The following is a 72089-nucleotide window of genomic DNA, read 5'->3' on the forward strand; positions in this document are numbered from 1 at the left end:
AAATCAGACAAACAATCTCCCCCTGAAAGGAGAAATAAATCAGTGGTGAAGAAAGACACATAAAACAAGTGCCCCGTCAGATCAGTTGTTGCTAAGCAATATATTCCCAGTCTCCAAGAAAGAGAGAGGTCACTGCTCAGCAATAAACTAAGCCTAGAGGACATAAACTCTTGGGCGATGTAGAGACACTTTATAACGGAGAAACATTTTATAACCAAGCGACTCCTTCCTCTTCTGTCTGATGGGCTAATGAAGATGAATGTGTAGGATGCGATGTTTGCACCCAGCTACGGTCTCAGGTCACCCCAATATCTACAGAGCCTCTTGGAGAACATCCATCGTCATTCCCAGCCTCCCCGTGGGAAAGATGCAGAAAGCTCCTGAAGCCAAAGTGATGATCACATCAACAAACTGTATTATAGAACAAACACACAGCATGAGCGGGATCCCTGGAAGTCCGGGCCTTCTTCATGACCAGAACTAACACATGAGAGTTCACCATAACTGGGGTGCACTATAATTACTCCGCTGCATCATCCTCCAGCATTCATGAACTGAAGGCACTGTTTGTGCAAGACCTCCCTCCCCCATCCACATGTAATGGGGAGAGAGATTAGCAGCCAATGCCCAGTTTGAACATAATCTCCACAATTCCCTTATTTCTCAAAATCAGACGAACAACCCCCCTTACTCTCCTCCCCTTCTCTAAAACCTTGCAGAAGACTCCCGTGGCTTCAATGATCCACACAGATCCTTCCTCCACTAGCCCTGCAGAGACTCTCCCAGAAAGATTACAGCCTCAGGCCACTCTCCACACTTAACTGGATTCCCAGGGTAGCATCTGGCTCTGGAAACCCCATCAATGGAGAGCAGAGAAGGGAGAGTTAGACATAGAGCTAGCCTGGAAGCATGGGGTCTCTAAATGGCTGGGCCTGGCCTCAAGCTAACTCCCAGGGAACCCAAACTAGAGCAAGCACCAGCAAACATGCTCTAGGGAACCATCTCACAGTGACTCCTGGAGCTTGTTCCTGCACCAATATCTACTATCAAGAAGTATCCCTAAAAGTTCTTGGCTATTATGGCTAGTCTGCTCCTTCGGAGGCCCCCAAATAACTGAGATACTTTACTGCAGAGACGCTGCCATAAACAGCAATGGGTGTCTTTTGCTTAGATCATGCAATGGGATACTATAGGACAAAGACAGCCACCTGCTTGGTCTTGTATACAGCTGTTCATTTAGAACAAGCACAAGTTCACGGTCTGGAAGACTACGTCCAGGAGCGAGCTCTATAGCGCAGAGGATAAGCCACGACTCCTAATCTTAGTTACACATTCCCAGTGCCTGGTGTTCTCGCCCACTCTGACAAGTGAGTGAGCAAAGCAACACACAGGATTGCCATCGCTAATTGACATGAGCCAGGCACATACACAAAGGACCTGGGATGGGGAAAACCCTACAAATGATTCCAAAGATTCAGGCCCCAAGGAATTCTGTTTTAAGCTTACAAGTCCAGTCAATCATAATACTGTGCCAGACATTGTCATTACCAGCCATCAGAGTCAGAGAAAAGAGAGGCCTTGAATGAAGCACTGAGATTTTATCAACGACCTCGAGGTGAATTACGACAGCCCAAGAGATGGGAGCAGAAATGAAGAATCAAGCAATCATCTGTACCAATCCACATAATACCCTAGAAGTCACCACCAGGATATTTTAACACTTCAGCAAAGAAGAGTTGCACATCGAGATGGCCAGCTACAGAGGAGGACACAAAGGTCTAAGAATACAGGAATGTACATGGGGATGGAGGAACATTTCAGAAACGTAATCCTTCCATTGGCTACTGTTCTAGAACTACCAAAGAATAACATGGTAGCAGCTCATCTCGGAGTCCTTCACACAATCCTGACCTTTTCCAGGGCGTTTGTGCATATCACACCATTAGTATTACGACTGATTTTAGGTAGATGTGCAGAAGTTTCCGTTTCTTATTTTTCTGTTGAGCTGGATACTCAAGAAATCATGCATATGTACCACACGGACAAATGGACAGACAGATGTGACTGCCAAAATGAGGTGCCCTGCAAGTTACAATCTTCACTCACTAACTCCATCAGCACTGAAATCAGCAAGGCATAAGGTGGCAGGGCTCAATATGCTTCTTGCTCAGCCATCTGCATGATGTTATATGATATCAGGCTAGCCATTCTTATGATTTATTCAAATGCTCATTACAGTCAATCTATTTTTACACAGAGGTGATGATATTCGCTGATAACGGTTAATCATTTATAATTCCATGGACTAGTTAGATGCCAATGTACTATTAAAGGGAATTCTACCAGGCGCCTTCAGAGATGCAGCAAATTGCCAAAAACTGAGTTTCGAATATACCTTGGGAGGGCTTAAAACTCCACATAAGGAAGTCAATCTTGGCTGACGCCCACCGAACAAACTCAGCCATCTACACTCATCCCATCATGGGAGAGAACGAGCGCTCAGCTAGCCCTCGCAGCAGGAGAGACAAGGCGGCGGCGGCGATCGGCAGCGGCAGTTCAGCGGCAGGTCCTTCGCTCCTAGAGGGAGTGAGGGACCTGCCGCCCCCAAATTGCCGCAGGTGCCGCCCCTCTCCCTTGGCCGCCCCAAGCACCTGCTTGTTAAGCTGGTGCCTGGAGCTGGCCCTGCTCTTTGCTGTTTTACCAACCTCTTCTCCTCTCCATCAGGCACCCATCTCTACTGCACCAAGCCACGCTGGGTGAGGTCCCCATGCCAAGGAATGCCACACAGATGGGTGGGCTTTTATAAGACTGTTTCTTGTGATTCTGACCTGTGGCTGGCAGGGGTGTTTGCCTGCGAGCAGGTGTGGCCAGGAGATGTAACTTTTTCTGTAACCACAGGGGCGGTTGTATATAAACCGTGCAACAAGCAGCCAAGTAAATTATCCACAGGAGGTGGCCTAGTCCCTTCACATACACACAAATGTCGGAACAGGGCAGGCCAGAACCTCTGTTCAGTGAAAATGGCAGGGCTTGGCCCTTCACCTCCACACAGAGAGGAAATCTTTCTGCTACATGTGTCAGGTTCAGACTAGTCAAACTTGTGCCAACCATGTACTGCAGTAGAGTAATTACACACATAGTATATGAAGTCTACCTTAAAGCACAATCAATAAAGACTAATTAAATAGAATGTCATATTACAGGACTCCTTTGTCACATTCAGACTAATCTAATTAGAATTTCACTGTATTTTAAATCCTGACTAGTTCATTGTTAGATGTTTCATTACACAGTGCGGTGCAGCCAAATATCAAATTTCTGGCTTGATCTTTAACCCATAACCTCAATGAAAGACAGGAGAAAATGCCAATCAAAGTTACTTACAGTTCAGGGACTCTTTCAGTGGATCAGTCTGAAGGACAGAGGAGCCTCAGGATCCAACCCCAGACGGTACCTGCTGATATTTTAAAAACCGTTTTTATTAGAGAGGAAATTACTAGAATGAGAGCAGATGTCAGAGCAAAAATTAACACCCTGGGATGGATCTGTGAGGTGGGATAAACTCAACATGGAGCTCAGTTCCTAGGCTCAAAGTATGCACGTGTTGTGCTGTAAATCAGCTGACCAGGACGCAAGGGCTACAGGGAGCAAACTGCCACATACATCCCAACCACCCCTCCCCTGCAGGGAGCAAGCTGCGCCCCCAACACACTCTTCTGGGTAGCGCTATAATTGTGCTCTTAAAGTAGAAATGGGTGAAAGTAAGAATTTCTTAATTAAATTAGGGCAATGTTGCTGTCCTGACAATTTCTGTGCATTTTGGAGGCTAAAAACACCCTGTGTTAAAAGAATATTATTCAAGTTGCAAAATCAAAAACTCAAAAGTTAGGAAATGCAAGAACTAAGGTTGCCCAGACAACGCTAATTTGCCCCCCTCATGTATATGCATTAATTATGTTAGTTACGTGATCACATACTAGTTCTTCCACAGGACTTCTCATTTAGTGCACAGGCCTATTTGGTCCCCATGTACATGATGGATCCTTGAAAGGGATCCATCTAGTAAACTAGAAAGGGTCTCCCCCTCTTCAGACAGGAATGACCAGGAAAAACCACAGGGATCAACCGATTCCAGAGCACAACAAATGAAAGAACAAAACAGGAGTGAGGTTATAGGTTTACAATCAGGATTCCAGAAGGAGACACCAAGCAGAGAACCCCAGACATCCCCTGCTCCTTAATTTGTGCAACTCCATAAAGAGCACATTGCTGGGTCTAATCTGGAGATGCCAAAGGCCTGGATCATTGGAGCAAGGCCCTCACACCTTTCCTGACAAGGGCAAATGAAAGACTCTGCTGGTCACCACTGCTACCTGAGCAACTAGGAACAACTGAGGACCCAATATTGCTCCCGCAATTGCAACCCCCTAAAACAAGTGATGGGCAACACCTCAGTTGAGGAGACTCCCCTAATCTCCACCATTTCTTACACTTTCTTCCCCCAATCATCACGCATTCTCTTGGTCTTCACTGGCTCAAACCTCAGCCATGTAGCCCTACTACAACCCCCAGATGCTCAACTACCTGGTTAGGTCAGAGAGAAGAGACATAGTGCTGAGTGTCACCAGCATGTTTCGCTCTTCCTCCAAGGCCAGCTGGTGGGAATCCTGGAGTAGGAGGCTACACACAGGGAAACCATTCACAACAACATTCTTTTAAAACTCTTCAAACCCTTCCAGAGTAGCTCTTGGTAATGCAAGGTGTGCTCTGCAAAGAATTCTGCTGGGGCTGGGAGGGACAAAGGTTTCCTTGGGGTATTTGTGATGCTTTGCAAATAGGAAACACTATCCAACTGATTTTATCTGCCACATAGGCACCTTGATGCACAATTCAAGATGAAGAGAGGCTATGAAGCACAGAGGTAGTTCATCAGCTAATCATCCTCAGAAATTAGCCACTGAAATGTAAGTATCTTCTTGATGGAGGAAGCCTGTACACATGTAGGGTTGCCAGAGACTTTCTAATTGCACAAAACTAAACACCCTTGCCCTGCCCCTGCCCCACCCCTTCCTTGAGGTCACGCCCTTTCTCTGAGGCCCTGCCTCCACTCACTCCAGCCCCCCTCCCTCTGGCACTCACTCTCCCCCACCCTCACTCACTTTGACTGGGCTGGGGCAGGGGGTTGGGGTGCAGAAAGGGAGGGGACTCAGGACTGGGATACGGGGTTGGGGTGCGAAAGGGAGTGCGGGAGCAGGCTCTGTGAGGGAGTTTGGGTGCGGGAGGGGGTTCCGACCTGGGGCAGGAGGTTGGGGTGTGGGTGGGGGTGCAGGGTCTTGGAGGGAGTTAGGTGCGGGAGGGGGCTCCCACCTGGGGCAGGAGGTTGGGGTGTGGGTGGGGTGCAGGGTCTTGGAGGGAGTTAGGTGCGGGAGGGGGCTCCCACCTGGGGCAGGAGGTTGGGGTGTGGGTGGGGGGTCTTGGAGGGAGTTAGGGTGCGGGAGGGGGTTCTGACCTGGGACAGGAGGTCGGGGTGTGGGCTTCAGCCGGGCGGCGCTTACATCAGGCGGCTCCTGGTTGGTGGTGCAGCGGGGCTAAGGCAGCCTCTCTGCCTGCCCTGGTGCTGCGCAGCTCTCGGAAGCAGCCGGCATGTCCAGCCACTAGGCGGAGACATGGCCAGGTGGCTCTGCTCAGTGCACACTGCCCATGTTCGCAGGCGCCGCCCCCACGGATCCCATTGGCTGGGTTCTCACACAATGAGAGCTGCGGAGCCAGCGCTGGGGGCAGCATGCAGAGCTTCCCTGATCGCCCCTGCGCCTAAGGGCCAGACATGCCAGCCGCTTCTGGGGAGCTGCATGGAGCCAGGGCAGGCAGGGAGCCTGCCTTAGCCCTGCTGCACCGCCAACCGGACTTTTAACAGCTGGTCAAAAACAGACGCCTGGCAACTCTATACACATGGCACAAGAGACACCAAACAGAAGAGACACATGGCTCCTCTCCCTTTAACCTCTGAGCATTGGAAGGATTAAACAGGAAGAAATGAGGGAAGAATATCCTTTTGTAGTTTATTTCTTCCTGTTGTCCCAAACTCCCTTTGGAAGCTACACTTACGGTAGATCGGCACTGCTGTGATTGATGCAGCCGTGTCAATTTAGGGGGCCGCTAAATCGATCGCAGAGTGCTCTCCCGGCGACTCCAGTACTCCACCTCCCCGAGAAGAGTAAGGGAAGTCAGCGAGAGAGCGTCTCCCGTCGACCCAGCGTGGTAAGTCGACCTAAGCTACGTTGACATTATTCACGTAACTGGAGCAGCGTAACTTAGATCGACTTATCATGGTAGTGTGGACCAGCCTCTGTCTCAACTGGCTGCGACTATGTCAACCTCCCAAATGCTAAGTGGAGCCTTCTCTTTGCTGTTCGTGCTGCACATGAGCTCCTTAACATTGCTGCCAAATCACATTGCAAAAAATTCAGGGAGCTTCAGAACCACGTGAGGGAAGAATGTCCTTGGGTCAGGAAGAACAAGTCAATGAAGGTCTTTGCCCTTTTCTCTTTACAGGAGCACAGGCCTGTGGAGCTGTGCAATTCCCCAGGACTGACACAGCAGACTGCGTCACATTCTCCTTTGTAGGAACACGTCGCTGGCTATTTCACGGCCAGGACAGAGCCCACTACCACCTCCGCCAGCTGCTACTGTTACCTGAGTAGCAGCAGCTGAGGTCTCCAGAGGGCAGCTGCTTCCAGAGTCAGACAGCAGAGCTTTGTGCAAAGGGAACCCAGAAGGGGCCTTTCTTCTTACTCAGCTTTGCAAAAAATAATAAATAAAAATATGCCCTCCCTGAACCTAGCAACGTTCCAGAATAGAGACAGGGAGCTGACTCACATCCCCCTTTGGAGAGAGCCCACCTTTTATTCCCGGCGTTTCCCTCTGGAAACACAGAGAACTTTGCTAGTTTTCCCTTAGATCAGCTTCATTGGCTAAATCGCAGGACTCCTGATTTGCTCCAGCATCTGTGATAGGAGATTCAGGTTCAGTTTCAAATGCCAGAACACAACAGGAATAGAATAGCTCTTTAAACATAGAATGTAGTGTAACAAAGGGCCCTGCGGATTCCTTACTTACTCTCTCTGTGGCTAGGAGAAAGACACATGAAGGAACACATAGCCACATCTTTCCATCTCTTTGCAGGTTGTGCAAAATTATAACATTTCAATCAACTCTACGTTCTAGCTGCAAATAGAGAGGCTTTCAGACAAAGGTAAATAATATGCAAGGCGCAATGTGCTATTTCAGAGTCCCATAACATAGGCGAATTGGCCAGTGTGAGGCTGTTCACATCAGCTCTAGACAAAGAAGCTGAATGAGGTCTCAGAAATGGAGATATATGGAGAGAGGGAATGTGGCCAAACTTTACTCTTTGTCCCCAGTTTAATAAGCCGTTAGTGAAATAACCAGTTACGGGAAAGCACTCCATTATTTTCTAATTGGTACATTTATTCATGGCACTTTGTCCCATAGAGGGATGCAAAATGACAAGGAAGCAGCACTACCTGAAAAGGGCAAAAAGCTCTGCAAAGGTACCAGAAGTTTAGCTGCTCCCCAAGACCCTTGTAAAAGGCAAGGATCCCCCAACTCCAGCTCCAACACACTATTCCGTACTTTAAGGGCAAGTAGGTCACTGTCATGAGACACTGAGTGTCCTCTGTAGGCACAGTAACAGTGTGACCACCACACTGAGCAGAAGTCTTCACTGAGCTGCTAACAGTGACACTCAGGTCTGTGTAGTAATGCTTAGTTTAGAACCCAGCAACTTGTATGAGCGGTTTGGATTATTCCTTCCCATTTGCATTACTTTGCTTTTGCCAACAACTCATTTCCTCTGTCTTCTGGCTGCCCATGCATCTAACTTGGGCCTTTACCCAGCAAGGCACATGCATAACTTTCAGCCCCTCTGGAGTTACACTGACCTCAGTGGAATTACTCATGGGCATAAAGTCACACACATGCTTAAGTGCTTTGCTAGAGTAGGGCCTTGGTCAGGCCCAACCGTCTCCATTCTTGACTAATCTAAATAATTTTGTGTCACCTGCAGATTTTGCCATCTCATTTGTTCAGTTTCTTTTTCAGACCATGATACAAATATTAAACCAAACTGATGTGAGACCACCACCCTAGGGCACCCATCTTTAACTTTGTATTATGTTGGAAATTGTCCAGTTAGTCCTGCTCTTTTTCTTTCTCAGATCAGTTTCTAATCCATGGTTGTACTTTAGCTCTCATCCCATGATTAGTTACCTAATTTTAGTAGCTTCTTGGAGGGGCCATTGAAAGCAGACATAAATGACATTAAATGGTTCTCCTTTAGCCATTATTTTGTTGACATGCTCAATAATTCAACTAGATTAAAGCATAATTTTCCTTTACAAAGCCATGGTGCTTTATCATTATCATATCCTGTACACCTAGATGTTTTATAATTCTATTATGAATCATCATTTCAGCCCATTTTCTTGAGTCTGAAATAAGTTGCGCTACTTTGTAATCCTCAGGACTTCCCCAAGTGTCTTTTCTGTACTACACTTTCCATTCTCCTATACTCCAGTATAACAGGGGATGTTAATACGTGATTGCAAGTGGAATTTTCAAAAGCTCCTAAGTGAGTTAGGAGCACATGTCCCATTGACTTTCAATGGGATTTGTGCTTCTACCACACTAGATACTTTTGAAAATTCAACCTTGCATATTTTGTTGGCAGCTGAGAACCTTCAGCCTGGAATTCCCATAGACCTCTTCACTGTCCCATCTGGTCCTGAGGACTTGCTGCTCTTAAATTTATCATTTTCATCCAGCACCTATTCTTGTGACACCTCAGTCTCGGACAGTGCCTCATCTTCATCACCACAAAAGGGCAGGTCTGGCGAAGACTGATGCAAAGAAATCAGTTGGCATCTCAGCAATGTCACTATCTGCTTGGTTGCTTCTTTTACCTCCAGACAGTCCAGGAACCCCACATTTCCTCCCCGGGTGCTCTGCTTCTGATGTACATACAGAATAGCTTGTCTTTATTTGTCTCTTTGCTATTTAGATTCTGTCTTTATCCTGCTTACTTTCTTCTTACATTTTACCCACCATAATTCAGATTCCTTTCTATCAACTTAACTTGGGCTGGGTTTTCAGGAGATGAGGGTTTCAAGACTGGATGCCTTCTGTAAGATATGCTTTAGCCTAACACAAGCTATTGGGCTCAATAGTGGGAAAACTGGAGGGAATTCTCTGCCCTGTGTTATACAGGACGTCAGACAGATTATCTAAGGATCCCCTCTGATGTTAAAATCACTGATGTTTGCAGTGTTAAAACCTATGAGATTTATAGATTCATTTAAAATACAAGGGATGGAGCATGAAGGTGACACCTTGAACATGGATCCAACAGTTAACCCATGTCAATGTCACTTTAACATGAACATGTCATGATGTGTATACACCCCATGCTGGTTCAGCAGCCAAAGGGTTAACAAATCACCTGCCTGCCTGCTCAGTTAACGCTGAGTGACAGCCCAACTGTGAGCAGAAGGGCTGCAAAGCAGGAGGGTGGGGTGGCTGCCAGGGATGCAGAGAGGTTACCATACATCCAGGTTTTCCAGGACATCGCCTCTTTTTTGAGGCTCCGCCCTCTGTCCAGGCAGATTTTTCAAATAACAGGCAATGTCTGGGATTTTTGCAGAGCAGATGTTGCAGCTCAGAAAGAGCCCCGATTGGTCCATTTCCTGATTGGTCCCCCCCCCGGCAGCCACAGCTGATTGGTCCCTTCAGAACCCGGCTCCCAGCCCTGGAGAGGGGGGTCCCACAAGGACGCATTGACTGATGGGCTGTCACTGTGTCCTGGGCTTGTGCCAGCTGCCCTGCCACTGTAACAGGGAGAGACACTGCCCCCACCTCCAGTAAGTGTCCCGCCTCAGGTACCCCCCAGCTCCCCCTCCCCCCCTTCCGTAGCCCTCCCCTCCCTGGCAGTGTTCTCTTTTTGGGAACCTGAAATATGATAACCCTCCCTCCAGTAGACTGGGGAGCAGCTGCCAGACACCAGCCTGCCAAAGAGGGAGAAGCAGGCCAAGAGGGTGGAAAAACCTACAGAAGAGGGGAGGTAGGAAGTTGCTCAGGGAGCAGCCAGGGACTGAGAAGGACTGGCTCTGGCTGTTCCAAACAAGGGTCCTGAGCTGCAACCCAGTCAGGTGAGCTGGCCTGGGTTCCCCCATCTCCTCCAGCTAGGGGCCTTTGGAGAAGGACTTTAACCCAGGAGACCAAGGGCTGAGTAGCACCCCGCTAGGACCCTGGAACTTTTGACTCCACACCATCCTGAAGGAGGCAGAGACTATCGAGGACCCAGCCAGGAGGGCTCAGCTCAACAAGGACGACATATGCCGAACGGTGCATGGGGACATAAGGGGGATGGAGCCAGGTTGGTGTAGCTTCCAGTCTTGCCACAAGGGGGTGCTAACAGACAAAGGCCCCCATATTACAGAACAACAATTACAGCAAGAGCAGCAGCACTTAGACTGTAAGTGTTTGGAGTAGGGACCATCTTTCTTATGTGTTCGTACAGCTCCTAGCACAATAGGGTCCTGGTCCCGGATGGGGGCTGCTAGGCATTACTGCAATAATAATTGTACAGCGGGGCAAACTCATTTTATTCATGTGGAACCCACTCAGACATCCTGGGTTCGAACATTTGTTTTGACCTCAAGTGCAAATTGCTTTGCATTCTGCTTAGGAAAGGCTGAACAAAGGAACAGAGAGGAGATCGAGAGAAAATCATAGATCCAGTCACTGTACTGTCTGCACACTTGTGCCAGCCTAGCTCCTGAGCACGTTGTCCCGCCCAAACAGAGAACAAACCCTTTGGCGAGTGAAAACCCACATTTCTAAGTTGGCACACCCCTGGAAAAACAACAAAACCGGGATTGAATTACAGGAGTGAAAGGTTGGAGAATTTAGACTTGTTTAGTGGATCCAAAAATGGCCGCTGATGTTTGCAAACCCTGAGATTCCAAGGGGGCTCAAATCACTTCACCAGGGTGCAGACAACGGGCAGCCAAGCCCCAGTGGGACAGAGATGAGCAGGAGCTGGGAGTTGTATTTTCACCTGGTTTTCAGTTACAGGCTCATTTCCCAGTCTAGCTGGAGCCAATGATGGGCTTGCAGATTACTAGCACACATGAAAATGCTCAATTGCATACTCCTTTTTTACCTGAAGATTGGATGATGAGCAAAACAGTAGCTATAATTACAGGTAATGGGGAAAAGAGATTCAACCCCAAAAAGATGATCCAGAGATAATCTATGTTCATTGATTACAAAGTTAAAGTTGTTCTTCTTTAGCATTTATTAATGCTTGTGAGGCTAAGTTACTACAGTGATAAGCACCACAGGAAAACCCAGGAGGAAAGTTTGTATTTGGTGCATTGTTCAAGTGGCAGTAGAAAAGGCAGGAGCTGCACACAGAATGGGAAGGATGAAAAGAAATCGTGAACAGCTGCCTCATTCCACAAGCACTGTCACTGCTGTGTACTGAATGAGGCATGGGGCCTGTGGAAAAAATATGATGTGACCTGGTAACTGAAAGCTGTCTTGTAATGCATATGCAGAAGGGGACAGAGTTAAGGTTGCAAAGGTCACCTTAATTCTGCCATTTCTTCATTTTTGAGAGCTTGACTTTCCATTCTTTGAATGTAGTTCTTTTGTATGCAATATTGTTACAGTTGTCTACGTGTTTCTATTCTAAAGAATCCTGTTGCACTTGCTTATAACATTAATCAAAATTTCACCTTTCAGGCTGTAGTTTTCTGAAGCTTCCAAAATTTTCTCTCCAAATGCAATTTTTCTTGAAAGTTTGAGCAAAAATGGCTCCCCTGTTTTTGTGTCTCAAGACAGTAAAATTATTAATAAATAATTCACCAAAAAACCAATTTGCACACAGCTACTACATTGTCAACTGTTTGGGGTAGAAATCTGAAATTGGACAATGAAATAAATAAATAAATTAATGGAGATATACCTATCTCCTAGAACAGAAGGTCATTGAGTCCAGCCCCCTGCCTTCACTAGCAAGACCAAGTACTGATTTTGCCCCAGATCCCTAAGTGGCCCCCTCAAGGATTGAACTCACAACCCTGGGTTTAGAAAGCCAATCCTCAAACCACTAAGCTATCCCTTCCCCCTTATTCCCACAGATCCCAATGAAGAGCTGTTTCGGTTTGGCTGAGTTATAAAGGTTTAACACACACCATATTCTGCACACACGTGACATTTTTAATGACAATGTTGGATATTAGCAACAATCTCCCAACATTCAGTAGGCACTGGACATGCAGAGGAACCCTATGTGGAATTTTTGATCTCGGAAGCTGAATGTGGAATACAGCAGAGCGCCTCACCACATCCCACTGCTAGTTTTACCTCGCTGAACTCGGCTGTTCTTTTGTACATAAAATTCTGCACGGGTGGTGGGAGAAACTCCATTTTCCTGCTTGGTTTCCATTACTTTAATTCCAAAATTAAGGTTGCAAAGAGGGTCCCACTATAAGCCAATTTGCACCCTCACTCTATCTCACAGGAAAAAGATTTGCACCTCCAAAGTTTGTGATTACTCTTAGCAAAGAGGAGATTTTTTCCTTAAATTTTAAGTAATCTAATCAAATGTTTTGGAAGGTAAAACTCATTAAATATAGTAATTTATTTGAAATAATTATCTATTTTCTCAAACTTCAGGATGGGAAGGTTTATATCATTAAAACCTGTGTGAGTGTGTATGCGCGCACATGTGTGACTGCCGAGAATCACTTGTGCAAAGGGAAATTTAAAACACATGCTAAAATTAAATAAAAAGGAATCTATTCAAAAGTCCTTGTGTCTCTCTCTCTGGGTCACAGAAACTGGTGCTGAATGTTTCCAGGGCCAGAATGTCCCTACTACAGGGGAGTCTTTCAACTTCCAAGTTCGCAGCATTAACCTTTCCCTCCCCACATTCACCTTGTACATGAATTAACTCCCACAAAACTACTTCACCGCAGGGCAAGGCATATGCTGCAGAGCCACCATCCTCCCTTTGCTCCAGGCTGCCACTCTTTTCCCCTGGTGCTGGGCATCCCAGCTGAACCGATCCCCATGACACTTTGCAAATCCTCAAAGACAGTTATGGAACTTGGAGGCTCATTGGGCCCAGCCTGTTGCAGTGTTTCTCAGGTCAATATTGGCCCACCCCAGCTTTAAAGCCCTGCATGGACTAGAGCAGCTGGGAGTGGTGGAATCAGGACCTCAGGTGGATGAGGAGGCCTAGCTAATTCAAAGGGCAGACCCAGCACCATTCAGTCCACTGACTTTTTGATGCACAAGTGCTGAAGCCTTTGCATTGCAACCAGATGCAATATGGAAAACCTGTGTTCAGGGCTAACCTAGGCCCTCATGAGCCAGGCTGACAAGTGGAGGGGGAACATGTTCAGTCATTTGGGAAGGGCACAGCAGACTTCTGCACCCCCCAGTCATCACTATACTTAAAGTTCCAGTTGCAGCTACAGTTGCTGCTTGGAACAGCTGCCAATAGGCAGCATTTAATATATGAAATATCTTAGGCTGCCTGACGCAACTGGAACCAAGACAGTACGTGTCAAATGTGAACGGAGTTCAGAACTGACCAACAGGTGGAACAGCGCTCTAGGTAGGAAAAATAGCTGCAAGCAAGTTCCTTTGCAACTGATTTATGAGAAAATATAAAGCATCCTCCTAATCTCTGAACATTACACATCACGGGACTGTTGCAAGCAAAGAAGCAGAGAAAACTAGCCACTCAATTATAAAACTAGAGTCCCTTGGCTTCCGGACTAGTTACAGCCACAGTAAGCAATTTGCTAGTCTATTCTACTCTATTTAGGTTCAACTATGCACCCATCACTCTGAGCAATCTTTAGAGTTAGGAAATTAAACAAGAAGAAAGTCTGTCGCTTGGGGTTTCCTCCCCCTGGAAAAGATATGCATGTTTGTTTGTTTGCTGTCTCAGGAGGGAAAGTGACTGTCCTTGTGTTGTGATTTGGAAAGGCTGACCAAGGACTGCTCTTTGCCTTGCACAGGACTGGCCAGGTCTGCAATCGTTGCTAGTTTCTGAGGAGGGAATTGTAACCCAAATGTACAAAGTTTTATTCAACTCAAAACTGCAATTTTTTGGCAAATAAACTTTGCATCTGAAAAATTTTGCTCAGCTCTAATGAACACAAGGCTCACTTGTCACGAGGATGCAAGGCACTTAGGACTGGGACCTCTGTGCTGCTTCTCACACCCCACTGGCAACTCAGGGGCGAACTGACTTTCCAAAGCACAGCACAGATGCACAAATCACCGGGAGGGGCTGTGGGGAGTAGGGTTGCCAACTTTCTAATTGTCAAAAACCAAACACGTTTGCCCCACCCCCTACCCTGCCTCTTCCCAGAACCCCCACCCCTTCTCCAAGGCCCCGCCCCTGCTCACTACAGCCTCCCTCCCTCCATCACTCGCTCTTCCCCATCTTCGATCACTCACTCATTTTCACCAAGCTGGGGCAGGGGGTTGGGGTGCAAGCAGGGGTGAGGACTCTGGCTGGGGATGTAGGCTCTGGGGTGGGGCTGGGGATGAGGAGTTTGGGGTGCAGGAGGGGGCTCTGGGCTGAGGCAGGAGTTTTGGGTGCAGGAGGGGATGCAGGCTCTGAGTTGTGGCCAAAAATAAGGGGTTCAGGGTGCGGGAGGGGGTTCTGGGCTGGGGCAGGGTGTTGGGGGGGAGTGTTGGGGGTGTCGGCTCTGGGAGGTAGTTTGGGTGCAGGAGGGGGCTCAGGCCTGGAGCAGGGGGTTGGGGTGTGGGAGGTGGAGCGGGCTGTAGGCAGTGCTCACCTCAGGCAGCTCCCAGCAGTGGCTGGCATGTCCCTGCGGCCGTTAGGAGCAGGGGCCGCCAAGCAGCTCCGCGTGCTGCCCCCGTCCACAGGTGCCACCTCCGCAGCTCCCACTGGCCGTGGTTCCCGGCCAATGGGAGATGTGGGGCTGGCACTTGGGGTGGGGGCAGTGTGCAGAGCCCCCATGGCCACCCCTGCGCCTAGGGTCTGCGCAGAGCTGGGCAGGGAGCCTGGCTTAGCCCCGCTGGCTGACTGAATTTTTAACGGCTGAAGTCCCTTTTCGACCAGGCGTTCCGGTTGAAAACCAGACGCCTGGCAACCCTAGTGGGGAGCAGGCTATGGCCTTCAGCATATTAGATGACTGAGCAGAAGGGAGGTTCTTATTAATTCACTGGAATGTGACGCCAGGATCAAGGGTGAGACAGAGCCAAGCTGCCCCGAGTCAGTAGCCTGGACAGTATGGAGTGCTGCCTCTCGAAGGTGTATTTAGGGCAGGGGAAGGACCTTTGCTCCTCAAAGGTCACCGCTCCCCACAGCACAAGGGAGGCTTTTGCAGCATCCAGGAACCTGCAGCAGCAGCCACAGAGAGTTGGCTGCCTTACGCCCAGCCTTCACACACACGGACACTGTGAGCCAGCTGTCCGCCTGCACACCCACAGGCAGCACCGGCTAAATCCCTATTCCTTGCCATCACATTGACGCTAGCCTCACCTCCACTGCTCATATTTATTAATTGTCCAAACCTAATGGAGGAATGCATTGGCAAAAAAGGGTAATGGCCATCAGGCCAGCAATAAAACAGAATTAATGGTCCGTAGGAAGAAATCATGTCCACTTAACACCAGCTTTGAAACTGTAACAGAATAATGTAATACCAGCAGGGCTTTTCTCTGTATGCAGATTGCTTACACCATGTTAATCACTCACAAAGCAGGCCACGTTCCCCCTCAGCTCACATGACCCTCCAGGGACCAGAAACATTTAGTGAAAGGATCATTACCAACATGCACAACTGAGGCAGCACCCACAAGATCCAGCCCAGAGGAACACAGGAGCGAGCACCTGGACCAGGCTGCAATGTCTGAGGAATGCAACTCCAGCCCTTTACAGCAGGGCAAGCAAGCAGCAAGTCCATGGCTCAGAACCACAACCAGGCAGCGAGCAGCTGCTGTGGCAGACAGGAGGGCAGGAACGGTCTGTCTGTATGCAGTGAAACCCCAGGTTGGTAGAGGCTGATTTTCAGCTGCTGTTTCCTGCAGCACCTGAGCTGTAGATGTGCTGGAGGCCAAGGACTGTGCAACTCCCACTGGCAGTTAAGGTTGCCAACTTTCTACTCGCACAAAACCGAACACCCTTGCCCCACCCCCACCCCGCCCCTCATCCACGGCCCTGCCCCAGCCCCACCCCTTCTCCAAGGCCCCGCACCCAAGGGCTCCGGCTGGGGGTGCGGGCTCTGGGGTGGGGCCAGGGATGAGGGGTTTGGGGTATAAGAGGGAGCTGGGCAGTGGAGCTGAGGGGTTTGGAGTACGGAAGGGGGCTCCGGGCTGAGGCAGGAGTTTGGAATGTGGGAGGGGGTCAGGGGTGCAGGCTCCGGGTGGCGCTTACCTCAAGCAGCTCCCAGAAGCAGCGGCATGTCCCCCCTCCGGCTCCTATGCAGAGGCACGGACAAGCAGCTCTGCGTGCTGCCCTGTCCGCAGGCACCACCCCTGCAGCTCCCATTGGCCGCGGCTCCTGGCCAATGGGAGCTGCAGAGCCAGCGCTTGGGTTGGGGGCAGCGTGTGGAAGCCCCCTGGCTGCCCCTATGTGTAGGAGCCAGAGGGAGGCCATGCCGCTGCTTCGGGGAGCTGCGCAGAGCCGCGTGGAGCCATGGCAGGCAGGGAGCCTGCCTTAGCTCCCCTGCGCCGCCGGCCGGACTTTTAACGGCCCGGTCAGCAGTGCTGACAGGAGCCGCCAGGTTCCCTTTTCGACCGGGCATTCCGGTCGAAAACCTGACACCTGCCAACCTTCCTGGCAGTACTGCCTGGAGGCAACTTGCAAGGGCTCAGGCTAAGACCAGGTTTCCAAACAGGAAGCCTGGCACTGCAAAGTGCTAGCCATTGAGCACAGTGGAAGTGGAAAGTGCCCAAGATCTCACTGGACTCAGCCCTCACTTTAATATTAAATCATTATTTTAAGTTGGAAGAAAGACTGTTTAAGGGGGAAACATTAGACCCTGGAGAGTGCTAATTCCTTTGCCTATCTGTGAGGAAAGCAATATTAAAATGCAATTCTACTGAGAATGCACAAACACACGCAGAGCTGCTGTTTAATTGCAAGTGGGGCTTTTATGGAAAATGTGGTTTTTGCAAAATCAACATTTTCCATAGAAAAAAAACTGCTCGTTTATGTTTCCTGTTTTCCTCAGCCAGAGGGAGACACCATGATGCATCATAGGAGATGTAGTCTGGCCAAGGAGCCGGTCCCACATCGGACATTGGGGGCATGAGGCACTCAAACTACAACTCCTATGAGGCACCACAGCAGCGCAGACAAACGCAGCTTATTGTCGACCTGACCTGAAGTGAAACATTTCAATTCAGGAATGCTGAAATGTTTCGTTTCAGCTAAAAGGATCTAATCAAAATGTTCTGATGTTTTCAAATCCCAAGTTTTGGGGAAAATGTCATCCCTCCAAAAAATATGCTATTTCAGCTTTTGTCCTCATTTGGAACCAAAACAAAATGTCAAAATATTGGAAATTCCCCCATGCAATCAGATCTATTCACATCCTTTGCGTATTTGAGCAGAGATCACATAAAGATATGACACCCCCCCAAAAATTATTGCTTCTGGGTGAGAAATAGAATTCCCACTTAAATGTGTTAACCCAAAACCAGATGGTACAGATAAGCAGGTCACCAGGTACTATGTATTTTATTAAAAGTAAACAACTGTTAACAGCACATGTTTGGCCTTACAGAAGTGTAACATATTAAGTTATCGTCACAGCCTCCTTAAGCGACTGATCCACCGAAAAGAATGGAGACTACTACTGCTGTTGGATTATCTAACTGAAATCCTCCTTTAGCGCAAGTGGAAGAAACCTGGCTTTTTGGTGCAGAAAGTCCTAGGTTCAAGCCTCACTCATGACCCATGGTGAGGGCAGGTCTCAAGCAGTAAGAATGAGTGTGTCATATGTGCATTACATCATGGGTAATAATTCATCAGGAGAAGGACAATGAACCAAAAGAACTCTGAAGCAGATTGGATGGACATGTGGTACTAACCAACCAAGAATTTTACAACTCATCGGTTCCTAGTGTTTTACTTCTGGCTATCTCTTTAAAGAAAGTTTAATTTAAAAAATAAAAAGATCATTCACACAAATAACCATAAAACAAACTCAAATTTTCTAAATTTCAGGAAATTCAGTTAAAGGAGAAGTGAGATGTTCACATGAAATTATGTAAATCAGAAAACATCTAAACTTCCAGCTTGGTAACAGCCTATTAGGTGTACACTTAAATATGTCCAAATACACCGCATAAGGGTTCCCATTATCAGTCAGCATTTGCCCGGGAACCTATAATACTTTCAAAACAAAATATTTGAATATTAGTCCCTCCTCACCAACCAAGACTGGAATTCTGGCCTTTGAGTTTTAATTGCTTCAATTAATGGCATAATTAATGACTCAAGTAGTGCAAGCAATGAACCCCTTCCCCCCAGTAATTTGCACCCTTCTCTCGGACCTCGGAGAGAAAGATCTTTTCATCTATACACTGTCCCTGAAGGTTCACACCTCAGCGACTGTGGCCTTGGCATCATGGACTCAGAGCCTACAAAGCAGTACTTAGCACAGACCAACATACACCCCACTCCAGATCCAGACATTCAGTGTGAGGGCATAGAAGGGACGTCCTGAAGATGTAGGGTAGGTGAGTGAGGTGCTGAAGAGACAATCTATCTCAGAGAATTCCACTTACAGGTGAATAAACTGCCTGACTCCTTAAAGAACTGCCTCTGCAGATCTCCTCTTTTGGGCTTTAAGTGGCTGTAATAACTCTCCTGAGTGGAGGCTGAGGAATGTCTTTCTAAAAGCTGCTCTCCTAAAAGAAGCTTTAGACTTGGCTCTTATACTGAGAGGTACAGCAAGACTAAGGTGACAAGATGTCCCGATTTTATAGGGACAGTCCCAATATTTGGGCTTTTTCTTATATAGGCCTTTATTACCCCCCACCCCCTGTCCCGATTTTTCACACGTGCTATTGGTCACCCTAAGCAAGACTGGAGTGGAGCTCTATGGGGCAGCTTTACAGATTTCAGTTCCCCCGTTATGTTCCACTCAGTTATGTTCATGGAAATTATGAAGTGCACAGAACTCGCCTTTTAATGACAAACTCTGCACCAAACCAAGGTCAGGAAAGTACAGAGAGACACACACTTGAGAGAGGCATGTATTTACAGGTGCAGGCTGCTAAAACATGACATTTCCCTGCACTGGGCTCAGCACTGGATCCACCCCACTTGCGAGCTCCTGTTGTTTCAAAGGCACTTTCCCATACACAGGCACTGCACTGTCAGGCCCTATGGGCTAAATTTACAGCTGGTGTAAACCGGCACAGCTCCATTGATATTGAGGAAGTTTTGCCTGATTACACCAGCTGAGAATGTGGCCTTCTCGGCTTAATTTAGTTCTGATGATTTTTCTTCCCACTACAGGTCTATTACGTGTCCTATTTATGCAGGACAACCTATTGGGCCTGCCCTTTTGATTTCTATAGCCCAGTCCTCTACTGTAATATCACAGCCCTACGGTTGTAACAAACATTCCCAAAGTACAGATCCAGAGAGGTCAGTTTCCAGAGGCCCCCATGAAACTGTTCAGCTACATTTTAACACTCAGTCCAGTACCACTTGTGCCTGCATCTGCTCAGACAGACACTTCCCCAGACCCTGCCCTTCCTCCACCAGCTGTAGATGAAACACGGCCAGGAGGTATTGGTGTCTGACACAAACAAAGGGTTAAACTTACTCTGTGACTCAGACTCATTAGGGTGACCAAACATCCCGATATTATTGGAACCATCCCAATATTAGGGGCTTTGTCTTATAGATAACTATTACCCCCTCCCGCCCCCAATCCTGATTCTTCACACTTGCTGCCTGGTCCCCCTGAGGCCTTGGCTACACTTGGGGATTCGCAGCGCTGTGAAGCGCGAGTGTAGTCGCGCCGCCAGCACTGCGAGAGCTCTCTCGCAGCGCTGCAAGTACTCCACCTCTCCGAGGGGAGTAGCTTGCAGCGCTGCGAGCGAGCGTGCAGCGCTGCAGGCGCTGATTACACTGGCCCTTTACAGCGCTGCACTCGCTGCGCTCGGGAGGGTGCGTTTTCACACCCCTGAGCGCAGCAAGTTGCAGCGCTGTACAGCACCAGTGTAGCCAAGGCCTAAGACTCAGACTGTAAGGGCAGAAGGGACCATCATGACCGTTTAATCTGATCTGCACATCACAGGCCACAGAACCTCACCCACCCACTCCTGTAATAGACCCCGACCTCTGGCTAAGTTACTGACATCCTCAAATCATAAACTAAAGTCTTCAAGTTACAGAGAATCCGCCATTTACTCTAGCTCAAACCAGAAAGTGAGCCATGCCCCCTGCTGCAGAGGAAAGCAAGAAACTCCCAGGGTCTCTCCCAATCTGACTCGGGGGAAAATTCCTTCTTGACCCCATATATGGTAATCAGTTAGACCCTGAGCATGTGGACAAGACTCACCAGCCACACACCTGGAAAAGAATTCACCAGCCATTGGAGATATTTGCCACTAGCAGTCACAGATTGGCTACATGCCACTGTAGTCAGTCTCATCATACCATCCCCTCCATAAACTTATCAAGCTCAGTCTTGAAGCCAGTTAGATTTTTTGCCTCTACTGCTCCCCTTGGAAGGCTGTTTCAGAACTTCACTCCTCTGATGGTTAGAAACCTTCATCTAATTTTCAAGCCTAAACTTGTTGACGGCCAGTTTATATCCATTTGGTTTTGTGCCAGCATTGGCCCTTAACTTAAATAACTCCTCTCCCTCCCTGGTATTTATCCCTGCAATGTATTTATAGCGAGCAATCATATCTCCCCTCAGCCTCTGTTTTGTTAGGCTAAACAAGACAAGTTCCTTAAGTTGCCTCCCATAGGGCAGGTTCTCCTTTCCTCTGATCATTCAAGTAGCCCTTCTCTGTGCCTGTTCCAGTCTCAATTCATCTTTCTTAAACGTGGGAAACCAGAACTGTACACATTATGCCAGATGGGGTCTCACCAGTGCTTGGTATAATGGTACTTTCCTGTCTCTACTGGAAATACTTCGCCTGATGGATGGTAGGACTGCATTAGTTTTTTTCATGGCCATATCACACCAGTAGCTCATAATTATCTGTGATCGACCAATACACCCAGGTCTTCCTCCTCCTCTGTCACTTCCAACTGATATGTCCCCAACTTACAGAAAAATGTGCGTTGTTAGTCTCTCAGTGCAGGACCTTGCACTTTGCGCTATTAAATTTCATCCCATTTCTATTACTCCAGCTTTCAAGGTCATACAAATATTGTATAATATTCCGTTCCTCATCTGGATTGGCAATACCCCCCAACTTTGTGTCATCCGCAAATTTTATTTGCACGCTCCCACTTTTTTGTGCCAAAGTCATTAATGAAAATGTTAAATAAGACTGGTCCCAAGACCAATTCCTGACCTCCCCAACCAGGGAATTAGTATGACCATCTGCCATTTGGATAAGACACTATAATCAACTAGGGACATTTCTGCCTCCCCCTCTGACCTGAATCATGGGAGCCAGGCCACAGAACCCATTATTGGAGTTAATTTCCACAAGATCAATGCACAAATATGAAGCATCTGTTATATAAAATGCTAGTACAATCTCCATCCATGACCATGGCAGCCCACCACGCTCCTGCCTTGATAGTTGGAGCATTTAAAGAAATGTGATATATTAAGAAATCATGGTAGTGGCAGAGCAAACAAATTATTTGTGAGTATCTCATCTCAGATGACATCGTTTCTCACCAATCACTGATGCACCCCCCAAGCTACGATCCCCATCTCCTGTCACTACATGACAGCTCGCCTCAGATTACAAACTTTATCTACAAAATGCTATTAGAACAGGTGAACTCTGGAGGATCCCAAATCAGCTGCAGGCTCAATCAGTTCAAAGTATTTCCTCCCACTACTGCCTGGGATAGAATGAATTTTAATTGGAATACACTCTGGAAGATGGAGAACCATTCTGTTCAAACATATGCAAAGCTGTTATTAAATGCTAATTTTATGCAAGCAGGTTAGCTCTAGCTTTGGGGAGGGACTAGCATGGTTCAAATAATTCTCTCCTTTTATACTTTGTAACAATGAACTCTAATATCTCGACTAACATCGCATGAACAAAGGATGGATCCTCCTCCCTATCTGCTTATTTACAATTGCCATCACATAGCTGCATGCTGTAACAACTATAAAAAGCTCTTTACTAGAGTTGGGAAATAGCTCCTTGCTATTTAATGGCAACACTCCCAAGACTGTAATGCGGAAAGGCTTCTGTTACGGGCACCTCTCCACCAACTGGGTTCCATGCCAGACTCACAACAAAGTTCTACTCAAAGAGAGTGAATAGATTCCTTTACTTCCCACCACCACTGGCCTCCTCCTAGGTTTAGGTTGCCATGAACACATCATGGCCTGTTCTCAAGTCCCTCCATTGGCTCCCCATCAGTTTCTGATGCCAGTTTAATACTTTCATCCTAATCCTCAAAGCAATTAATGAATCAAGACAAAACTATATTAAAGACTGAATTTTAATCTATGAACCTCTCGCTCCCCTGGGACACTGCAGCTCACAGAGCCCAAGATGAAGCACATAAAACCAGGGAATAAAAGCATGCATGGTCCAGGGTATCTGGTTATGGAACAAATTTGCAAGAGGAGATGGGGTGACTCCAGAATCTGACTATCTCTAGGAGAGGTTGCAAAGCATTCCTTTTTGAAAAGACCTTTCCAACATAAGAATGACACTCACAACAACAACACCCTTTTCCATGCAAAAAAGTCCCAGCTGACCCCCCCCCCCCTAAAAATACCCTGGAACAAAATCAAGCAAAACAATAAAAAAAAACAACAACACAAAAAAGGCTGCAAATATTCCTTCCACCTCAGTTGCTCCTCTTTGATAGCACCCGCCATGTCTATGAACATCAGACTGGATTTTCACAGGTCCTGAAGGGAAGGAGGGGCCCAAATCCCTAGCTCAGTGACAATAGCAGACTCATAAACTTCAGACATGGTCTAGCCACTAGAGGGGGACAAAGAGCCAGACTGTGTTAATATGCTTTACACAAAAGAATGACAAAATCTGAAGGGATAAAAGGGTGCAGCCCAGACAGCTCCTTCACAGGTCAGCCATGTGAGCCAAGTTTCCCTTCTTTCCAGCTGAAAGCATTTCCCCAAATACAAAGCTGTGTATGTGTGTGTGTGTGTGCGTGTGTCCTGCAAAGCTAGCACACCAACCAGCCCTGCCTCCTCCTTACACACCTAACACACTCCTGCTGCTTCAGGGTCACCCCTGTTTCCCTTCTCTCTAGCACTTCGCCTTGCAGGGTCACCTGCAGAACGGTGCAGCAGAACGGGGGAGGGGCACCAGTGGGGGCTAGCACTCCCCAATGGAAATATTGTGGGGACTGATCTATGTTTACACCCCCAAATATTTCCTCTGTACCCAGGGAGGGTGTGAGATGGGGCAGCCCTCCCCCATTCCTCCTTCAGCGCAGCCCTCTTGGCACTGGGGAGAGGGGGCACCTGGAGTCAGAGGTGGAGCCAGGCAGGGCAGGGACAGGGTGGAGATGCATCATTTCAGAGATGGGGGCAGAACTGTTTCACCTCCAGGGCAGGAGCCGCTGCCAGTTGTGTAAAAGCAGCATGCGTGGTGGGGACCAGGGAGCCAGGCAGGCAGGTCCCCAGAGTGGGGACACCATACCTCAGCAGCTGCCCAGACTGCACCGTTTCCTCCGCATGCCCCATTGCCCTCCCGATTGCCACCAGTGCCAGAGCTCTGGGTGCTGCCCAAATCCCCTGTGCACCCCAGCTCCTTGGCGCACATCCTTAGCCGCCTCCATTCGAGACTGAGCTCCTACCGCCTCTGCATTGGCGAATGCAAACCTAGCTGTGTTCAGCAGAGCACCCTGTCAGTAACCGGCCACAGCGGGAAACGGACTCTGCGCTGTTGGTGGTGATGTGTGAAGGAGACAGAAGAAATCAGAGAAAGGAAACGTAACAACTTGACACATTGCGAAAATGACATTTTCTTGCCCCAGGAACTGTTGAACACCAAGCATTTGGCTGGCGAGATGAGGAGACCGTCTAAGGCAACTATTCCTGGGAGCATCTCTTTCATACCTGCAGCAGTTTGACCTGAACCTGAGTGGTGGTGACAGCGATGCCCAGAATCCTCTCCTGAACGGCGGCAGCTTCACCAGCACCCACTATTCAAACAGTTCTTCGCTGCAGGCCTGTGGGATTTTCCTACTTCTCCTCTGCTGACAGAAACTAAAATCAAACTCAGTATCCGAATCACCCAGGGACTCAGGATGCCAAGTTTCAGAGAAAGGAGATAAGCAGAATGCAGCAGAGAGCAGAAGCTTGACTCAACCAGCCACTATCCAGCCAGATTTGTCACTGTCATTCGTATTTGGCAATATCCTGCATGTGAGCTTGTCCTTAATATTAGCCTACACGTTTACTCTGGGTCTCGGCAGAACAGCCAAAGGCCAAAGACTGAGTTACCTTCTTTTCCGGTCCTTCAGCAACATTTATAGAAGGGGGGTGGATGTCTGCACCACTCCTGCTCAGGAGATACCTTTGCTGTGGGTAAAACAGACGACTTCTGTCTGCCCCATTACGCAGATGCACAATGCGGGCTGATGAAGATGGAGCCCAGTAAGGGACTGTAAGGTCGCTCCCCACAATGCACCACCTAAGAGTGGGGAAGGGGTGTTAGTAGCTGGATCATTAGTCTCAGTGGATCTAGGGGGAGCTTTCCAGTTGTCCTGAACCAGGGAGCCTTCCCAAAGCAATCAGGTCCAGGAAAATCACTATGGACTAAATCCTGATGTTTGAAGGGGAAGTTATACAAGCCAAACAAAAAAAGCCCATTTTATTTGCTCTCCACTGCCATGGCTATAGATAGTGAGGGCTTCTTCCCTCCATAGGTTGTCCACTTGAGCCAAATCTGATCTATGTTCCCAATCGTTTGCACCTACACATTTCTCCCCTATTATGTTTTCCATGCATAGTGCACAATGCTCTTCTCTTCATATATTGATCCAGAAGCATTGCCCACCATCTATCACAGCATCAGCCTTGTTCAGCAGAACCACTGGACACAGCACCAGCTGAAGCACAATGGCATTGCTGCATACAGCCCAAGAAACCAAAGGATAATTACTGCAGTACCTGCTGCTAGCAGGAAGGCTGCTGAACATTTTCCATGGGGAATCCCTATTTTCAGATGTTTATCAGTTTCTGATAAGTTATCCCCAGTTGGAGAACACTTCAGTCTCCCCGGTCACTCGATTACAGACCTAAAAGTCGCAACATTACAACAAAAAAACTTCAAAACCAGACTCCAACGAGAGACTGCTGAATTGGAATTAATTTGCAAATTGGACACTATTAAATTAGGCTTGAATAAAGACTGGGAGTGGATGGGTCATTACACAAAGTAAAACTATTTCCCCATGTTTATTTTTCCCCCCTACGGTTCGTCACACCTTCTTGTCAACGGCTGGAAATGGGCCATTTTGATTACCACTACAAAACGTTTTTTTTTTTCTCCTGCTGGTAATAGCTCACCTTAACTCATCACTCTCGTTATAGTGTGTATGGTAACACCCATTGTTTCATGTTCTCTGTGTATATATATATCTTCCTACTGTATTGTCCACTGCATGCATCCGATGAAGTGGGTTTTAGCCCATGAAAGCTTATGCTCAAATAACTTTGTTCTCTAAGGTGCCACAAGTACTCCTGTCCTTCCCTTTGGGACCGATATTCTCCAAGCCTAGTCTACAGCCAAATGTGTATTTTGTTGAGAGACTCGAGCAAAATTCCTTCATAGAAAAAATACCCCCCAAAAAGTGTTGCTCTTTAACAGACAGCCCCCACAAGACTCCATCTGGAATGACTAAGGTTTGGAAGTTGGAATTGACTGGAGACAGCCCTCACTAAGCAGCAGTCCGTACGCTTCAGTGGAAGGATGTTGTTTATGGCATTAGAATGGTAGCTGCATTTGGAAACAGAGTGCTGAGTCCATTGTTTGGGTTTGCTGTGGGCAGCAAAGGCAGGAGGTAGATGGGGTGCATTTAAATGTTCTGTAGCTATATATTTAGAGACCCTCTGCAGCTACAGGATGGCTAGTTAAGAGCTCTGTAGCATGTTGATTCAATCCCCCATGCTCACTCGCAAGCTGTGTAGGATGGACTCTCACAAAAGCTCTGGGCCTCCCTTCATAAATGGTTCTGCAGAGCTGATGAGCCTGCGAACCCCAGAGAGTAAAGCTCCTTGTTCACTTTCTCCCTCTTTTCTCTTCAAAAGAAACTGTGGAATTGCAGTAAATGAACCTGTGACTGCAGCAGCCAGGCTTGTGAATGCAAGTAAGTGTGAATGCAGCATATGGATACACAGTCAAACCGTCAGAAAATGTCCCTTATTATGGCATTCTTGCCTATTTACATAGTTTGTTTTTCCAATAGCTCAGTATAACTGTAAGGAAAGCAAAGCTTATGTTAAAAACCCCTAGAACAAGATGTTCACACTTGTGTGCCTAAAGTTAGGCACAAAATGGGGGAGGGGATATCTTTTATTGGACCAGCTCTGTTGGTGAGAGAGACAACTTTCAAGCTACACAGAGCTCTTCTTCAGGGCTGGTCAGACCAGCAGAGCTCTGTGTGGCTTGAAAGCGTGTCTCCTGTGACGTGGTGCAGTCTATATGGTTTTATAAAAACATGATAATAAGTGAATATAATGTAACTGGGATAGTTTTAGAAAAATATGGTAAGAAGTGAATATAACGTAACTGGGATATGCTTCATGCAAAAGGTCTATTGTAAGGTATCATTACAAAGCTTATAATCTACTGAGTGTGATCATCCGATTTGTATAAATGTACCACTCTTGTATCTAAAACTAGAAATATGAAATATAATTCTGAGGGCCTATTGTAATTATGTAAAATGTGGGCCATTAATGATGGTTTGGAATCTTGATGACTCCCATTAACAAGGACCATTATCCGCAGATGGCTGTGTTTACCTGTGAGTCTTCCTGTATATGTGTGTGCTGGCAAGTGGGCAATGAAGTCTTGCAGTGACATGTGATCATGTCACCTGAACTGGAATCCATCTTTAACCTGGTGCTTTTCCAGTGAGGGGGGGTGGAAACCCAGAGGGACAAAGGGTTCCCGCCTTATGCAAAAGATATATAAAGGGGTGGAACAGAACAAAGGGGAGAGAGGAGCCATCATGAAGAATCCCCTAGCTATCACCTGAGCTGGAACAAGAGCTGTACCAGGGGAAAGAATTGTGCCTAGGCCTGGAAGGTGTCCAGTCTGAGAAAAAGCTTACTGAAGCATCTCTGAGGGTGAGATTATCTGTATTTCGTTTGATTAGACATAGATTTGCGTATTTGATTTTATTTTGCTTGGTGACTTACTTTGTTCTGTCTGTTACTGCTTGGAACCACTTAAATCCTACTTTCTGTATTTAATAAAATCACTTTTTATTCATTAACTCAGAGTATGTATTAATACCTGGGGGAGCAAACAACTGTGCATATCTCTCTATCAGTGTTATAGAGGGCGAACAATTAATGAGTTTGCCCTGCTTAAGCTTTATGCAGGGTAAAACGGATTTGTCTGGGTTTAGACCCCATTGGGAGTTGGGCATCTGAGTGCTAAAGACAAGCACACTTCTGTGAGCTGTTTTCGGGTAAACTTGCAGCTTTGGGGCAAGTGATTCAGACCCTGGGTCTGTGTTGGAGCAGATGGGAGTGTCTGGTTCAGCAAGACAGGGTGCTGGAGTCCTGAGCTGGCAGGGAAAACAGAAGCAGGGGTAGTCTTTGCACATTAGGTGGCAGCTCCCCAGGGGGTTTCTGTGATCCAACCCGTCAGATCTCCCTCCCCAACAGAAGTTGTTCCAATAAAAGATATTCCCTCACCCACCTTGTCGCTCTAATATCCTGGGACTGACACACCTATAACAACACTGCGTAAAGTTAGGCACCTAACTCCACATTTAACCACCTAGTGAAGGGGATCTGGACACACCTCTGAAAAATAATGACTTACCAGCCTCAGAGTGTTTCTCCAAGAAACGCCGTTCTGGCCATGCATTCCCAGAGTGACATGTTTAATGTTGCTGGCTTTGCTAGGCCTTTGTTACAGAGATATTTATCTAATATTGTCCCCATATAATCTATTCCCTAAAGCTTGTCATGAAAGGTCAAACATTTCTTTCACTAGGCACTGAATTTGCTTGAGCCTGAGCTTACTCAGGTCACTGCCAGACATTCCTTCAGGTTTTTTTATTATGTTATCAAAAGCAAACACATCATAAAAATCGTCAAAGGAGGCTGACTCATGAGCTACCTATACAAGCACAAATGATCATCAGGGTTCCTTTAAACATAGGGCCGGGATAGCTGCTGCACCCACTGACTCTCAGCCGCAGGACTTTTCAGTGCCATCTGAATGCTCGAGTGGATCAGCAAGATATTCTCTGTACTGCTATCGCCTCTGGAAAATGGCATTGGGAGGACTTCTGTTAAATTTAGTGAGCTAGAAGCCAGGTTGGCGAAAAGAGATACAAAAGGTGCAGGACTTAGACAGCAAGACCAAATTCATCGAAAACCGCGATTGATTGGCAGGGGATATTTCAAAGCCAGAATAGAATGCATAGAAAAAAATCAAGGAGCCAAAGCAGAAAACGAGCTAGGTGGCTCTGCAGAGAAAGCCAGCCACACTGACTTGCTTTTATAGAAAATCTTGTGTCAAGGCTTCTGAAAGATCCTATCCTTGGAAAAAGCATCCCACCTTGCTGTGAGGAAAGCCCTTCAAAGTCCCCAGAGAAGGAGCACCGTGTTCTGAAACCTATTGCCTTGTCTACACTGGAAAAAGGAGTCCTGTATTATAGCCATCACCACCAGAAAGAGTGCAGCTGATGGTCTACACGGGGGGGGGGGAGGGTCGAGCTAAGATATGCAACTTCAGCTACGCTATTCGCGTAGCTGAAGTCGAAGTATCTTAGTTCAACTTACCTGGCCGTCCTCACGGCGGCAAGTCGACTGCCGCGGCTCCCCCATTGACTCCGCTTACTCCTCCTGCCGAGGTGCAGTACGGGCATGGATTCGGGGATCGATTTATCGCGTCTGTCTAGACGCGATAAATTGATCCCCGATAGATCGATTACTACCCGCCGATCCGGTGGGTAGGGTAGACGTGGCCTAACTGTGTAAGCACAAATGCAGACAGGGCTCAAACACCTTTACTTGCTCTGAGTGAGTTTTTATGACGTGGCACTGGGAATACCTAAGCACTTCCCTAATGAGCAGCTCCGCATTGGTTCTGCGGCATTATCACCTGCTGCTGCTGTAATCAAGTACTAAATCCTCTGGTGTAAACACATACCAGCTAATCAGAGGAATCAATACTGAATATAGTTCACTGCACATTTGTACAAGAAATACAATTTAAAGGAGTCCAGCTGCCATTTCCCCCAGATCTCAGCCCAGCCACCGAGGCAAAGAGAAGTGACTTTGCTCATCTGAAAAAGAATTTTGTGGAGAAAGGAACGGAAGCCTCCCACTTTCCATGCAGCAAAACTCAGTTACCTGTGATGAGAAGGCACATATATTCTGGAATCAGACATTCACATACAGATGACATGACACTATGCCAGACATTTATCAAAGCAGGCTGCAGGACACAGAAAAAAATAACGAATACTGAAATCCAGGCCCTGCACTTGTTATGATCTTGCCCCACCCCCTTTGTCAACATTTTTTTCCCCCTGGCCCTAGCTGGGGAAGATCTTCTTCTCAGTATTTGGCAACTCAAGGTTCTTTCACATAGTGTGCCCCGTTATATAGTACAGGGGTGGATCTGCATACATGCTCTCTTTTGCATCAATCAGAAGTTATTAAACTGCTGAGCCAGGAGTCAGTGGAAAAATAAGGCAGTGGTACTCTTCCAAGCCCTGCCCACAAGATAAGCTCCGCCCAGAGCTGCCACTCAAAGTCGATTGTGCAGCTTTGGTAACAGGACTTTCCCCCGCCTTTCTGACACACTTAGACAATGTGTGAACAAGTTAACAATGCTGATATTTAGAGTATCGTCACTGGCATGGCGTGAGCCTGGCTCACCAACTCCTCTGAGCTATGGTTCAGCTTCTGCTAATTGTACAGGCAGACATCACTGTATCAGACACAGGTGTTTTCAGGGTCTCTCAGCAACCCGAGCAGCTAGAGACTGTAACCAAATAAAAGCTTAGATTCTGGAGAGCATGGCAGGAAAGAGGTGCCAGTACTGTCCAATCCAGGCCCTGGCTCTAGAAAGAAGAATGAGTTATTTTACAGGAGCTCCTCTTTTATGGCAGCTCAGGTATTTTCCCTCCCTTGCTCCCCACTGAGCTATAGACACAGCCACAAGAATTATGAGCAGATAGTTGAGGAAAGGGAACGAGCAGGGAAGATCTCATTTGGCAGGGCAAGGGTGGAGGAAGGAGAAGATGCCAGGAGCAGGTAATGGAGTCAGGAATTCTGACTGTTGGAGCTTGGGGTGCCAGCTCCGAGCACATCTGGCAAGGGCAGCTAGGCAAGATAATGCATGGTGATTTCTCCTATTTTATCCCAAGGTAAATCACTTCAAATCTGAGCAAAATGTTGTCCCCTAACCACCGAGCACACCTGCCAAATGTAAAATGGAATTTACCTTTATAGAGGAATTTGCGGGGGACTGGGATGCAAGACTGGGATCATGATGGAAAACAAGTTGCAACTTTAGCTATGGAGGCTGTCACTTCTCCATAACTAGAGGTAACTCACGGGCTGCACCCTCCATCTAGTGGCAATCACTAGCATCAGGAGCATCCAAACCAAAGCCCTGATGGCGACCCATTTACATGGCATGCCATAGGCCAGTGGTTTTCAAACTTTTTTTCTGGCGACCCAGTTGAAGAAAATTGTTGATGCCCGCGACGCAGCAGAGCTGGGGATGAGGGGTTTGGGGTGTGGGAGGGGCTCATGGCTGGGGCAGAGGGTTGGGGGTGACAGCTGCAAGGTGGGGCTGGAAATAAGGGGTTTGGGGTGTGGGAGGGGGTCAGAGCTCTGGGCTGGAGGTGCAGGCTCTGGGGTGGGGCTGGGGATGAGGGGTTTAGGGTGCAAAAGGGGGTTCCAGGTTTGGGGGGGCTCAGGGAGGGGGTTGGGGTGCACGAGGGGTTCAGGGCTCTGGGATGGGGGTGCAGGCTCTGGGGTGGGTCCGGGAATGAGGGGTTTGGGATGCAGGCAACCTGTAGGCAACACCCTCCCCCCAGCTCCCATTGGCCAAGAACTGGTGCTCAGGGCGGGAGCAGCGTGCGGAGCCCCATGGCCCCCCCGCCTAGGAGCCGGGCCTGCTTCTGGCCGCTTCCGTGGCGCAGCGCGGTGTCAGAAGAGGTAGGGACTAGCCTGCCTTAGCCGGGCAGCACCGCTGACCGGACTTTTAACAGCCCGGTCAGCGGTGCTGACAGAGCCGCCACGACCCAGTGCCTTACATTCCGCGACCCAGTACTGGGTCATGTCCCACAGTTTGAAAACCACTGATGTAGACAACAACCACCCAAACGTATTCTGAGGCTACCTCACTTGAGCCGTGAGACACATATTTCTATCGGAGCTTAATTACAAGACATGTTTTAAGGTTAGTGGAACATTACAATCCTTTGCAGTTATGGCGGTGGGTGCAGAGGCACATTAACAGTGATTCTCTTTCCTCTCTCCCCCAGAATATGACCCGACACCCTCAGTCAGCCACACGCTAATAATCTACACTGTCTTTTGTACAGACGCCTTTATCATCTTAGGAAAGAATCCTGTGATTCATTTGGCAAACAGACTACAAATTAATCATTTATACACACACACACACACACACACACACACTTACTTCATATTTTTATATATTTATTAAAAATCACTGAAACAAACTGGATACAACATGGAGGAAATTTGCCAGTGCACAATAAATCTCTGCAACCTATAATAAGAAGTTACTTAAACTCACAGCACTAAATGATTTATTAATTGTCTTCTAATCCTTCCCAGCTATACTGGAACCAAGAGTGCAGACATATTTCATCTGCTGTATTATAACTTCTCCAATACCAACCAGCGTGGCTGCCGTTAATGATTCGGTCAATTTTAATTCTGGCCTGCAGCTCCACAGAAATGACTTGCAAATGGCTAGAGACAGGCAGTTACTGCAAAATTAATATAAGCTATAACCAAGAGGAGGGTGAGGCCTAACTCATATGGAATGATTCACCAAGACATGCTGCAGTTGAAGTTAATTTTACAGGATCCAACCAGGTGCTCATTTTCAAAGAGATATTACATTTCCACGCTATAAAATAGCTATTTTAAGACAGCCAGCTAAGGTTTGTATGGGATATTGTTTCACAAACTATTCCTCCTGGTTTCAGATGACATCACTCAGATCTCTATTTAAATTTACCCATCATATAAATAAATAAAAACTCTCCCGTTTTAACACAGTAGAAACATAATGCACATGATAAGCATAATTCAGATAACTGAGGAATTTCTATTACCATTTTATGTATTTATCTGAGTGTCAGTTATGTATTTAAAGAAATAGTAATACAGCACCCAGTACATACATGGCATTTTACTGCTAAGTGTTTTACAAACACAGGTAATTAAGTTAAATGCCAGTGACTGAAAATGAATTCAGCAGTTGCAGGAGTGGCTCAGATCTGGTAACGGCACATTACCAATAGAGCCACTCTCGCTAAAACTTGGAGCAGGGAAGCCAGCTTGGGACTCTCTACAGTGTCGCTGGCTCTTGCGATATTAAAGCCCCAACCTTGGAGACAGGTAATTTGGTGAGAATCTCAGCTTCCTTTTTTTTTAAAAAAAAGAGTAAGTTTCTGGCCCTCCTGGTTGTGGATAACAGAGTAAAAACATGGTACATGTGTGACCTAAAGGTTCAAAACAACAGACAGGAAATAAAGAGAACCCAACATTTATCATCATTTTGAAATCTCATGATTTTAAGCCAATCTTGTGATTTGGGGATGCTTAGGTTGATAACACTGCTGCTATGTTTAGTTCACATTAATGTTGAGCCTACTCCGTGAGTAGTCCCACTGAAATGACAGGTCCAAGGTTCTACTTGCTGTAGGTAAGGCTGACAGAATTGGGTCGTAAGTTTATGATAGCTTTGTAGAGTCAGGTCTCTCTTATGATTGTTAGGCTGAACAGGGGCCAAATCAGGGAGGCAGTGTGGTTTAGTGGACAGCATGCTGGACTGGGAGCCAGGATTCTGTGTTCTGGTGCGCAGCCTCAGGCAAATCATTCACCTCTATGCCTGTTCTTCTGGGTGAAACTGTTGGCCTGCCTTGTGCAGGTCAGACTAGATGATCAGAATGGTCTCTTCTGGACTTAAGATCTATGAGCTATCAGCCAGGCTCAGCATTTCCCTGAGAAGGGTGGATTTTATTTTGATGTTTTTAAATCCTGTTCCTACTGAAGCTATTGCAGGATTGCCTCATCCAACGATAAGCTGTGGGGCAGTGGATGTCTCCAGAGCAGTCATGGTGATAGTACCCAGCACGGCAAGAGGCCTCATTTGGAAAACAGCTGAAAATATTGAGCAGGCATCTAGCTGAGAGAAATATTTGTCACCATTTTTTGTTGCTCACATTTTCCTGCTTTTAGGGTCACTAAATATTTGCAGTTTACAAAGTTTCAACCAAAGGTAGCTTTTCTTGTTTTAGATGGATTGAAAATCGTTAGAAGATTTTTGTGTTACTTTTCTGAATGTCAGTCTGCGTTGATTGGCTGTGATTGGTCAGAAAAGTCACATGAGATAATTGGGTTCTGATTTCTACATTGCCATGTGAGTGAGCGACTGCACTTTATCTGCTGTCTGAGCCAGTCAGAAAAACATCTCTTGATTGCAGCAGTGTCATCTGCTTCTGTCTCCTGCTGCAACTCCATCAGCCTCTGTGTCCAAAAGCCAGGGGCTGGGCCCCAAAACTCATGAGATTTTTAAAAAGTAACAACTTGGGGGGGGGGGGGGTATTTGTCTTCTGGCATCTGAGCCTTTAGAGGTCACATTTTCAAGCTTTTCTCCCTAACCATGAGGGTTAGAAACATTATTTAAAATGAAAACCAAGATTGGAGGGCAGGTTTAAAATTCATAATGACCTTGACAAATTGGAGAATTGGTCTGAATTCAACAAGATGAAATTCAGTAAAGACAAGTACAAAGTAGGAAGAAAAAATCAGTTTCACACATACAGAATGGGAAGAGACTGTCTAGGAAGGAGTACGGCAGAAAGGGATCTAGGGGTTATAGTGGACCACAAGCTAAATATGAGTCAACAGTGTGATGCTGTTGCAAAAAAAGCAAACATGATTCTGGGATGTATTAACAGGTGTGTTGTGAGCAAGACACGAGAAGTCATTCTTCCGCTCTACTCTGCTCTGGTTAGGCCTCAGCTGGAGTATTGTGTCCAGTTCTGGGCACCGCATTTCAAGAAAGATGTGGAGAAATTGGAAAGGGTCCAGAGAAGAGCAACAAGAATGATTAAAGGTCTTGAGAACATGACCTATGAAGGAAGGCTGAAAGAATTGGGTTTGTTTAGTTTGGAAAAGAGAAGACTGAGAGGGGACATGATAGCAGTTTTCAGGTATCTAAAAGGGTGTCATAAGGAGGAGGGAGAAAACTTGTTCACCTTAGCCTCTAAGGATAGAACAAGAAGCAATGGGCTTAAACTGCAGCAAGGGAGGTCTAGGTTGGACATTAGGAAAAAGTTCCTAACTGTCAGGGTGGTTAAACACTGGAATAAATTGCCTAGGGAGGTTGTGGAATCTCCATCTCTGGAGATATTTAAGAGTAGGTTAGATAAATGTCTATCAGGGATGGTCTAGACAGTATTTGGTCCTGCCATGCGGGCAGGGGAATGGACTCGATGACCTCTCGAGGTCCCTTCCAGTCCTAGACTCTATGAATCTATGAATCTACTTCACTTATGAAGGAAAAGTAAAATGCACAACCACAAAATGGGAAATAACTGGCTAGGTGGTAGCACGGCTGGAAAAGATCTGGGGGTTATAATGGATCACTAACTGAATATGAGTCACCAACGTGATGCAGCTGCAAAAAAGGCTAATATGACTCGGGGGTATATTAACAGGAATGTTGTAAGTAAGACACAGGAGGTAGCTGTCCCACTCTATTTGGCACTGATGAGGCCTCCAGCTGCAGTACTGTGTCCAGTTCTGGGTGCCGCACTTTAGGAAAGATGTGGACAAATTGGAGCGAGTCCAGAGGAGAGCAACAAAAATAATAAAAGATTTCGAAAACCTGACCTAGGAGGAAAGGTTAAAAAACCCTAAGTTTTGGCTTGAGAAAAGAAGACCGAGAACGACCTGATAACAAGAGCTGTTACCAAGAGCACGGTGTTCAATTGTTCTCCATGTCCACTGAAGGCAGGACAATAAGTAACGGGCTTAATCCACAGCAAGGCAGATTTAGGTTCGATATCAGGAAAAACTTGCTAACTCTCAGGGTAGCTGAGCTACGGAACAGGAGGTTGTGGAGTCCCCATCATTGGAAGCTTTTGAAAACAAGTTGGACAAACCACCTGTCAGGGATGGGCTAGGTTTGCTTGGTCCTGTCACAGCACAGGGGGCTGGATTGGATGACTTCTCGAGGTCCCTGCCAGCCCTACATTGCTATGATCAGGGTATAAAGCACATGACTCCAGGAACCAGAGCTTTAAGAAAAACACCAAGTATTGCAAGAGTTGGCAACCCTGCAGCTGCTGTAATTGGGGAGTAGGACTTGTCTGTCTCCATTTTATTCTTCTTGTAGCCAATAAACCAAATTCACGTGTACCTGTGTAGAGCTGCCATTTAAGTCAATGGGAGCTGTATCTGACTATGGCAGGGCCGAATTTGGCATAAAGTGTACAGCAGATAAGGGCTGGCAGTGGTCTAGGAACATATTGGGGTGCTGGTAGCAAACAGGTTGGCTGATTGGTGGCACAGCCTCACCAGAATGCCAAGCAACACTAACCACAATGCCCTGAACCTCCACCTCATTTTCCTCACTGCAGGTCCCCAGGATTCCAGCATAAACTCTCTAGCTCTGTCTTGGGAGCATGCTGCAAACCCACTGAGAGGGGAAGATGGAGATCCGCCGTGGCAGGACTAGTCACCTATGGACGAAAGGCTTTCTCAAAGTGGAAGGTTTTGCAGCATTTCCTAAAGCTTCTGATGCCAGTTTAAGGCCTTGGTGCCAGTGATGGGCTAGGGGAGAAGCCTGCTACAGAGCAAAGGCCCACACAGCCTGCTTCTGTCCCCTTGGATCGCCTGCAGGACAATGGCCCCAGGTCACACAGCAGCGAGCTTGGTCAGTGTCTCTCACTGAGCAGCTGGTGCCTCAGGGCCACTCCCAGTCATCCAGGCAACAGGAGGCTGCTGCTGTCTCCTGAGCCACTGCCTGCCTGCTATTTCAGCCCCTTACTCCATGAGATGTGCCGGCATCTCCGCCCCAGCCCAAGCAAGATGTGGGGCTTTGGGGTGTACAGATACAATACAGATCCTGCCCCACTTCTGGAGTGGAACCAGAGAGCTACTGTGGGGCCTGTGCCTATAATGCACTGCTTTATTCTCACCCGCAGTTTCTCCTCAAGCTAGCGTCACCCACTGTGGCAGCCTTGGGGTTTCTGTACCAAGTTTCAGAAATGTGGACGTTTGAGCGGACGGAGGGTTTTGCAAACAGACTTGGGACAAGGCTTTGGTTCTTCCACCTTCTGGGCAGAGTGAAATTGAAGATCGGCGCACAGCACAAAACGACCCAGCTAAGTAGCAGAAGACAAAAAGTGTCTTAGCAAGTTTGCCCAGCCCTCCGGGAGCCCTGCAGAATTCCCTGGCACACGATGCCAAAACCAAGCCATGCTGTTGGCGTCTCTCTGACAGGAGTACCCAGCATTCCTGGCTCTGTCAGGGCATAGCTACGGGGGCTACAGGAGCACTCCGTGTGGTATATGGCAATGGCTGCCACAGGTGCCCTGCTGGGACTTCACCCCCACCCCCAGTGTGTTCAACAGGCAAAACGAAAAGGGAGAGTTTTAACCCCTGGCCTGCGTTTAACAGCTCCTAGGAGAAAGGAATCACAGGAATGAGAAGTGCCTCTTGCTGACAACGAAAGCAAGGGGAAAAGGAGAGGGGAAAACAGGCTCCTACCAGTGACATTCACAATTCAGAAACCCCTTCTAGACCCAACCCGCTACAGCCACTTCCGCCAAAGGAAAAAAAAGCAATAAAAACTAGGGTTGTCAAGCGATTAAAAAAATTAATCACGATTAATCGCTCAATTAATCGCACTGTTAAACAACGAGAGAATACCATTTATTTTAAATATTTTTGGATGTTTACTACATTTTCAAATATATTAATTTAAGTTACAACACAGAATACAAAGTGTACAGTTCTCACTTTATATTTATTTTTTATTACAAATATTTGCACTGTAAAAAACAAAAAAATTGTATTTTTCAATTCACCTCATACAAGTACTGTAAAGCAGGGGTCCCCAACTTGGTGCCCGTGGGCGCCATGGCGCCCGCTGGGGCATCCATGTGCGCCCGCCTACTGGCTGCCGGAAAAGCAGCCGCCGAAATGCCGCCGAGAAGCGGCAACGTCAAGAAGCGCCACTGCCAAAATGCCGCCAAATTTCGGCAGCAACACCTCTTGATGACGCTGCTTCACAGCGGCATTTTGGCGGTGACGCCTCTTGACGTTGCCGCTTCACGGCGGCATTTCGGCGGCTGCTTATCCGGCGGCCATGGTCCTCGGCGGCTAGTCGTCTGGCGCCCGCCCCACGGAAAAGGTTGGGGACCACTGCTGTAAAGCAATCGCTTTATCATGAAAGTTGAATTTACAAATGTAGAATTATGTACAAAAAAACTGCATTCAAAAATAAAATTATGTAAAACTTTAGAGCCTACAAGTCCACTCATTCCTACTTCTTGGTCAGCCAATCGCTGAGACAAACACGTTTACATTTATGGGAGATAATGCTGTCTGTTTCTTGTTTACAATGTTACCTGAAAGTGAGACCAGGCGTTCACATGGCACTGTTGTAGCCAGCATTGCAAGATATTTATGGGCCAGATGCGCTAAAGATTCATATGTCCCTTCATGCTTCAACCACCATTCCAGGGGACATGTTTCCATGCTGATGATGGGTTCTGCTTGATAATGATCAAAAGCAGAGCAGACCAATGCATGTTCACTTTCATCATCTGAGTCAGATGCCACCAGCAGAAGGTTGATTTTTTTTTTTTGGTAGTTTGGGTTCTGTAGTTTCCGCATCACAGTGTTGCTCTTTTAAGACTTCTGAAAGCATGCTCCACACCTCGTCCCTCTCAGATTTTGGACGGCATTTCAGATTCTTAAACCTTGGGTCGAGTGCTGTAGCTATTGTTAGAAATCGCACATCGGTATCTTCTTTGTGTTTTGTCAAATCTGCTGTAAAAGTGTTCTTAAAACGAACATGTGCTGGGTCATCATCCGAGATTGCTATAACATGAAATATAAGCAGAATGTGGGTAAAACAGAGCAGGAGACATACATTTCTCCCCCCAAGGAGTACAGCAGGGGTCGGCAACGTTTGGCACGCGGCTCACCAGAGTAAGCACCCTGGCGGGCCAGGCCAGTTTATTTACCTGCTGACGCGGCAGGTTCGGCCGATCGCGGCCCCCACTGGCCGCGGTTCGCCGTCCCGGGCCAATGGGGGCGGTGGGAAGTGGCGCGGGCGAAGGATGTGCTGGCCGCGGCTTCCTGCCGCCCCCATTGGCCCGGGACGGCAAACCGCGGCCAGTGGGGGCTGCGATCGGCCGAACCTGCCGCGTCAGCAGGTAAATAAACTGGCCCGGCCCGCCAGGGTGCTTATCCTGGCGAGCTGCGTGCCAAACGTTGCTGACCCCTGGAGTACAGTCACAAATTTAATTGACACATTTTTTTAACGAGCATCATCAGCATGGAAGTATGTCCTCTGGAATGGTGGCCAAAACATTAAGGGGCATACAAATGTTTAGCATGTCTGGCATGTAAATACCTTGCAATGCCAGCTACAAAAGTGCCATGCGAATGCCTGTTCTCACTTCCAGGTGACATTGTAAATAAGAAGTAGGCAGCAGTATCTCCCCTCAATATAAACAAATGTGTTTTCTTAGCGATTGGCAGAATAAAAAGTAGGACTGGGTAGACTTGTAGGCTCGAAAGTTTTACACTGTTTTGTTTTTGAGTTCAGTTATGTAACCAAAAAAAATCTGCATTTGTAAGTTACACTTTCATGATAAAGAGACTTCACTTCAGTACTTGTATGAGGTGAACTGAAAAATACTATTTCTTTTGTTTATAATTTTTACAGTGCATATATTTGTAATCTGTGTTGTAATTGAAATCAATATTGAAAATGTAAAAAAATCCAAAAATATGTAATAAATTTAAATTGGTATTCTATTGTTATAAGTGCGATTAACCACGATTAATTTTTTTAATCGTGATTAATTTTTTTGAGTTAATCACATGAATTAACTGTGATTAATTGACAGCCCTAATAAAAACCTATCCAAAGCAGAGCTCTGGCCCAGTAAAGGGAGATGTTCCAAAGACTGCAGGAGTTCACTAGGGACTTTCTTAGTGCTATTGATTTTACAGACACCATGGTGATGGGCAGCAGTATAAAATCTTAAAATAGTGAGAGAGAAAGAGAGGCAGAGCAGACAGTGCACACATAGACAGAGCTGAGTCACTGGCTTTTCCCCACATACTCTCTCCTTTCTAGAGACATGACCAAATTCCCTGAGTCCAGCTTTCTCCTCCTCCTCCTCCATGGAAGGGGATGCTGAAACCTAGAGTCTCCCAAACTTCACTGGTTCATGTCTTAAAAAGCTGATGGCTGAAGGACCACATGTACATGTCTCCTGTTTGTACACATTTTAGGCCTTGGTAGGCTTGCCTTAAGTATTCATGGACTCCTAGTAAAATAAGCTTAGAATTTGGCTGGTAGAGATCTGCCTGGGGAAATGAGAAAAGAATGGAGCTTGGCTGAGGACTCTGGGTGGGAGGATGGGAAGACGTGAGGTTTACAGCTGGTTAGGAATTTTTAAACTAACCACAGAGTCCCACCAGAGAATACCCACTTGCACTCGGGATGCAAGAGACCCTGTTTTGCCTGATAGGAAAATGGCCTATAGAAGCTTAGGAATGCAAGCGGAGGGCAAATTAGCCCTGAGTTTGCATATGATGTGGCAGTGACAAGTCGGTGGGCTAGACTACAACCACCACTCTCCTTTATCCGATTGATTGATTGGCGATCCCTCAATTCGAAGACGATCTCTACCACGGATTTACATATGGGTCCTGAGATGACTCATGAGTCAGATCCTGGAACCACAAATCCGCCTGCAGTAGGTGCAGACATTTCGTGGCAGGCCAGCGGCCTGCTGGGAGAAAGTGCTTTCTTTTTCCTTCCTTCTCTCTCTCTTTTCAGCTTTGAGGGCAAAGCGCTTCTCCTCGAAGCGGGCCACTGCCTGATGGAGGATATGGCGCCATTGGGGTCGGTTGGTGGCTTGCTCCTCCCAGCTTGTGATGTCCACATCAATTTTCTTAAGATACGCTTTCAGTGTGTCTTTGTAGCGTTTCCTCTGATCACCACGGGATCTCTGACCAGGGGTGAGCTGAGAGTAGAGGGCTTGTTTTGAGAGGCGAGAGTCTGGCATCCGCACATAGTGTCCAGCCCAGCGAAGTTGGTGCATGAGGATCATTGCTTCAGTGCTGGTGACATTGGCTTCAGCGAGGATGCTGGCGTTAGTGCGGCGATCTTGCCACTTGATGCGAAGGATTTTCCGGAGGCATCGTTCATGATACCTCTCCAGACTCTTGAGGTGCTGTCGATAGGTCACCCAGGTTTCGTATCCATAGGAGTGTAGGAACAACAATTGTCTTGTAGACCTGGATCTTGGTGTCCTGCCATAAGTCACGGCCCATGAAAATGCATCGGAGCAATTTCCCAAAGGAAACACTTGTGCACTGGGTCCGGTGCTGGATCTCACTCTCGATTTTTGCATGCTGAGAAAGTTGGCTACCGAGGTAGCAAAACTGCTCAACTGTCTCCAAAGTCTGACCCTCAATGGTGATTTGTGGTGGGTCATGTGCAAGGCCTGAAGCAGGTTGATAAAGCACTTTAGTCTTTTCAATATTGAGTCAGAGTCCTAGGCTTTGGTAAGCTTAGGGTGACCAGATGTCCCGATTTTATAGGGACAGTCCCAACATTTGGGGCTTTTTCTTATATAGGTGCCTACCCCCGTCCTGATTTTTCACACTTGCTATCTGGTCAACCTAGGTAAGCTTGTGCAAAAAAATCTAGTATGGACTGAAGGTCATTCTGTGTGCGCAAGGATGACACAATCATCAGCATACTGAAGATCAGTAATGGACGCCCTGAAGACTTTAGATTTCAAGTGGAGACGTCGAAGATTAAAGAGCCGCCCATCCATTCGATATTGAATGTCAACTCCATTACGGAGATCTCCTCTATCCACTGCTTTCCTAAATTACAATGTAGCCAGGGCAATACTAAGAGCCGCTTCTAGTTAAGAAATATTTGGTTTTACCTAGATTTTTATTTGTTAAATACCATTTCCTGACTTCAGAATAGTATTTGTGTGACTGCTAGTCCCAAACTTGCAGACTTTCTGTCCCGACCCCACCGTCTGCCTCTGTTCAAACAGCCCCATGGACGTTTCCAATTGACAGGTTCCTTTTCCTAGCCAAACGACCCTTAAAAGATGCCATACACTCAAGTATCTGAAAAAGCTTCATACTTGGTTTTACTGAAAAACAGCAATGATCTCAGGATTGTGACATATTTAGTGGTGGCCACAAGCACAGCACAACGAATCCCGAGCTCAGAGCCTTCAAACTGGCTTTTTGAAATACTGCTTCTGAATCACTGTCAAAAAATCAAATTAATTTCCCACTTGCCCTTCCCCCACTCCCAACCTCCTCCCCCCCCCCCCCCCCAGGCAATGCTTCCTACTTACAAAACAACCTATTTCCCCATTATAATCCCTCAACACTCTCCATAACCCCAGCCTGGGAAGCTTGTCAATTAATTCTTGTGAAATGATTTCAAACATCACTTCAGAGACTTTCCTTTTGTCAACCTTGTAGTCTTCAAATGTTCTCTATAACATGAAAAGAAAGTACAATGAAGGGGCTTCTACAGGTAGAATTATTCAAGATGTGTAACACTCATAAATCTTTTAGCACACATTCCAAATAAGGGCCTCTTTTATCTTAAGAAAAGCATTAAAAAAGTCAGCCATGTAAAAAACGGAACTCTGGGTACACTGCGCACTGATTCCAACTGCCTCTGGAGAAGGGCCTCACCTCATCTCTAACTCTAATCTGTAATTCTACCCCAGTCCAATTCACTGGTGTCACATTCCATCCACTAAGGTCCAGAGGAAGGTCAGCAGCACAGAAAAACAGCTGATAAAAACAGCTGCACTCAGATTTACCTCTTGTACTGGAAACGTGTGGCTAAATACCTCACCTCATCAGCTGAGTGCACTGTGGCAGCCATGTCACAGCCTTGCAGTTAGTGGAGGAGAGTGGGAAATGGTCTTTAGATGGATTGTGAGGAAATGGCCAATACCTACTAAGATAAAGGGATGAAGATCTGCAGGCCTTAAATTTTCCACAAGAGATGCCTCAGGCACCAGTATCTTTTTATCAGTTTCTCCCTAAATGAATGGAACAGCCCCTGGGTTTCCTGAAAGCAGGCTTTCCCCCTCAAGTGGCAGAAAATCCCACTTGGGCAGAGGCCTGACTGATCCATGGCAGGTCACTCGTAATGACAATGAGCAGCCATTGAACTGAACAGGGGTCTCCCACATCGCAGGTGAGGGCCCTAACACTGACTTAAAACTTAAAAGGGTGGCACCACCACTTTCTGTCCCTCCTCTTCCTGCGGACAGTTTTGGGGATCCTTTGCTTGCTTTTGTCAAAATGACTGAAAGTTGAACTGAAATGTGGTGGGTCGAAGGGAAATGTTTCATTGACATTCCCAGACAATTTCAATTCAAAACATTTTTCAAATTCACCAAAAAGCCTCAAAAAAGTTGTTTTTAGTTTCACCCAAAATGATTTTTTCAATTTTTCAAACCTTCCAAAGAATCAAAAAAATCCATTAATCGCCCAGCTTTAGTATGCACTATTCCTCACTAGTGCACGAGTGGCTACTACAGCTAGTGTGGGGGTGGGGCTGGGGTGGGGAATGCCGACGGAGCAAATTTTCATGATCAAAAGCCAACAAAAGCTTCACCTGTGAGCCCTTTTGATGGGAACACTTCCTGCTCATGCCCTCTGGACAGCCCATTGGGTATAAGCATGGAAAACATTCTAGCTGAGCTGACTGCTGAAAATGCTGGCACCCAGAAGGCAGCACCCAAGAGAGGTGTAACAGAGGTGGCAATCTCTTGCAATAATCTTGAAAAACCAAATTGAATTATGTTGAAGTGTCTTCGGAGTCCATTGTATTCAATGCAAAGGCTGTGTATTATTGCAGGATTGCATGTAACCTCGCTAGGGGGAGATGTGATGCAAACCCAGGGAAGTGTTAGGAACTTCAAAGGACTGTACTGAACAATGTGCTAGACAAGGATGGACTTTTGGAACAAACCATGTTGAGTGGTTTGTCCTGGGAATCTCTAGGGGGAGATGAATGCAAATTCCCCACCTCCAGTTATGCAGAAACCAAGCCTTTTGCAGCCACACGCTGAGGAGAGGGTCTTTGTCTGCTGATTACCTGTTCCTTGAGACTGGATATCAAATGCAAAAGCTGTTGAAAGGAGAGACTGAATAACTCATGGGGATGTGAGAGTTCTGAGCTAAGATAATTATGAACTTGTAACTACAGAAAACCCCCTGGGTGGGTTTTTGAAGGACCGACCCCTACCAGAGCCCTTGCTGGAGTTGGAAGGTGATCTCTGGTAACTTATTAGCATGCATGTAGGTTCTTTTGTTGTTTTTAATGTGTTTTCTCTGTCATGCCTTCACCTTAAGAATAAATGTGCTTGCTTAGAAAGGGCTGCACAGCCCTTATAACTGCAGGCAATCACATTGTTCATAGCCTTTGAAGAGAAAGCCAAGTGCAGACGCTGGCCTGTTAAGGCTGTCTGGTTTGCTGGGGATATCACAGTGTATGCAAGAAACTGTGCACCTAGAAAAACCCTGGTCAGCGGGGTGAGAGACATGGGTCCCCCCCTAAGAGAGGGGACAACTCAGGAGGCTGGTGCCTAGAGTGGGTGCCCTCGAGGGATCACAGAGGGGAAATGCAGGTGTAGTTGTCCTGAACAGAGACATGAGGTACTCCATTCTGCCCACTGGGTCCCAGCTATTCCCTATGCACCGATTCCCTCCACAAAGCACTCTCCGGGATAATTCCAATCGAAGAAGTTCAGAGAACCCTGCATATGGCAGCAGTTCTAAGGCCAGTGTCGGCCCATGCTAATCTTGGAGCAGGGGTGGGCAAACTTTTTGGCCCGAGGGCCACATTGGGATTGCAAAACTGTATGGAGGGCCAGGTAGGGAAGGCTGTGCCTCCCCAAACAGCCTGGCCCCTGCCCCCTATCCGCCCCTCCCACTTCCCACCCCCTGACTGTCCCCCTCGGAACCGCTGACCCATCCAACACCCCTGCTCCTTGTCCCCTGACCGCCCCCTCCCGGGACCCCCTGCCCCTAACCACCCTCCAGGACCCCACCCTCATCCAATCCCCCCGCTCCCTGACTACCCTGCCCCCTGACAGGCCCCCGGGATTCTCATGCTTATCCAACCCCTCCCTCCCCCCGTTCCCCATCCTCTGACCGCCCCCGCCCCAGAACCTCTGCCCCATCCAACCACCCCCTGTTCCCTGACTGCCCCCCGGTACTTCCTGCCCCTTATCCAACCCCCAGGCCCCAGGCCCCTTACCATGCCACTCAGAGCAGCATGTCTGGCAGCCGCGTCGCCCGGCTGGAGCCAGTCATGCTGCCGCACTGCCCTGCAGAAGCGCGCAACCCCGGCGCCCAGAGTGCTGCCTGCGCGGCAGCAGTAGGGGGGGGGGACAGCGGGGGAGGGGCCGGGAGCTAGCCTCCCCGGCCAGGAGCTGAGGGGCCAGGCATGATGGTCCCGCGGGCCGGATGTGGTCTGAGGCTGACTTTTGGTTGGGGTGGCTTAGTGGGAGCAGCAGAAATGCTTCAAGCTCATGAACATTTGGGTGTGCACGTCATTAAGCACTTCCCATTGCACCACAGTGCTATTCACAAGTATTTATGCACTAAATGTAACTTGAGAGCAGATGCAGTTGTCTACACTTAACGTATCACACAGTGAAAAGCTTTCAGCACAGAGACTTATGTGTAGAGTGCTGTATGCAAAACATTTCATCACATGTATGGTATCCAGCCCTCTCCCTTTCTGTGCTGCCACTGACTTCCTCAGATAATGTGTGATGCTGATTGTCTGCAGTTCCTACCGCAGACTGGGGCTAATGCCTGCCGGGGCCTGGGAAACTTCACAGGACTTGGAGAGGAAAAGTTGTGGTGAATTCTCCATCCGTGGCAATCTTTAAATCAAGAATGTTTTTTTTTCTAACAGATCTACTCTAGGAATTATTTTGGGGACGTTCTGTTTAGTCTGATCTCCTGTATAGTACAGGCCAATCACAATGGGCCCTTCTATCAATAACTGACTTTAGGAACCTCTACAAATGAGGTACACTAGTTTTTCTGTACATATTAACGTCACTGTACATTACAGGGTCTGTAATGTAGCTAGGAGCAAGTGATTTCCCCTTTGGAGAGCTGGGGAATACCCCTTTCCAATGCTATGACGCTCCCATTTCTTGCCTTCCTGGATAATTCCTAGACCGCAAGGCCAGAAGGGACCACTGTGATCAGCTAGTCTGACCTTCTGATAGCACAGGCCAGAGAATGTCCCTGAAATAATTCCTGTTTGAAGTATAGAATTGTGATGCATACTCTGCCCCTTAAGGGTAGTACTACCTAGCGGTCAGCCCACCTTACAAGCTGGCATGGCTCTTTAAGAGTTCAAAGGTCCTATCATAGATACAAGGACCTGAGAGATCCTGAGAGAGGGGATGTGGTCCTGGGAGTAAGGAGTGTTCAGGAGGAAATCCTGATACTGATTCTTTAAGGATCCAGAGCCTTGCAGGGAGGGTGGGGCAAGCTCCCCCTGTCCCCAACCAACTGGGGCTGAGCTAAGAAAAGGGAACCAGCATAAATGCGGCCTCCCTCCTCACACCAGAAGTAGGTGGCTCTGCTGCCGCCAGACCCTTTGACCTGAGGCCTAAGTGGGGCCAGCTCAGGGAGAAGCTAGCTAAGGTCCTACAGTGGGCTGAATTGCAACCCAGCTCCAAGAGGAGAGCTGGGGACTTCTGGTAAGGAGAGGGACAATGACTGTTTGAACTATCCAGCTCCCGGAGGAGGGCGGGGGCTCCTGCCAAAAGGAGAGACATAGGGTATGCCTACACTGCAAATAGAGTCCCGCAACTGGCCCATGCCGGTTGACTCAGGCTCGCGAGGCTCGGGGTTCAGAGCTGTTTCATTTTGCAGTGTAGATGTTCTGGCTTCAGCTGCAGCCTGAGCTCTGGGACCCAGCAAGGTGGGAGGGTCCCAGAGCTTTGGCTGCGCCCCAAGCCCAAACATCTGCACTGCAATGAAAGCCCCTAGCCCAAATCAGCTGGCCCGGGCCAGCCGTGGGTGTCTAACTGCAGTGCAGGCACACCCAGAGAGACAGAGATAACTCTGGGGGCACTGGGAACAAACCGCCTTTTGTTCATTTGGGACTTTTTGTTACAGACTCTTCGGTAGGAAGTTTTATAATAAACCAGCCCCCAGAATGGTATCATTCAGTCATGTGTCAAGAGGGCCTAAAGTGGAATTACTGGCTTTCTGAAAAGGGAAACTGAGGCAGGGAGCACCTGCAATGCCACACTAACTAAGCAGGTGGTGCTACAGGGCAGTCTCACCTACGACAAGCATACATTTTAGAAAAACATCCAATTTTGACCTAAAAATGGTCAGTGATGGAGATTCCACCACGATCCTTGGTAAACTGTTCCAGTGATTAATTACCCTCACTGTTTAAAATTTGCACATTACAGCCAGTCTGAATTTGTCTATCTTCAAAATCCAATGGCTGCAAGGTGGTTATATCTTTGTCTGCTACACTGAAGAGCCCCTTTATCCCCCCCCATTGCCCATGAGATCCTGGCTCTTAACCTTGTTACTGGTCCAGCAGTGGAAAATTGCCAATCCTGAGCCTAAGGCCAGTGTAATATCTGGAGGATAGCAGGAGACAGTCTGGAGAATGAGGCTAGGTCCTGCAGAAATAATAGTACGTGTTACCACATAGCTGAAGGCTACCGTAACTTTGGCTTTTGTGACTTCGGAGTGATTTACTTTGCAACCTTAATGTTCTCAAAATACTGCTTCTTGTGTAGAATTCTATAGTGTTGTGGGATTTTGGGGGGAGGGGAGAGTGGCAGGGGGCTTGGGTGATTAAGGTACCTTCACTATTTGCCTGCACAATCTGGCTAGGCCTAACCAAAACAACTAGAATACAGCCAGGGTTGTTTAACATAGCACAAAGATATTATGCACCATGTACATACTGCAGGCTCCCATCCATTAACAGTGAAAAGTTTATTTAGATAAATTTGATTTGTCACTTTATTTTCCCCCAATTTCCATAACTGACAATTCTATGGAGGATTTTTGTTGTCTACAGAGCAGGGATAGACAGCCGAATTGCTCCAGGGCTCAGCAGTCAGCCTCTTTCCCCCACCCACTGGCGCTGCCTTATGGACACTCCCAAAGCTGTAACAATACTAATTAGATTGTTAAATATTGAATCAGTTTCACTACAATATGTCATAAGGGATTTTTGATTGAAACTATTTATCTGTATAGTACAGCTGAACAAGTCATTTACAACTTGTAATTTATTCGATAAATTTCACCTTTTTTCCAGGTAGGAATTGTCCAGGGACAGATTTGGAATAATAAGTGATTTAAGAATTTCACAGTTATTTGCAATTTTTTCAGCAAATAATTCTTGGTCTTCAGATTGATTGCATTATTTGCAATTGGAACATACACATAATTTGAAATTCACACTGTAACTAACTTAACAGTGCAAATTTCTAATAGCATACACAATTGTGATATTTGTAGTTCAAAATTTGCACTGGGTTGGTAAATTACACAACTCATCCAATCGGCACAGAAATAATAGATCACATGATTTATGTAACTATCCGAACACTGCACCAAATAATTTTATAATTGAATATGCAATTCAGAATTTGCTTTTGGCAAATATTTGAGCATTCGAACTAAACATTTGCTTTTCTTGAGCCTGCCCACTAGCAAAGCTCAAGTACTTGGACACTTGCAGAAAACAAAAGCGCCAAAGCATGTGTGTTTGGGCTCATGCACACATACTCACAATAGACATTTTTCAGTGTGTACATCTACTCTCAGTTCCATTGGATGAACTGCCAGACACAAATACCAGTAAAAATAAAAATGAATTGGTAAGACAAGCGTCTTCTTTCTCCTGCTTTCCTATGTCTGACAGTCCTGCTGGGAGGTCTGTGTAACAGCACTATCCAGGTAGGGCAAACATTTATATGTGTTTCAGAAACAAAAGTAAGTGAAGAGATCATTAGATTCCTGACTGCTGTCCCTATCTCCCAGCTGCTGCATCTGCAGAGAAAAGGGCATCTATCTTGTCATGCCAGTAAATGTGGCTGGACCAGGCCATCACCTTGGTGATCTTGATCCAGTAGCAGCAGCTGCAGAAGCAGCCAAAGCAGACACTGCAGCACTGGGGGGAGGGGATAAAACAGGGTCCAGAGCCAGGGCCACCCCTCCCTACCAAGCTAGAAATGGGCAGGGGAGACACCCCGCCCCCGCAGCACTCTGGGGACACTAGAACAAGGTGGAGCCTCCCCTCCCCCTGCCATGTGACCTTAGGGAAAGTCCGCAGAGAAGATCCATTCTGGTCAGCAGAAGCAGCCAAAAGCAGGGACCTCCAGAGACCTCCCTCTTCACAGTCTCTTCACTTCAGCTTCACCCCACATCCACTCCCCCTTCGCTCTCTTTTCACCTCCCCCATCTCTTCACTCTTCTTCCCACTTAGCTGATCGCCTCCTAACTAAACCCACCTAAAACTGCTTGCTGCCATCCCGTTGTTCGATCGGCTGGGATGTTCTCCCCCTCCCCCACCCTGCGTTTGGCTGGTCTAATTAGATTGTCAGCTCTTGAGGGCAGAGACCCTCTACAGCTCCGTTTATGCACTGACCAGCACAATGGGGCCCCCTTCTTGGCTGGTACTTAGGCACTACCCTAATAATCAGGATGGAGAAGAAGCATGCAGTCTTTCCACATAGGATATTGCTATTGATACCAGGGTCTTGCCTTTTGAGCTTCTGAACTGTATGTTTTATCCACCTGCACAATGAAGATTAGGAGCTTCCTTCCCTCCAATGCTTTGGCAGTAGGGTACAAAAAGGGACCTTGATTTTCTGTAGCTTTATCGTGTCCTATAAATACATTTTAAATGCTCCCTGCAATTCCTGTTTGTGCCACTCCATCTCTCTAGGTTTTCAAAGCATCTTCACCATCCAGTGCTTTAAACATCTCCTCCGAGTGCTGCTTGGAGATGAAGGATGACATGGTTTCCCCGCTCAAGAGAATCTTGGCTCACTCTGACAAACACCCTTCCCCTTTCCTCCCCCTGCCTGGGAGAAGAAGTCCACGTTCACATGGGCCTTCCGTGGCCAGTGCAGCACACGGAATGAGTTACCAAGGAAAAGGGGTTCCCTGAAAGGAAATATCTTAAGGCGTCGACCGCCCACTTAACAGCGAAGGCCTCCCGCTCTATTGTGGAATTGCGGGTCTCCCGGGGGAACAGCTTGCAGCTGAGATACAGGATGGGGTGCTCCTCCCCCTCTAGCTCTTGCAACAGCACTGCTCCCAGCCTTATCTCCGAAGCGTCCATCTGGAGGGTGAAAGGCTTTGTGAAGTCGGGCTGGGACAGCATCGGCACCTGGAAGGCAGCCTCACAGTCTTTTGACCACTGGACTTTCCGTGGCTGGGAGCTCTTCATCAAGTCTGTCAGTGGGGTGGCAAGCGTGGCGAAGTTGGGTACAAACCGACAGCAATACCCTGCCAGTCCTAAGAATTGCTGTACTTGCTTCTTTGTCATGGGGGTGTGGTAGTCCCATAAGGCCTGCACCTTGTCTATTAAGGGGCGTAGCTTTCCCCTACCCACGGTGTAGTCCACATACGTCACCTCCTGCTGTCCCAAGTGACACTTGGCCAAGTTCACGGTGAGGCCTGCATCTCCCAGGGCTCGTAGCATGCTGGCGAGGTGCTGGAGATGTTCCTCCCAGCCGGTGCTATAGATGACAATATCGTCGATGTACATGGCGGCGTACGAATTGTGGGGACTCAATATTTGCCACTGGAAAGTGGCCACTGGAAAGTGGTGGTGGCCCCATGCAAACCAAAAGGCATCATGGTGAACTGGTAGAGGCCAAATGGTGTAGGAAAGGCCGTCTTCTCTCTGGAGGCTGGTGTCAAAGGGATCTGCCAATATCCCTTAGTTAGATCTAAGCTGGAGATAAATTATGCATTGCCCAGCTGCTCAAGCAGTTTGTCCACCTGGGGCATGAGGTGGACGTCAAACTGAGATACCATTCACCTTCCTGAAGTCAATGCAGAACCTGACTGGGCTCCTCAACCACTCCCAGGGCCAGCATCATCTCTAGTTCCTTCTGCACCCCCCGCCCCATCTTCTTGGGGAGCGGGCGGTGGTTCTCTCTCACTTTCTGGCTGGGGATGGTGTCATTGCGATGGCTCATCATTCGTTTTCCCTGGCTGGGCAGACAAGACGGTGGGGAAGGAAGATACTAGCCGTCGTACCTGCTCCTGCTGTTCGATATCGAGCTCCTGGCCGATTGCCACCAGCCCTGGCTCAGCGGGAACGTCAGCCAGCAGCCCCAACTCGGGCTCCGGGTAGTACGGGGCAATCATCAGGCCCTCCCATTCCTTCCAGGCCTTGAGGAGGGTCACGTGGTAAACCCGTGCATCTCTCCGACACCCCTGTAGCCGTATTTCGTAATCGACAGGGCCTACCCATCTGGTTACCTCGAAGGGGCCCTGCCACTTGGCCAGCAGCTTAGACTCCGAGGAGGGTAATAACAACAGGACTTGGTCTCTGGGCTCGAAGGTCCTCATCTTTGTTCCCCTGTTGTACTGGTTCTCTTGAGCGCTTTGGGCCCGCAACAGGTTCTCCTGTGCCATGGTACACAGCTCCTGGCGTCCTTCCCGCAGCACGTACTGGACAGAACCCCTGATCTGGGTCTCCTGTTCTTCCCAAGTCTCTCTCAGGAGGTCCAGGATTCCCCGGGGCTGCCTCCCATAGAGGAGTTCAAATGGGGAGAACCCAGTGGATGCCTGTGGAACCTCTCATATGGCGAAGAGTAGTGTGGGCAGCAACTTATCCCAGTGCCAGGGATTGTCCTCCATGAACTTCCTCAGAATCAACTTCAGGGTCCCATTAAATTGCTCCACTAACCCATCCGTCTGGGGGCGGTAGACCGAGGATTTGAGGGCGTGGATATTTAGCAGGCAGCATAGCTCCACCATCAGCCTGGATGTTACATTAGTTCCCTGGTCTGTTAGTATCTCGAGCGGTAGTCCAACTCTAGTGAAGATCTGCAGAAGTTTGTTAGCGATAGCGGGGTCAGTGGCGGCCCACAAAGGTACAGCCTCCTGGTACCACGTCACGTAGTCGACCACAATGAGGATATACTTGTGGCCCATGCTGCTCTTCTCCAGGGGCCCCACGAAGTACAGGCCAATATGCTCGAAGGGGATCCCAACCATGGGTAAGGGCACAAGGGGGGCCCTTGGTACCCCCTTCGGGCTGGCCTCTGGACACTCGGGGCAAGAGGTGCAGTAGTCTCGCACTTCTTGGTGTATACCAAGCCAAAAGAATCTTTGGGCCACCCACTGCAGCGCTTTCTCCCTCCCCAGGTGCCCAGCCCAGGGTACCGAGTGGGCCAGGTGGAGCAAGCCTCGCCGGAACCGCCGTGGGGCCAGCAGTTAGAATCATAGAATCACAGAATATCAGGGTTGGACGGGACCTCAGGAGGTCATCTAGTCCAACCCCCTGCTCAAAGCAGGACCAATTCCCAACTAAATCATCCCAGCCAGGGCTTTGTCAAGCCTGACCTTAAAAACCTCTAAGGAAGGAGATTCCACCACCTCCCTAGGTAACCCATTCCAGTGCTTCACCACCCTCCTAGTGAAAAAGTTTTTCCTAATATCCAACCTAAACCTCCCCCACTGCAACTTGAGACCATTATTCCTTGTTCTGTCATCTGGTACCACTGAGAACAGTCTAGATCCATCCTCTTTGGAACCCCCTTTCAGGTAGTTGAAAGCAGCTATCAAATCCCCCCTCATTCTTCTCTTCTGCAGACTAAACAATCCCAGTTCCCTCAGCCTCTCCTCATAAGTCAGGTGCTCCAGACCCCTAATCATTTTTGTTGCCCTCCGCTGGACTCTTTCTAATTTTTCCACATCCTTCTTGTAGTGTGGGGCCCAAAACTGGACACAGTACTCCAGATGAGGCCTCACCAATGTCGAATAGAGGGGAATGATCACGTCCCTCGATCTGCTGGCAATGCCCTTACTTATACAGCCCAAAATGTCGTTAGCCTTCTTGGCAACAAGGGCACACTGTCGACTCATATTCAGCTTCTCGTCCACTGGAACCCCTAGGTCCTTTTCTGCAGAACTGCTACCTAGCCATTCGGTCCCTAGTCTGTAGCTGTGCATGGGATTCTTCTGTCCTAAGTGCAGGACTCTGCACTTGTCCTTGTTGAACCTCATCAGGTTTCTTTTGGCCCAATCCTCTAATTTGTCTAGGTCCCTCTGTATCCTATCCCTACCCTCCAGCGTATCTAACCACTCCTCCCAGTTTAGTGTCATCTGCAAACTTGCTGAGAGTGCAGTCCACGCCATCCTCCAGATCATTAATGAAGATATTGAACAAAACCGGCCTCAGGACCGACCTTTGGGGCACTCCGCTTGAAACCGGCTGCCAACTAGACATGGAGCCATTGATCACTACCCATTGAGCCCGACGATCTAGCCAGCTTTCTATCCACCTTACAGTCCATTCATCCAGCCCATACTTCTTTAACTTGGTGGCAAGAATACTGTGGGAGACCGTATCAAAAGCTTTGCTAAAGTCAAGGAATAACACATCCACTGCTTTCCCCTCATCCACAGAGCCAGTTATCTCCTCATAGAAGGCAATTAGGTTAGTCAGGCATGACTTGCCCTTGGTAAATCCATGCTGACTGTTCCTGATCACTTTCCTCTCCTCTAAGTGCTTCAGAATTGATTGATTAGCGCAGGTCTTCCTTTGTCTGCAGGTCCTGGACCAACCGGTAGAGAAGATCATTGCAGATCTCAAACCGAGGTCCTTGGGGAAGGTGCTGAGGTTGATCTTCCTTCCGGGTGGGACCCGCCGCCTGCTGCCAGGCCCGGCCGATGGTTGGGTCTCCCCTTTGCTCTTCTAGGAAGTTCCCGTCAATATCCAGCCATCCTTGCATTTTTCTTGTCAGAGCTTCAACGAGGGGGCAGCCTGCCTCTGGTGTCCCAGGATTTCCCGAAGGTCCTTCTGTGGGGTTGTCTGGCCTTGGAAGGCCCAGCAACCCTCTCCTCGCAGGGTGTGCCTCCCTAGCTCCCGAGGGGTGTGCGCGCCACTCCTGAAGGAGACCAGCAAAACCCTGCCAGTTGCGCCCCAGGATCACCAGGTAGGCTAACTTTGGGCCACCCAAACTAGGCACAGTCCTTCCTGATGGGCAGTCTCGAGTCGCACTCAGATGGTTGGGTACAGTTTCACATCCCCATGAATGCATTGCAGACGTATGGGTGCCCCAGCCAGGCCGGTGGTCTCGACCAGGCTGGCACATATGATTGTTTGGCTGCATCCTGAGTCCACCAGGCCCGTTGTTGGCATCCCATCCACCCGAACAGGAACCAAGATCTTTCCGGGCGTGGTGACCGGCCACCCAAACCTACCCGTAATTGCAGTGCATGTAAGGGCATTCTCTCTGGAAGTGCCCTTCCTGTCCACACTCATAACATCGGTCACAATTTCCCCTTGTGAGCGGGGTGGCCTGGGGTGAGTCATCTTTGCCCCGGGTAGAGGTTGCCCTGATTGGGTCCCTTGCACTGGGCTCTGTTGTGGGTGCCAGCAGCCTGGCACAGAGGCGGGGGTTCCCCCCTTTGGTCTTGCAAGGCCACTGACCTGGCCGTCAGTCTCAATCTCCTGGGGTCACCGATTTATGGCCCGATCGCTCCGCTCCCTCAGCAGCCATGTAGTCCTCTGTCAGGGAGACCGCTTCGGCGAGGGTTGCCGGGCAATGCCATTGCACCCACTCCTTCCCCCAAGCAGGCAGGATCCGAGTGAATTGTTCCAGGGCCACAGCTTCTGCCACTTGGACCCCGGTCCGATGTTCCGGTTCCAGCCACCACCAACACTAATCCTGGATTCGCTGTGCCACAGCTCTGGGTCTGGCCCTGGCGGGTACCACTCACGGTGGAGTCGCTGTCGGTATGTTTCAGGGTTGATGCCCATTTGGTCCAGGATGGCTGCCTTTACTTTAGAATATTCTCACGCCTCGTGGGGGTCGAGGTTCCGGTATGCCGTCTGCGCTGGGTCAGTTAAGTAAGGGGCTAGGAGTGTGGCCCATTATTCGGGTGGCCACTGGGCGGCAGTGGCAACCTGCTCAAATGTCATGAGGAACGCCTCGGGGTCATCACTGGGTCCCATCTTTGTCCGGCGTACCAGAATACCCGTCAGGCCACCCCAAGCCTCGGACCCGGCCAGAGTAGGGGAAGGGTCTTTAGGGGGTCGCAACAATGATGCCATCTGTTGGACTAGTCGTTTCTGCTGCGCCTGTTGCTGGGTGGCCAACTCCCGCATCAGCTGTTGCTGCTGCTCCTGCTGCTGTGCCACTGAAGCTGTTGATGTGAGGTGAGCTGCTGGAGCAGCTGCACCCGCTGCTGCTGCGCAGCCTGTTGCTGCTGGCTCTCTAGCAGCCATTTCATAAGCTTTTTGGTCTCCATCTCGCAGGTCCCGACCGATGCCCGCGTTCTCCACCAGTTGTCGCGGGGCTGATACACCTTGTCACCCTGTGAGGACAGGGGAGAGGTACGTCACAGCCCCGCGATCGAGTCTGAAGGGCTGCTCCATGTCTTGGGGCTGCGTGGCTTTGAGGTCTTAGTCCTTAATATGACTCTTGTTCTCAGGGCAGTGCAGCCTAGCAGCCAAAGTCCATAATACTGGTGAGTGGGGCCACCATCCCAGGGTGGGTAGTGGCCAGGAAGGGGGGAACCGGGCCACCTTCTCCACCGGGCCCCAACCCAGGGCCCTATCGGTGGTGGGGTTGCCCACCAGCTCGGTGGGTCTCCTACCAAAACATGCTGAACCGTGGTCCGGTTCTGTAACCGTTTCCCCGCAAAGCTTCCCTGGGTTACTTCCTACCCAAGTCTCTGGGGTTCTCCACTCTCTGTGACATCCCGAGCCAGTGCATCGGGGTCCATCTCCAACTGGCTGGCCTCCACATCTTGGAGGGCAGACAGTCCTCCCTCAGGAGCTAGCAACACACCTCCTTCTCCACCGGCGGTCAGCCCAGATGGAGCTGCTCTGCTGCCTTTTGTATCCTAGCTCCAACTGGAGCATGCCAAGCAGAGCTGGGGGGAGAGGTGAACGTGGCCTCCTCGGCTAAGAGAGAAGGGTTAACCCCTGCTGTACCAGTTCGGGGCTGATACACCCCATCACACTTCCCAACCAATCACGCAGCCTGGAGTCCTAAATCTAGCTTCCAGCTCAGAAACTTGTGGCAAGTTCAGTAACTGCTCCCTGTGAAGATGATATGAAACGAGTCCTTGTTTACCAACACCTAGTACAGTGGGTAAGGCCTGGGTAAAGCCATCACATGCACTGGAGGCAGTTTGGAACCCATCAGGCCATCCAGAAAGCACTCTAAGATGGAATTAATCTGTAGTGAGCAGAGATGTACTTGTCTTGCTAGACCCCAGAGTTTGCAACCAAGCTTTGCTCTGGAACAGACTCTCTGATGAATGCTCATCTCAGTCCCGGGAGGGTAGCAATTCACCTGTGCTGAAAATTCCTTCTACTAAGAGTATCCTGCCCTCAGCTTCCAGACAGCACCACACAGTTTTTCTGTCCCAGGTATCACACTGGGCTGTGAGAGCAGGAGGTCTGGACTATGTGTTAGGATCACTGCTCGACATACAACAGTGACAGAAGGGCCAAGAAACATTCATAGACTCCAAGGCCAGAAGGGACCATTGTGATCATCTCATCTGGCCTCCTGTACAGCACAGACCAGAGAGTTGCCCCACAATGATTCCTAGAGCAGAGCTTTTAGAAAAACATCCAGTCTTGATTTAAACACTGTCAGTGACGGAGAATCCACCATGACCCTGGGTAAATTGTTCGAATGGTTCTGGGGTTGCTTGCTCACTTTATTCCCAGCAGCCTGTACACTGAGAAGGGGATGATTTCTAACTCCAGGCACTATGTGGGCCACTGGGAAGAATAGCTATTGCAACCAGCCATTGCGAAACAAGACTGCCATGATGAAACGTCTTGGACACAAGGACTGTGACAACGCAACACACCGCTCCTGACCACCCAGGTCACTCTCCCTCCCTCCTTCCTGCACTAGATCCACGACTCAAGAGGCCATGGAGTTTGCAACCAGAGAATACCATCAGCCATAAGGGGCTCTCTAATTTAGATTTTGCCAAAACTTCCCTGCCATGCTGCTAACGTCCCTGTGTGGCAGCCATGCCTCCAAACTCCAAAGCCAAGGCAGAGAGAGTTATTTAACTGAGCTGGTTTCATTTTAAACTGATGAAAATTAACCCCAAATCTGTGATATTTCACAAATATTGTCACTGTTTAAAAACAACCTCACAGATTATTTCTGTTTAAAAAACTCGCCTCCTCCTAGGCTGAGCCTCTGTGCCAAGATTCATCCCCAGCAAATACTGATGGACCCATTCTAATGACATGGAAGTGTGGTTTGTAATGTAAATGCTATCCCCATCCCCAGACATGCATGCATGGCCTTCCTAGGCCAGGCGCACTGAGCTAAGTGTCTCGGTCAGAGGTGTTTAGCAACTATCTCCTCAGTTCTGAATCACTGGGGAGTGAAATGCCCAACGGGAACCGGTGTGGGTAGAAAAAAAATTCCGAAGGACATCAACAGCTGCAGGTTGGCAACAGTGCAGTGGACAGGTAAGCAAGATCCTCATGGGAATTCCTTTCGAGCCTGATCGCAAGACACACCATGCCCATTGGCAACAGGGAAGCCCAGGTGGGCTATAAGGCCCTTGCACCAGAACCATCTCAAAACTCCAAGAAATGCAGGTATTTATAGTATGACCTCCCATCCTCACTGCCCCTCAGCTAAACCGATTAATTAAATTAATACAAAGACTGTCTTGTTGGGCGCTTCAGCCTCACTGACTTTTTTCTAAGCCAGCCCGGCAAACAGGAAACAAAGGGTTTAATTCTGTCTGGTTTCATGAAGGGTCCTGTATGTCATGGACAGGCGCTGGAGCGTGGCCAGCTCCTTGGGCTGGCACGCCCTCTCCCCCACACGGGGGTCATGCACACATACCATCAGCAAGAGCGGGCAGCATGTGAAGCAGCTCAGGATCCCAGCACAGCAGGGAACTGGCAGAGCCAAGGAGAGGATATCAGATGCCTTTCAAACACAAACAAACAAACAGACCCTTGGGGATGGGGAGAATGAAAAGCCGGCCCTATTAACTGGTGCGTGGAGAGAGAACACAAAGCAAGATCAGAACGCTCTGCTGCTCGCATGGTCACCCAAAGTCTTGCCTTTAGAGCCACATTTTACAAAATGAAGCATGCAAATCCCCTTCCAGGTTACAAATACCCTTAGATTAGTCAGCTGGAATTTTCAAATCTCATTTGTTTTTCGCTATTTACACGCCGGGGCCTTGATCCAATGCCCAGAGACAAGACTGCAACTGATTTCAATGGGCTGCGGATCAGGTCCTGTATTTCTCTCAGCTTAGAAAGTGAAAACAGATGTCAGTTTCTCTTCTGGTGCAGGTCTAGGTTCTCAAGAATTAGCTGCAACAAGGTACAAATCCTACAGGGGACGCTGATTCATTTTAAGAAATGTTTCCTTTGGAATTAAAAATCAAGGGACATTTCTGCTGCTCTGTTGGTTTAGTCAGAAGTGGGCTCTCACCTCCTATGGTGAGACTGCCTTAGAAAGGCTGGGGAAATGTACATTAATACAATAAATACAGCCAGTGGGAGAGAGTTTTCAAAGGGCCTATGGGACTTTCCCAGTGATTTTCAATGGGCCTTGTGCTCTATCCCAATGATTGTCAGTGAGATTTATGCTCCCTCATCCCTTTGGCACTTATGAAAATTTCTTCCCAAATATACATCCAGAATCTAACTGTTGCCACGGCATTTACTCACGTGACTAATCCTATGGACTTCCAGGGGGCTTCTCAAATGAGTAAAAGCTGCAGGACTGGATCCTAAATTTGGGAGCAAATTCGACCGTTGCCCTTTTAAAGAATTATTAACAATTTAAACAGAGTTTGCAAATTTATTTTAGCAGTTTGAGGCACAACTTGCAAAACCTCATCCTTACTCCCGCACTTCCTCCTCTGCTTTTAGGGACATGTTCGTTGATGCAAACTGTAGGGAAGGTGGAGAGGAACAAAATCAATGGGGAATCAACACCCAGGGCATTTGGGAATCCTACATACCAAAATGTTTTCCTCCCTCCTAAAAGCAGTTGCTAGCTTGAACGAGGACTGAAAATTCCCTGCTAAATAACAAGAACAGAGGAGTGTGAGGGCTTGGCTGGAGCCTACAGCACAGAAGGGGGTAAAACTGAGAGACTGCATTATCAAGCCACTGTGGCAGCAGCCAGTGATACATCAATCTCCAACACAATAAACTGGAAAATACTCTCAAGCAAAGAATTATCAGTATGTGCAAAGTTGCTGTTGTACGCGGATAGGAGGGGAAACAGCAACCTGGCAGTTCTTCTAATGCTTTCCTAGAATCTTGTCAGCCACTGCTTGTGCAATGAATTCCTGTGTTGCTAAGGCTTTTGCAGCAAAAGGAAAAAGGAGAAAAAATTATGAAAACAAGACAACTGAGCATCCCACACTGCAGGTGCCACTTCTCAGCAACACTCTGAATGAATTTTATTTTCACCTCTGAAAATCAAGGGCTGACAGCTTTGAAAAGCTGGGCGTCTCTTTCTTCTCACAAACTCACACCAGCGAGCATCTCTGCACTCCTGACCCCAAAGAGATACACCAAATCCTGGCAATGGATTTAAGCTTAAAATGGAAGGCCCCCCAGCTGCAGGAGGCAGCATGTGGAGAGTATTAATCTCCAATCCATTTCAGTAATAGACTTGCCCTCCAAAGAGATATGGCGTGTGCCAAATTTTGTAACAATACAACTGACTTTGCAACAGAAACTCCCCCTTGAGCTGAGCCTTCCAAACTCATTCCACAAAGGGACCTCCACTTGACAAGTGAAAGAGATTGTAGACCAGAGATTATGCACTAAACCCCTCTAAGGGTACAATTAATTCTGAGAGAAAAAGCTTCTGTAATTCACACAGAGATAACAGCAGATTTCCCCAGTAATATCAGTCTGAAAATTCTGTCACTGTATAACAAAATCCAAACATAAATTGTTACAGGGAAACAATAAGATGACCTACCTTGAGATGACCTTGGCTACCTTCCAGGTGTTCTAACAGCTAGGCTACTAAACCAGATTGTTCATTTGACTACCCCCTAGTGAAATAGCTTTCCTTGGTGCTTTTAGCATACGCATTCCCACAGGGTTCTCCATCTAAGCACTGGGATATTAGACTTCTAAAACCAAAGGAAGGGAAATCTGTGCCTTGAATGCTTCCTGTCCAGAAATATGTGAACGGAGAGGAATGATTTACCATGGCACAAAGGGAGATTGCTCAGGGTAACAGGATGGCACTAAGAACAGAAAATATGTTAAATACAAGGAAATATTTCCTAATGGTTAGATCTATTAGACTGGGGAATTAACTCCGAAGGGAAGTGAGAGAATCCCCACTACTTAAGAAACTGAAAACCAGACTAGAATATACATGGCAAGGAAAGATTAGGCATGGTCCTTGCTCCCAGCCTTGCCCTGGTCCTCTCAGGGGATGGTAATCGGACTTTTCATGGCTATTATGGAGGCTTCTATGACTTAGTTAATATTCCACACTCTTCCTGAAATCTGCCAGAAAACTAAAGGAATGTAAGCAGAAGTATTCCACTGGGGACTCAATTCTGGTCTTAGTCACATTGGTGTAAAGCAAGAACAACTCCACTGGAGTGACACAGCTGCAACCTGGAATGAGTGGGGCCCAGTAGGCAGTATGGGGAGGCCCACACTTGGATTGAGCAATAATCACTAATAGACATTTTACTGGGTAATTAAGATAATTACAGATATGAGGTTAACCTTTATTCACTGACAGATTTGAGAACTGCTCCTCAGTCCTTCCCAGAAGGTAAGAATCAAAAGTAACTGCTGGCAGCAAGCAAGCAGGAATTCTCACGCCATAGCCGGAGAGGGAAACGCAGAATGAAAGGAAGACCATTCAAATCTCCAATGTACACCATGCCTGGTGTTCTCACAGGATCAGAAGCACTTCAGTCTTTGTTACCACAGTGGAATGAAAGATTTGACTGGCCCAGCTGAGGACAGAAAGATTAGCTATTTCCTTCCCCAGTCAAACGCTAACTAATAATAATAGCCACAAGTGGGAAGTTATTCACCCCCCCAGTCACCATCAAATGGGAGCAGCAGGGTGAAGGCAATGCTAGCAGGGGGAATCCTTTCCTCTCCTGGACAAAGGATAAAGACGTCCTATCCCTTTCCTTAATGTTATTTACTTAACAGCACAAATAAAGATGTTTGATGGCATGTCACCCTCCACAGGCTCCTAGTCCTGTTATTATCCAGCATATTTAAAAGTCAACCGAGCTATTCAAATACTAGGAAAAATTACGGCATTAGGGCCTTCTAAGGAGAGAGATCTAATGCCATCATTCAAGTTTGACGCAGAGTGACGCTAAATAAATGCACAATTTCTAGAGTAAATTTTTGACAGATTAATTCAATTAAGATTACACCTGCCAATTTGTCTCCTATTCCTGGTTATTTTACCCTTCCTGTTATGGAACGACAGCTCATATTCTTACAGGAAAATAACCCACCACTACTGTTCATTAAGTTTGTTCTTTGCTGTCAATCTGACAAAGCACTCCAATGTACAGCACATTTTCTTAGGGCCAAATAAGCTTCTGAATTCATATTCTGTGCTAAATATTTGCCAGAAGTACCATTTTCATCTAGTGCACAACTTCAAATGCATTTTGAATGCTATTTTTAATGTTTAAATGCACTCCCAAACCAACAGAATGCTTCCGTGCCGTGCATAAACAGGGCCCGCAAACTGCTCAGCTGATAAAATGTTCCACTTAATTTTTTATGTTGCTAAATTAATTGCTGGAGTTAGATATGTTGGATCTGTCACTAAAATATAAGGAAACCAATTGCTGCACAAATGCATTTCCGGGCACTCTGCACAAATGGGAGCTCGCTGGGACTGAGATTGATATATTTTAAAGAAAAAGAAAGTTAATGTATTTAAAATCCAGACCTGATGTTTCTTTGTCTGAAGCAGGTGACTCAATGGGAACAAAGAGAAAAACACCTATAGAAATCTCCCTTCAGTGCTCTCCAAAAAGCAGAGAACCCTTGTCTAGACTGGGTTTTAAGATGTGATGTTAGCAGGTGTTAGCTAACCAAGATGCTAAAAGTCTACTCTGGACCAGCCATCCTGCCTGGCCACGTTAAACCCTAGCCTACCCCCAGCTAATGTGCTAACATTAAACCCTTCAGTTCTAATCTAGACGAGGCCAGAAGGGCTACACAGCTCTGGATCTGCAACTAACTCTCTCACAGATGGGATCAAGAAGTAAATAATAATAAACCAGAAAGGCAAACACTGACCCATGCTAAACCAGAAACAGTAAAAACTACCAGCCTCCTGCTTGCCATGACCCACTCAGGGTGCCATTTCAGATTTTTTGGGGGGGTTGGGGTGAGGGCTTTAACTGTGATTCCAGGGGCTATTTAGGCACCTGAAAACTATAGGGGTTTTTTTTGCAGATAATAATTTAGAAAGTAGCTGTCAGGAACACTGTATCTTATTCCTCTATAAAGAAAGAAAAAACATGCAAACACCAATTAAAGCCATATTTTAAGTTTATATGTAAATTTAGAACAATCAGGAGATAATACAGCAAGATAATCCCAAACCTTGAGGTATTAGTTCTGGAGCCTTAACACGGATATCAGAAACACACGTTCGATACTTTTCACACTATTTTTAGTAGAGAGAAATAAAAATAAATAAAATGTGCTTAGAATCTACTTACTTTCTCCAACAGACACACTCCATGTTACTGCCATTATCAACTCTATTTTAGTCAATTGTTTTTCACTCCACTAAAAACATATTTATTTAATTTTAACATATGTGATTAAGGTTTTTTTCTCTTTTATTAAGAAAGGGAATTTATTTTTCTAATTATTTGGGCATTTATGTTTACGGATCACAATCATGTACATGACTCACTAACACTTGTGTCCATCATTACTATTAGTATCAGACTTGGAACCGCATTTATTTTCACACAGATTTTAAGTTGTTTTACAGATCTAACTAAAAACACAATTTGAAAATAAGTGACCTTTATCTGCCCAGTGTCTAAAGTTCTGTGTTTAGCTAATGTTTGTTTTTTGAAACTGGCACTGCTAAGGTGAGTACAAGCTAATTTTACATTCTAGAAGGATGCTATTATTGGATTGTACCACTTTCAATAACGAATGACAAAGCACAATATGGTAATAAAAGTAATAATGATGATTACTCCAGCCAGGACAGTTAGGCGTTACATCTGACCCCACAACTGAAGGAAGGGCCGAGAGCCCAGAAAACAACAAGCCCCATGGGACAAAACATAAAGACCCACGAATGTGGGGCAGGTAAAGGTTTAAAATGAGCGAGCAGAGGGGATACAGAGGAATGCCCAGGGCAGCGCCCGCCCACCACTCCACAAAGGAGTCCGAGACTTAACTGGACGCTGCCCAGAGAGCTCTGCCAGAGGCGTGAGACAATGAGGGAATGGAAGTGGGCCCTGTAGCTGCAGAGCTCCTACTCCTCCCAGACTGAGGGACAGCCATCATGGCCAGCACCAGGAAAAGCACCTGAGCAAAACCTGTGACTTGGGGGAGTCCCGGACAGGGAGCACGTGAGGTGGAGGATGGGAGGAGAAGTGCAGCCAGAACCTCAGCAGGAGGATCTGGAGGAGCCAGAAAAGGGGCGGCAACCTGGGGTGCTGCCAGTTGGTGTGCCAGGGTCTCCCTCTCGACACCGAGGAGCAGGGTCAGGGTGGCTGTAAACTGCCAGCCACCTACTCATGCCTATGGCTCCATGCAGGTAGAGAGCAGCCAAGGGAAGCCATTGGCAGTGCAAAACAGTCACAGGATTTATCCCTACCACATTCCATCCCTGCTCTGTAGCAGGCCCCACCCAATCCCCATGAGGCCCCCCACTGCCTGCTGCGTCCCTCCCCACTGCTTCCTGCATCCCTCCTCTCCTCCACACACCCCCACAAGGCCCCCACTGCTTGCTGCATCCTTCCTCTCCTCCACCCCCTTCTCCCGTGAGGCCCCCACCGCCCGCAGGGACGCGGCGAGCAGGGGGTCCTTGCAGGGGAGGAGGGTGGAAGAGAGAAGGGGCGCAGCGAGGACTTCCGGAGAGGGGAGGTGGAGTGGAGAAGAGGAGGGACTCACCAGGCAGCGGTAGGCAGTGGGAGCCTTGGGGAAGGGGCAGAGCAGGGACGGGAAGAGGTGGAGTGCAGGCAGGGCCACCACAGCCCAGGCGTCCAGCGATGGGTCGGTGGCAGCTGCACCAGGGAGGCTTAGCCTCCCCTCGTTCATTATACCTACCGCCTCTGGCCAGAAGGGACCACCAGATCATCCAGTCTGACCTCCTGTCCTATCACCAGCCACCAGCACCACCCAGCCCCCACATACAAAACTCAACAACCAACGTGAGACTGAAGTATCACATCCCACAGGAGAGTGGACTGTTCTGTGCTACAGGCAGAGAATTGGAGGGACCGAGGGGCATCAGTGCCCGAGGCCCTACAATGGTAGGGAAATGATCAAGTGAGATACACCCAGACAACCCTGGCCAGTGTCCTGCACCCAGACACTGCAGAGGAAGGTGAAAACCCCCAAGGTCACTGACCTGGGGGAAGATTCCTTCCCAATCCCACATGTGGTGATCAGTTAGACTCTGAGCATGTGAGCAAGACCCAGCCAGCCAAGCACCCAAGAGAGAATCCTCAGTCCCACCTCGGAGCCCTGTCCCACCCCGCCCAATGTCTCATCTCCAGCCATGACCTGGTGCTTCAGAGGAAGATTAAAATACACACATATGCATACACACACACTTGGAGAGGGGGAATCCCTTCCTGACCCCTGCAGATGGCCAGCTGAAACCCTGAAGCATGAGCTTGTAGTATCATAAGACATATACTGGAAGTGAGCCCCATGGCTGCTGAGTGTTGACCCCTACAATCATAAGCAACCCTGTCATACTATCACACTCATACATTTGTCCAGCCTTCTCTTAATTAGTTTTAAGTTGTTTGTCCCAACAAGTCCTATACAGAGGCTGTCCCGGAACCTCACCCCCTCTAATGATTAGAAATCTTCTAGTTTCCAGCCTGAATTTGTTCATGGCCAGTTTATATCCATTTGTTCCTGTGTCAACATTGTTCTTTAACTTAACTAGCTCGTCACCCTCCCTGGTGTCAACCCCCCAATGTATTTACAGAGAGCAATCATATACCCTCTCAGCCTTCTTTTTGCGAGAAGCCAAGCTCTTCTAGTCTCCTCTCATAAGACAGGCCCTCCATTCCCCGCATCATCCTAGTAGCTCTTCTCTGCACCTGTTTCAGTTTGAATTCACCTTCTTGAACATGGGTGACCAGAACTGTGCACGCTGCTCCAAATGAGCACTCCTGTAATGCCAGCCCTGCTCCCTCTGCACTCTCCTCACCCTCCGTCTGCCCAATCTCTATGCCCAGGCCATGGGGACACTGGAGCTGTGAAGAGCTATCTAGAAGAGACAAGGCACAGTGCTGTAAAGGCAACTGAATGCTCTTCTACATGGGAAGGGGAGAGAGCCATAGACAGAGGGCCTTCCATGCAGGCATCTCCAGAAATGATCTGGGCCATTTTTTATTACAGGCTGACCTAGGGGCTAGTGCTGAGTGAGACTTGGAAGAACTATGGTATGGACCTGCCCAGGAACTCAGCAGCTGGACCTGATTTTAAAGCTTCTCAGACACGGTGGGTTTCAAGATTCAACTCCAATGTGAATGGTTCTGCCTTTGCATTTCACTCAGGAGAGACTTTGGGCAAGAACAGAGAAGGGGCAGACAGAAAACGGGGTGAAAACTAAGCTGAGAGGAGGAGAGAGAAATTTCTAATGAAAGAACAAGGCACGAGACCCTCTCCAGGACAGCCACTTCCACTAGCCTATAGCAGCAGGGGGCTGTTCACCCCCCCAAAAAAACCATCCCAGGCTACCCTTTGGCTAAAACACTCATTGTGCCACCCTCTGCGAACCAAAAACCAAAGTCTGCTTTAAAAGGAAAGATCATAGACTGGCACTAACAACCTGAACACTGCAAACCCCTGACATCTCAGCACACCTCAAACATCGCCAGCACACCGAAAGCAGACAGATACACACACGCCCCTCTAACAATCCTTGCGTGGCCACTGTAAGGCAACATTCAGACGGAAAAAATGTACACCTTGAAACAGTACAAATATAAACGTTGCCACAGAAAGATGCAAAATGACTTCAGTCTTATATGTCACATGAATTAGGACACTTTCTTTCATTTGTACAGGCTGAGGGGCTTGCACTCCCTTTCAGATTTATTGCTAGGGAGCTTTAAAAATGTCTAAAACCGTTTACATGCCCCATCATGGTGGGAATTTGCTGGGGGATAAGGGAGCTTGTAATTGCTATTCTAAAATTAGCCGTATAAGCTTGGAGGAGAGTTTAAAAAACATTTTAAGGGTTTTATAAAGCTATAAAATGCCTTCCGACAAACCTAAAAATGATATATCTAAAAAGACTAGTCTTGCTTCCAATAGATAGCAGCCATAAAGCAATACACTGCTGATCAGATAACGCAAGGTTCTTGTAGATAATGCTGTTGAAATGAAACGTATTTTTGAAGGGATTAAGGGAATTATTTTGAAAAGTTTTGACTTGCTGCTTGATTCCCGGTGCTATTTTGTCAAGAAGCACAATTGTAACAATGAGAATGACTTTCACAATCAGGTGCCTGCAAGGAGCTACAAACTTCATTTCAGGAACATGCTCTCCACGGAGTCTCACGCCCAAACTCCCCTCCGGACCACACAGACCTGGCTTTTGCTTATTTTATTGTTGTACGTTACTCTGTTTACATCGGAAATCTGGAATCATGAAACTGGGGTACGAGAAAATGTTTTTTATGCTACAGAATTGGAAACCCGGAAAACCTGGCCAAATTCCCGTTTACGCTCTGTCTGGCCACAGTTAACGCTGCAAGTTGGGCACGGTGTTTTCTACTGACCATCCTGAACTGTTGTGCTGTGTTGCTGTGCATTTCCAGGGCTGGATCCTCCAAGCACTAGCGCTTAACTAACTGGAGCTGGAGGTGTAATTCCCAGTTTGGATAAACATCTCTGCGGTAGCTCTGATCAAGCCAGTGCACTTAAAAATAGCAACACGGCTGTGGCTGGTTGGGCGATGTGACGAGCTAGCCCCCAAGGGCACAGGTAGGGTTTCAGACAGCAATGTACTTGGAGCAGCCCCGGCTGCATTGCAAGGATGAGAGCTCCATCTCCAGTGTAGACAATCCCCTCGGACCCACATTAGGTAGGAAGCGTTTGCGGGGGCAGATTTTTAAACTATAAAAGTATAATTTATAAACTATAAAACCAGAGATAGCAATAGAAGAAGCGATGCCTGTGTTTGTCTGTAACTCCCAACCATCCACAATTTGAAGCCACTTGGGAGTGTTCTGGGGGTAAGGTCTCCAGATTCAACCCCAGAGTTTGATCATTCAGGCAGTAAAGTCTGTAAAGCCTTTGGAATCCATCTTAAAGCTATATACACAGACGTTCATTCGCACTGGGTCTAATGACACTCTTGTGTCCTTCCCCTCAGGTCTGGGCCTCGGCAGGTTGAGAGTACTGGTCCCTAAGGGGGCGGGGAGGCGCAGTGCTAGCTCATTCTTCCCATTGCCACTGTTTTTAATTGCTTGTGGCTAGGGCTGTCAATTAATCGCAGATAACTCACGTGCTAACTCAAAAAAATTAATCATGGTTAATCACAGTTTTAATCGCACAGTTAAACAATAGAATACCAACTGAAATTATTAAATATTTTGGATGTTTTTCTACATTTTCAAATATGTTGACTTCAATTACAACACAGAATACACAGTGTACAATGCTCACTTTATATTATTATTTTTATTAAAAATATTTGCACTGTAAAAATGATAAAAGAAATAGAATTTTCAATTCACTTCATACAAGTACCGTAGTGCAATCTCTTTATTGTGAAAGTGCAACTTACAAATGTAGATTTTTTTTGTTACAGCACTGCATTCAAAAACAAAACAATGTAAAACTTTAGAGCCTCAGTCCTACTTCTTGTTCAGCCAATCGCTAAGCAAACAAGTTCATTTACATTTACGGGAGATAATGCTACTGGCTTCTTATTTACAATGTCACCTGAAATTAAGAACAGGCATTCACACGGCACTTTTGTAGCCGGCAATGCAAGGTATTTACGTGCCAGATATGATGCTCGTTTAAAAAATATGCATTAATTAAATTTGTGACTGAACTCCTTGGGGGAGAATAATATGTCTCCTGCTCTGTTTTACCTGCATTCTGCCAAGTATTTCATATTATAGCAGTCTCTGATGATGACCTAGCACATGTTGTTCGTTTTAAGAACATTTTCACTGCAGATTTGACAAAACGCAAAGAAGGTACCAATGTGAGATTTTTAAAGATAGCTACAGCACTCGACCCAAGATTTAAGAATCTGAAGTGCCTCCAAAGTCTGAGAGGGACGAGATGTGGAGCATGCTTTCAGAAGTCTTAAAAGAGCAACACTCTGATGCGGAAATTACAGAACCCAAACCACCAGATGGTGGCATCTGACTCAGATGATGAAAGTTAACACGTGTCGGTCTGCACTGCTTTGGATCGTTATCGAGCAGAACCCATCATCAGCTTGGACGCATGTCCTCTGGAATGGTGGTTGAAACATGAAGGGACATATGAATCTTTAGCGCATCTGGCACGTATATATCTTTCAACGCCGGCTACAACCAGGGCCGGCTCCAGGCACCAGCTTACCAAGCAGGTGCTTCGGGCGGCCACTTCGGAGAGGGACGGCACGTCCAGCTGTTCAGCGGCAATTCGGCGGACGGTCCCTCACTCCTGCTCAGAGCAAAAGACCTCCCGCCGAATTGCCGCCGCAGATCGCGATCGCAGCTTTTTTTTGTTTTGTTTTGTTTTTTTGTTTGTTTGTTTGGCTGCTTGGGGCGGCCAAAACCCTGGAGCCGGCCCTGGCTACAACAGTGCCATGTGAATGCCTGTTCTCACTTTCAGGTGATATTGTAAACAAGAAGCAGGCAGCATTATCGCCTTCATATGTAAACAAACTTGTTTGCCTGAGGGTATGGCAGGTAGCAAACGATCTATCGGGGATCGATTTATCGCGTGTAGTGTAGACGCGATAAATCGATCCCCAATCACTCTCCCTTCGACTGCTGAACTCCATCTTGGCGAGAGGCAGAAGCAAAGTCGACAGGGGAGCGGCGGCCATCGATCCCGTGCCGTGAGGATGCGAAGTAAGTGATTCTAAGTCGATCTAAGACACGTCGACTTCAGCTACGCTATTCTCGTAGCTGAAGTTGTGTATCTTAGGCTAGGTCTACACTACGGGGGGGGGGAGTCGACCTAAGATACGCAACTTCAGCTACATGAATAGCGTAGCTGAAGTTGCGTATTTTAGGTCGACTTACCTGGCTGTGAGGACGGCGGCGAGTCGACCGCTGCCGCGCCGCCGTCGACTCCGCTTCCGCCTCTTGCCGCGGTGGATTTCCGGAGTCGACGGCAGAGCCATCAGGGATCGATTTTATCGCGTCTTCACTAGACGCGATAAGTCGATCCCCAATAGATCGATTGCTACCCGCCGATCCGGCAGGTAGTGAAGACGTGCCCTTAGATTGATCCCCCCCCAGTGTAGACCAGGCCTGAGTGACAGCTGAACAAGAAGTAGGACTGAGTGGACTTGTAGGCTCTAAAGTTTTACATTATTGTATTTTTGAATGCAGGTTTTTTTGTACATAATTCTACATTTGTAAGTTCAACTTTCATGATAAAGAGATTACACTACAGTACTTGTATGAAGTGAATTGAAAAATACTATTTCTTTTGTTTTTTACAGCACAAATACTTGTCATCAAAAATAAAGTGAGCACTGTACACTTTGTATTCGGTGTTGTAATTAAAATCAGTATGTTTGAAAATATAGAAAACATCCAAAAATATTCAAATAAATGGTATTTTATTACTGTGTAACAGCGCAATTAATCGCAATTAATTTTTTTAATCGCTTGACAACCCTACTTGTGGCGCTAGAATGAAATCCAAGGCGAGTGATAAAACTGGCCAGACTGGGTCAGACCAATGGTCCATCTAGCCCAGCATTCTCTCTTCCAACAGCAGCCAGCGACAGGTGCTTCAGAGGGAAGGAACAGAACAGGCAATCACGGAGTGATCCATCTTCTGTCATACATTCCCAGTTTCTGGCAAACAGAGGCTAGAGATGCTCAGAGCATGGGGTTGCATCCCTACCCATCCTGGCTAAGAGCCACTGATGGACCTATCCTCCATGAACATATCTAATTCTTTCTTGAACCCAGTTATAGTTTTGGCCTTCACAACATCGTCTAGCAATGAGTTACAGAGGTTCACTGAGCATTGTGTGAAGAAGTGCTTCCTTGTGTTTGTTTTAAACCTGCTGCCTATTAATTTCATTGGGTTACCCCTGGTTCTTGTGTTATGAGAAGGAGTAAATAACACTTCTTTATTCACTTTCTCCACACCATTCATGATTTTATAGACCTCTGTCATATCCCCCCCCCCCTTAGTCATCTCAGGAAACCCCAGCTTTTCTGATACCAGGTAAAATTCAGGGAAGTTTAAACTCAAACAAATTTAAACCATTAATTCTAATGGTGCAGCAGCATCACTTATGTTAATTCTGCCACTGCTACTACAGGAAGCAATTATAGATCAGTTTCCTGACTTTGGGTGATGTGACTTTAATGGCCAAAATCCTGTTTTGAGACGCACTCTTTACGAGTTTAGAGTTGTCATGAAATAACACATCATTTGATAGACATGTTTAAAGTAAAGCTGGGATTTTCAAATCTCCGTATTTCACAGGTAAAAAACCAAAGCAACAGATTGAAAATTGGTAACTGAGCAATTAGATTTAATTATTTTATTGACAGTACAATGCAGCACATTGTAGCAGTGGAAAGTAGGAGCACAGCCTGTGCTTGCAGAAAAATGTGGTTTTAATTATAAGTATTTTCATAGTTCTTGCAACACCTTATTACAGTTGAAAGCTACATATATAACATTACTGATGGCACCTTACTAATCCACTGCAGTTGTATTTCACTACAGCTCCTCACAAACATGGTACTGCAAACTAGTGCATATGATCATGCATTTTCACCCTCTGCTCTGGGCTGTGAAATGCCTGTAATTTAAAGAACATTTATCCACCTGTAGACCACACATATTCTGGACATTTTAACCAGCCTTGGACAGTAAATTGCAACAAAATGCAGCTTTCACCAAAGAGGCTTTTAGTTAACGTGTAGGAATGAAGGACAGATTTCCTTTCAGCAGCACAGCTCTGGTACTTACACAAAGATCTAATAAGCCTGGTGGCCATACCAAGAGCATCTCTTCTTTTAGTCACTGACATCCCAGTCAAAGAATACTTGTAGAAATTGTGCCAGAACCATAATCCACGACAAAGGGAAGAACATCGATACTGTTGTCGCAGAGCCAAATTCAGATCTGATGCAATTACATGGGTGAAACATCACTGGCTTTAGAGCTGCACTTGTACAGAGTTTGGATTTGGTCCATCATCTTTGACATACTTAACTAGAATCCTCTTTTAGAAGTGGAGGTGGCACCAACGCAGATGCCCATAGTTATGTGAGGAGAGACACTCGGCATCAGACAACAGCAAAAAAAACATTTTTTTTAAAGTCACAACAGTTGCTTGGAGACTGCCATGGGGTGGAGAGAGAGAGAGAATTTTGATGGTGACTCTTCCTGCATTTGCCAGAATT

Source organism: Emys orbicularis, chromosome 15 (assembly GCF_028017835.1).
Source record: "Emys orbicularis isolate rEmyOrb1 chromosome 15, rEmyOrb1.hap1, whole genome shotgun sequence".
NCBI classification, from domain to species: domain Eukaryota; kingdom Metazoa; phylum Chordata; order Testudines; family Emydidae; genus Emys; species Emys orbicularis.